Below are 64,975 nucleotides of genomic sequence, written 5' to 3'. Positions count from 1 at the left end.
AGGTGTAAGGAAGGGATCCAGTTTCAGCTTTCTACATATGGCTAGCCAGTTTTCCCAGCACCATTTATTAAATAGGGAATCCTTTCCCCATTGCTTGTTTTTCTCAGGTTTGTCAAAGATCAGATAGTTGTAGATATGCGGCGTTATTTCTGAGGGCTCTGTTCTGTTCCATTGATCTATATCTCTGTTTTGGTACCAGTACCATGCTGTTTTGGTTACTGTAGCCTTGTAGTATAGTTTGAAGTCAGGTAGTGTGATGCCTCCAGCTTTGTTCTTTTGGCTTAGGATTGACTTGGCGATGCGGGCTCTTTTTTGGTTCCATATGAACTTTAAAGTAGTTTTTTCCAATTCTGTGAAGAAAGGCATTGGTAGCTTGATGGGGATGGCATTGAATCTGTAAATTACCTTGGGTAGTATGGCCATTTTCACAATATTGATTCTTCCTACCCATGAGCATGGAATGTTCTTCCATTTGTTTGTATCCTCTTTTATTTCCTTGAGCAGTTGTTTGTAGTTCTCCTTGAAGAGGTCCTTCACATCCCTTGTAAGTTGGATTCCTAGGTATTTTATTCTCTTTGAAGCAATTGTGAATGGGAGTTCACTCATGATTTGGCTCTCTGTTTGTCTGTTGCTGGTGTATAAGAATGCTTGTGATTTTTGTACATTGATTTTGTATCCTGAGCCTTTGCTGAAGTTGCTCATCAGCTTAAGGAGATTTTGGGCTGAGACAATGGGGTTTTCTAGATATACAATCATGTCATCTGCAAACAGGGACAATTTGACTTCCTCTTTTCCTAATTGAATACCCTTTATTTCCTTCTCCTGCCTAATTGCCCTGCCCAGAACTTCCAACACTATGTTGAATAGGAGTGGTGAGAGAGGGCATCCCTGTCTTGTGCCCATTTTCAAAGGGAATGCTTCCAGTTTTTGCCCATTCAGTATGATATTGGCTGTGGGTTTGTCACAGATAGCTCTTATTATTTTGAGATACATTCCATCAATACCTAATTTATTGAGAGTTTTTAGCATGAAGGGTTGTTGAATTTTGTCAAAGGCTTTTTCTGCATCTATTGAGATAATCATGTGGTTTTTGTCTTTGGTTCTGTTTATATGCTGGATTACATTTATTGATTTGCGTATATTGAACCAGCCTTGCATCCCAGGGATGAAGCCCACTTGATCATGGTGGATAAGCTTTCTGATGTGCTGCTGGATTCGTTTTGCCAGTATTTTATTGAGGATTTTTGCATCAGTGTTCATCAAGGATATTGGTCTAAAATTCTCTTTTTTTGTTGTGTCTCTGCCTGGCTTTGGTCTCAGAATGATGCTGGCCTCATAAAATGAGTTAGGGAGGATTCCCTCTTTTTCTATTGATTGGAATAGTTTCAGAAGGAATGGTACCAGTTCCTCCTTGTACCTCTGGTAGATTTCGGCTGTGAATCCATCTGGTCCTGGACTCTTTTTGGTTGGTAAGCTATTGATTATTGCCACAATTTCAGATCCTGTTATTGGTCTATTCAGAGATTCAACTTATTCCTGGTTTAGTCTTGGGAGAGTGTATGTGTCGAGGAATTTATCCATTTCTTCTAGATTTTCTAGTTTATTTGCATAGTGGTGTTTGTAGTATTCTCTGATGGTAGTTTGTATTTCTGTGGGATCGGTGGTGATATCCCCTTTATCATTTTTTATTGCGTCTATTAGATTCTTCTCTCTTTTTTTCTTTATTAGTCTTGCTAGCGGTCTATCAATTTTGTTGATCCTTTCAAAAAACCAGCTCCTGGATTCATTAATTTTTTGAAGGGTTTTTTGTGTCTCTATTTCCTTCAGTTCTGCTCTGATTTTAGTTATTTCTTGCCTTCTGCTAGCTTTTGAATGTGTTTCCTCTTGCTTTTCTAGTTCTTTTAATTGTGATGTTAGGGTGTCAATTTTGGATCTTTCCTGCTTTCTCTTGTGGGCATTTAGTGCTATAAATTTCCCTCTACACACTGCTTTGAATGCATCCCAGAGATTCTGGTATGTTGTGTCTTTGTTCTCATTGGTTTCAAAGAACATCTTTCTTTCTGCCTTCATTTCGTTATGTACCCAGTAGTCATTCAGGAGCAGGTTGTTCAGTTTCCATGTAGTTGAGCGGTTTTGAGTGAGATTCTTAATCCTGAGTTCTAGTTTGATTGCACTGTGGTCTGAGAGATAGTTTGTTATAATTTCTGTTCTTTTACATTTGCTGAGGAGAGCTTTACTTCCAAGTATGTGGTCAATTTTGGAATAGGTGTGGTGTGGTGCTGAAAAAAATGTATACTCTGTTGATTTGGGGTGGAGAGTTCTGTAGATGTCTATTAGGTCCGCTTGGTGCAGAGCTGAGTTCAATTCCTGGGTATCCTTGTTGACTTTCTGTCTCGTTGATCTGTCTAATGTTGACAGTGGGGTGTTAAAGTCTCCCATTATGAATGTGTGGGAGTCTAAGTCTCTTTGTAGGTCACTCAGGACTTGTTTTATGAATCTGGGTGCTCCTGTATTGGGTGCATATATATTTAGGATAGTTAGCTCTTCTTGTTGAATTGAACCCTTTACCACTATGTAATGGCTTTGTCTCTTTTGATCTTTGTTGGTTTAAAGTCTGTTTTATCAGAGACTAGGATTGCAACCCCTGCCTTTTTTTGTTTTCCATTTGCTTGGTAGATCTTCCTCCATCCTTTTATTTTGAGCCTATGTGTGTCTCTGCATGTGAGATGGGTTTCCTGAATACAGCACACTGATGGGTCTTGACTCTTTATCCAATTTGCCAGTCTGTGTCTTTTAATTGGAGCATTTAGTCCATTTACATTTAAAGTTAATATTGTTATATGTGAATTTGATCCTGTCATTATGATGTTAGCTGGTTATTTTGCTCGTTAGTTGATGCAGTTTCTTCCTAGTCTTGATGGTCTTTACATTTTGGCATGATTTTGCAGTGGCTGGTACCGGTTGTTCCTTTCCATGTTTAGCACTTCCTTCAGGAGCTCTTTTAGGGTAGGCCTGGTGGTGACAAAATCTCTCAGCATTTGCTTGTCTGTAAAGTATTTTATTTCTCCTTCACTTATGAAGCTTGTTTTGGCTGGATATGAAATTCTGGGTTGAAAATTCTTGTCTTTAAGAATGTTGAATATTGGCCCCCACTCTCTTCTGGCTTGTAGGGTTTCTGCCGAGAGATCTGCTGTTAGTCTGATGGGCTTTCCTTTGAGGGTAACCCGACCTTTCTCTCTGACTGCCCTTAACATTTTTTCCTTCATTTCAACTTTGGTGAATCTGACAATTATGTGTCTTGGAGTCGCTCTTCTCGAGGAGTATCTTTGTGGCATTCTCTGTATTTCCTGAATCTGAACGTTGGCCTGCCTTGCTAGATTGGGGAAGTTCTCCTGGATAATAGCCTGCAGAGTGTTTTCCAACTTGGTTCCATTCTCCCCATCACTTTCAGGTACACCAATCAGACGTAGATTTGGTCTTTTCACATAGTCCCATATTTCTTGGAGGCTTTGCTCATTTCTTTTTATTCTTTTTTCTCTAAACTTCCCTTGTCGCTTCATTTCATTCATTTCATCTTCCATCGCTGATACCCTTTCTTCCAGTTGATCACATCGGATTCTGAGGCTTCTGCATTCTTCACGTAGTTCTCGAGCCTTGGTTTTCAGCTCCATCAGCTCCTTTAAGCACTTCTCTGTATTGGTTACTCTAATTATACATTCTTCTAAATTTTTTTCAAAGTTTTCAACTTCTTTGCCTTTGGTTTGAATGTCCTCCCGTAGCTCAGAGTAATTTGATCGTCTGAAGCCTTCTTCTCTCAGCTCGTCAAAGTCATTCTCCATCCAGCTTTGTTCCATTGCTGGTGAGGAATTGTGTTCCTTTGGAGGAGGAGAGGCACTCTGCTTTTTAGAGTTTCCAGTTTTTCTGTTCTGTTTTTTCCCCATCTTTGTGGTTTTATCTACTTTTGGTCTTTGATGATGGTGATGTACAGATGGGTTTTTGGTGTGGATGTCCTTTCTGTTTGTTAGTTTTCCTTCTAACAGACAGGACCCTCAGCTGCAGGTCTGTTGGAATACCCTGCCGTGTGAGGTGTCAGTGTGCCCCTGCTGGGGGGGTGCCTCCCAGTTAGGCTGCTCAGGGGTCAGGGGTCAGGGACCCACTTGAGGAGGCAGTCTGCCCGTTCTCAGATCTCCAGCTGCGTGCTGGGAGAACCACTGCTCTCTTCAAAGCTGTCAGACGGGGACATTTAAGTCTGCAGAGGTTACTGCTGTCTTTTTGTTTGTCTGTGCCCTGCCCCCAGAGGTGGAGCCTACAGAGGCAGGCAGGCCTCTTGAGCTTCCCGGCTGCTTTGTTTACCTAATCAAGCCTGGGCAATGGCGGGCGCCCCTCCCCCAGCCTCGCTGCCGCCCTGCAGTTTGATCTCAGACTGCTGTGCTAGCAATCAGCGAGACTCCGTGGGCGTAGGACCCTCCGAGCCAGGTGCAGGATAAAATCTCGTGGTGCGCCGTTTTTTAAGACCGTCGGAAAAGCGCAGTATTCGGGTGGGAGTGACCCGATTTTCCAGGTGCGTCCGTCACCCCTTTCTTTGACTCAGAAAGGGAACTCCCTGACCCCTTGCGCTTCCCAGGTGAGGCAGTGCCTCGCCCTGCTTCGGCTCGCGCAAGGTGCGCGCACCCACTGGCCTGCGCCCACTGTCTGGCACTCCCTAGTGAGATGAACCCGGTACCTCAGATGGAAATGCAGAAATCACCCGTCTTCTGCGTCACTCACGCTGGGAGCTGTAGACCGGAGCTGTTCCTATTCGGCCATCTTGGCTCCTCCCCCCTTAAATTTTTATTTATGTATTTATTTACTTTTTCATAGAACCACCAAGTCCAATACAATACACTTTGGCAGGAGTTTTCATTGAGATTACATTGAATTTATAGATTAAGGTAAAATCAATATTTTTCTGGTTAAAAAAAACTCCTATCCCGAAATACCCTGTTTTTCTCTTTAGGTTTTTAGCTTTTGGTTAGGCGTTACAGAAGATTTCTTTATATATGCATAGTGCATTACTTGGTAGATATACTTTAATGTGTTTTATAATTCTTGTTATTGTGAATGGGATAGTTTTTTGAAAATAAAACTTCTTATAGTGGAAAGTTTCAAAAGCAAAGGCAACTTGTGGGAGGGGAATGAGGAATCCTTGTGTTCCCCAAACCAAGCTGAGTCATGCCCACTCTTCCTTTCTCCCTACGCCACATACTCCTTTCTACCTCCCCAGTTATTTTGAAGCAAATCCTGGATTTAACATTATTTCCACCATTGGCTCTTTCATGTTAATTTTGGGCCTGACAAGTTACTTAGCTTTCTTATTCGTTTTAATAACATATTGTTAATTTACTTTGCTTTTTCAGGTAGAGACACTTTTGACTTGATCTCTGCAGTCCTCAACATGGTATGTAACACAAGATAGGTCCTTAATACTTGCATTTGCTTGATTTGAAACTAAATGGGTGACCGTCACGATGACATCTCTCAGCTTGCTCTCATGTGGCACCACTGGGTCATCCTTCCCATCCCATGACAGTTCTTAGACTCAAGTTCAGGTTTAGTTAGTCTATCCTAGCCCTCTGTGTTGTTTACCATTCCACAGACAATGCATTTCTTGGCTACTGGGAAAAAACATCCTGCAGTGTGAACCAATCTCCCCCCTCTCCCTGCCTAGCCCTGGGTCTCAGTTTGCAGAGGCTCTGCCTTGGGCTCATTCTCACAGAGCAGCAGCAGCCGCAGATAAAAGTGGGGCAAGGTTCACCTGAGCACAAAGCAGAGCCCGGACTGGCTAATAAATTATGTAGAGATTCTATTGCTCAGAAACTGAATCCATTATTCAGCTTTAAAACAGGAATAAAATATGCAAATGCAGCAGGCAGAAGTGCACACACAGCACACACCATGCTTCAGCCTTGGCAATGGCTGGGCCCACTGGAGTTTCAGAGACAGACACTTTATTTCCTCTGCCTACGAGTGTGTAGAAAGAGACAGAAATCTCAGCCATGGCAAAAAAGCACTGGGCCACTGTTTATCTTCAGATCTGGCCTTGGGAGACATCTTTAGTGGCCCCCAGCAGCAGAGAAGTCAAGACCAGCCTCTGGGGAGAGGCTTGGGTCAACCTGTCCTTGTCTTTCCCCTGAAAGAGGGAAACTCTTTGATGGCAGTTTCAATGCAAAGTTGTGCCCTTCCCGATCCCATTCTCCTATAAAATAACCTATTATTGGTGGCATCCATATATGAACATAAATCCCCTTTGACAATTTTTGTTTGATATTTTGGGTTAGCACATTCTGCTACTTATTGGGTAAGGTAGTCATGTTTTCTTTACTCTGATGTTGACCTCTTTCTATCAAGTAAGTTGCTGAGACGAGGCTGGGCGCGGTGGGTCACACCTGTAATCCCAGCACTTTTGGAGGCCAAAGTGGGCCGATCACTTGAGGTCAGGAGTTCGAGACCAGCCTGGCCAACATGGTGAAACTCCGTCTCTACTAAAAATACAAAAATTTTTATTGTGTGTGTGGCGGGTGCCTATACTTCCAACTACTCGGGAGGCTGAGGCAGGAGAATCGCTTGAATCTGGTAGGCAGAGGTTGCAATGAGCCAAGATCTCACCACTGCACTCCAGCCTGGGCAAACGAGTGAGACACCATCTAAAAAAAAAAAAAAAAGAGGTCTACATTCAGCTTGTCTACTCCTCAGTCACGATTTTAAGGTTCTCATCCATAAGAGAGGCTTGAGGCTTCTCAGTTTTAAAAACGTGTCCTCATGGCAACTCCCACACCATCCTTGACTCTGATCCCCCCTGCTTCTTCTCTGGCTTTGGTATGGCTTTCTTTGGTTCTGCCACCCAAAGTGAAACTGGCTTGGCTGTGTGCCTAGGCTGGGAAGATTTAATCTCATTTAAAAAGTAGCTGCTATTTAATGAAAAGAGGGCTGGATTTGAAATCTGAAAATATGGGCTCAAGGCCTGCAAGTACAACTTACTGCTGGGGCCACCCTGGTGGAGTCGTTTCGCATCCTGGAGCCGTCAGTGTCATGGATAACACTGAACTCAGTGAACTCAGACCTTTGGTACAAGAGTCAGACAGGATGATGGGTGTAAAAGTATTGGGTAGGATGTGTTGTTTATCCTCATATCACTAGGACTGTATCCGGCTGACATGCACCAGAACACATTACTGGTTGTTAAAATGCTGAAGTATTTCTGTGCCAGGTCAGAAATAGCTGTCTTTCCAAGAAGCCCCACACCCCCAATGTCCCAGGGTTCCTCAGTGCTCTTACCACCTCGACCTCTCGTTTACTGCCCCTGCATTCCCACTGTCCTGCAACGAAAGAGTTAATGGCTGGTACTATTCCCGAGACTCACAATTTTCTGCCTTTGGCTCCAGGCAACACACGTTTATTTTCAGCATTAACTGGAGCTTAACCCCAATGTTAAAAATTAGAATCTGCAGAAGTTAAAATTGGCCACTTAAGGCAAATGCTCTCTCCCTCTCTCTGAAAGTATGAATTACTGCTTCTACTGTCTGGGTAAGATGAACTTGATATAATAGCCCCAATCTTGTTTGTTCCAATAGAATATTTCATACGGTCGAAGAAGGCTAAATTATGTGTTTTGAAATTCCCTGAAGCTGCAATTCAAGAAGTGTATAATTAAGCCCTGGCATTATTAAGGAGTAGAAAATATTTTTCTTCCAGCTTTCCTATGGTTTAAAAACTATTCAGGCTTTGGATTTTTGTGATAGCAGACTAGGTGACACATTCTAAGAACTACCGTTAAATGGTGAACGAAAGTCAATGAATGTGGCCCTCCTGCTGAGAGTAAAAAGACTTTCTCACAGCTTTGCATTGGCAGCAGGCGTAGGTATTCCCTTCTTGGAGGCAGCCCTGAGAATCTGTGACAGGTGCGACACTTTTCAGCTACGGTGTCTGGAAAAGATATGGTTCAGCCTTCAGATCCCTTCCTGGCAGGGGTGACGAGAGTGGGCCGTGGCAGTCATTAAGTTCATTGTTTCAGTGAGATCCATACCTCCTTGAGAACTGCTTATGTTTCTCTAAAGAGATAACTTCACTAAAAGGTGAAGGCTTTTAAGGATAAAATCACACAAAAAAGAATATATTCTTGCATTGCTTAGATGTTGTTTTCCGTCCCTGGGGCTGTTGTAACAAATTGCCAAAAACACGATGGCTTAAAGACAACAGAGTTTTATTCTTTCACAATTCTGTAGGTCGAAGTCTGAAATCAAGTGTGAGCAGGGCCAATGGGCCCATTCTGAAGACCCAAAGGAGAGTCCCCCTTTCCCTCTTCCAGCGTCTGGCAGTCCTAGGCCTTCTTTGGTTGACGGCAGCCTCACTTCCATCTGTGCCTGTGACTCACATAGCCCTCTTCTCTGTGTCTCTGACTTTCTCTTCTCTTAAAAGAACACCTCGGCTGGGTGTGGTGGCACACGCCTGTAATCCCAGCACTTTGGGAGCCCCAGGCAGGTGGATCACCTGAGGTCAGGAGTTCGAGACCAGCCTGACTAACATGGTGAAACCTCGTTTCTACTAAATACAAAAAAATTAGCTGGGCATGGTGGCACATGCCTGTAATCCAAGCTACCTGGGAGGCTAAGACAGGAGAATTGCTTGTGCCTGGGAAGGCAGAGGTTGCAGTGAGCCGAGACTGTGCCATTACACTCCAGCCTGGGCAACAAGAGTGAAACTCCATCTCGAAAAAAAAAAAAAAAAAAAGAAGAATCCCCAGAAAACCCCCACACCTGCTGTTGAGTTTAGGGCCTCTCCTCAATGCAGAGTTCTCTCATCTTGAGATAACTTAATGATATCTGCTGATAAAGATCCTTTTTCCCATAAGGTCACATTCACCAATACTGAAGATTAGGACATGAATGTATATTTTGGAGTCACAATTTAACAGACTTTAGATGTATATTTAAAAAATTCGGAAGATAACTAAGGGATTGATTACAATAGTTATCTATCTGGGGAGAGGGCGGAAAGAGGATAAGGCAGCAGAGGAGGAAGGGAGAATTTTGCTTCTATTTCATTCTTAAACAATTTAAAGTTTTGAGTCTGGTAAATCTGTCACTTAGTAAATAATTAAACAAGTAAATCTAATTTAAAATGATACATTTTTGTTTTTGTTTTTTTGTTTTTGGGACAGAGTCTTGCTCTGTTGCCCAGGCTGGGGTGCAGTGGCGCAATCTCGGTTCACTGCAAACTCAGCCTTCCCAGTTCAAGCGATTCTCCTGCCTCAGCCTCCCAAGTAGCTGGGATTACAGGTGTGCACCACCACACCCGGCTAATTTCTGTATTTTTAGTAGAGATGGTGTTTCACTATGTTAGCCAGGCTGGTCTCAAACTCCTGACCTCAGGTGATCTGCCCGCCTTGGTCTCCCAAAGTGCTGGGATTACAGGGGTGAGCCACCATGCCTGGCAGTCAGTTTCAATCTTTTTCAATCTTTTTTTTTTTTTTTTGAGATGAAATTTTGCTCTCATTGTCCAGGCTGGAATGCAATGGTGTGATCTCGGCTCACTGCAACCTCTGCCTCCTGGGTTCAAGCAATTCTTCTGCCTCAGCCTCCTGAGTAGCTGGGATTACAGGTGCCCACCACCAGGCCCGGCTAATATTTTTGTATTTTTAGTAGAGACGGGGTTTCACCATGTTGGCCAGGCTGGTCTTGAACTCCTGACCTCAGGTGATCTGCCTGCCTCGGCCTCCCAAAGTGCTAGGATTATAGGCATGAGCCACAGCATAGGGCCCAGTTTCAATCTTTAACCAATGAAAACCTGAACACAAAACAATAATTCTTAACCAATCATGATGAAACGCAGTAACTTTTTTTTTTAATAAAAGGAAGGAGAAAGTGTTGAAAATTGACATCTATGTTTACATATCACAGCAACACAAAGTGCCAGCAAAAAAAAAAAAAAGTGGAAAAATGAAAGTATCTTGGCCCCATGAGTTTTGCTCTGCTTCCCACTGTCATTTATTCAGTACATGTGTCACTAGAGCCAGGACTTGCTCTAGAAGTTGGAGGAAGTCAATGGCACTGTGAGAAACGTGAATTACCAAGGGACTCTGTCATGTCCTTCGTTACTCATGTGACTTCCTTACATGAAAGGAAAATAAATCCTGGGGCCTCCAAATCACTCAGCTAAAGGGAAAAGTCAAGCTGGATCTGCTTAGGGCAAACCTGCCTCCCATTGTATTCAAAGTCATCCCACTCTTCACTGAGATAAATGCATATCTGACGGCCTCCTTTGGAAAGGCTCATCAGAAACTCAGAAGAATGCAACCATTTGTCTCTTATCTACCTATGACCTGGAATTTCAGTATTAAACCAATGTTTATCTTGCATATATTGATTGATGTCTCATGTCTCTGTAGAGACTACATGAAAATTTTGTTGTTGAAATAATTCGTTGTACTGAGCTTCACTTGAAATGCTTAAATACCTTGAAAACATTTCCATTTTTGCCTTTACTCAAATCAGGTGGTGGCTACTTTCTAATGAATGCAAATCCCAGTATGTGAAAAGTGTGGGTTAGGACAATAAAAGGGGAGGTGACACCATTTTAATGGTTTCTCAGAAGCTGTGCTCCGATGACCTTGGGCACATGTCATCAGTACCTCCTGAGGTTATGTCACAGGTGCATGTCCTTAACTTTGGCAAAATAAACTTCCTAAATTAACTGAGATCTGTCTCAGATATTCAGGCTTCACAGCTATGCCAGCTAACCCCTTATGCTGAAAACGAGGACTTAAAAGGAAAGGGCAAGAGAGCCAGACTTGCTTTTTCCTTTTTTTTTTTTTTTTTAAAGTCTTTCCTTATTCATCAGTAAGCCAAAAGTAGAGGTTGTTAGTAGAAAATGTGTGCACCAAGAAGTGAAATAAAGACAGTTGAGTTCATGTGTTGTAGTGTTTCCAATGTTCTGCTAAGAATGAAATATATATGCATGTACAAGCCACAAAATACAAATTGTGTAATTTTGGTGATGCTGCATATGAGTTAAATGTACCTATGTTTGTATTTAAACGTGAAATTGCACAATATGAAGAGTAATGGTAAAATTCATGCTAATGATTTAAAATTGTATTCTTTCTTTACTCAAAACGACCTCAAGTAGCAAAGTAAAAACACCATAACAAATTGAGAGACTGTAGAAAAAGGGAAAAGCCTTATCTTTTACTACATTCCATGGCACGTTTCTCCTGCTTTTTGAATGAGAGCACTTACAGTTTCATTTTGCATTTGGCTGCAAAAACAGCGCAGCGCCCCCTGCAGGGAGCTGTATCACGGTGTTCTGATCAGCCTCTGGGGAAGTGGCCTCCTCTGGTCCAATCAGCTTGTGGGCTGAGGATCACGTGATACAAAATATGGCCACCCCTGCATGAACCTGGGGCAACTGCCCTGGGTAGGTACCCGTACAAGGAAAGGCAATCCTTCAAGCAATAATCTTTTGGCAGTCTCCCTCACCTCTGTTCACCCCTGGGTATTTTTGGCATTGCTGAGTTTTTAATGATGGGGTGTGATGTTTCCTCAGCCTATTAAACTTCATTGTGTCATTTTTTAACTGCTTCTGAGAAACTACTAAAATGCTGTTACCTCCCTTTTTATTGGCCTAAGCCACACTTTTCACATACTGGTCTTTTCATTCATTAGAAATTAACCACTTATTTTGAGTAAAGGCAAAAATGGAAATGGTTTCAAGGTATTTAAGCATTTCAAGTGAAGCTCAGCACAGTGAATTATTTCAACAACAAAATTTCCATGCAGTCTCTTAGAAGAAAAATGTATCTTAACTAAATTTTAGGACTTCACATTTTGTTTTGTTTTGTCTTGGCTTATTTGTTATTTAAATGTGCGGATCTGTGAAATAACATCATTTCTTTTTAAAAGACAGCAGGTTCTAACTTTAGTACTTCCTGAGCAAAAAGAACTAAGGTTGCAGAAAGCTTCTCTTTCTGGCTGTCTTTCTGGCATTGCTGCAGGCAGTGCTGCCCTTGCTGGGAGGTCTCCACCATCCACATTAGCCTGCATGTCTCTGTCCCTTTGCTTCGTTTCCCACCTCTACCCACCTGCCCACCACACTCTCACACTTCCCCTGCCCAACCAGAATTGCCATCAGGGGCTATTGGTCCAATCCCAAATGCTAGTAACAGAACTGAAAAGCCCAAGTTTGAAGGGAATTTCTCCTTCCGTGAAGTCCCCTGGGAGAAAATTTTCTGGAAGACTCACCATCCCAGAGGCTACACAGCTCAGGACAACCCCTGTTCTTTTAAGGGAAAAGTGAAAGCCTGGACTTGTAGGTTTTCCCCACCAGTTTTCACATGGAGCTGATATCGGCATCTCTGCAAGGCCAGGAGGAGAGTGAGTGACCTCTCTGGAACTCCGAAGTTTACTTTCCCTGCGTTTTCGTAACTTGTTCTCAGCTCTTTGAACTGCATCCAAGTGCCTAGTTCATGATGCCATAATTGCTCACCGGGGTCAAGGGCAGAGCTCTGGTTTCATATTGTAAAATTCAGTGCACCTGGGTACCACATAATAGCTGTACTAAGACATGTGTGCATTACATCAGCTATGATTCATTCCTGTGATCTAGTTTAGACCACAATCTGATAACACAAACCAATTACTTAAACTGTTAGAAGATGCTTAACTGGAAAAAACATATCTTTAGTTTTCCTTCCAACTTTAGTCTAAACCATATATATATATGTTCATATTCCATATATATGTATTCCAAATACTCTACATGACTTTTAAACAACAACAAAACTCGGGGGAATGGGATCTAAAATGTATTTCCCAGGTCTAGCTTGGATGGACTTCAGGGTCATTAACAAGCTGTGCCAAGCAGCATATGAAATCGGTGAGATAAGCTTTGATGCATATTAGCTGTGGGACCTTAAGCAAATGACTCATACTCTCTGAGCTAAAGTTTTCTTATCTGTGAAATAAGCATAGCAAGCCCTCCCCCTAAGGACTGTTGGGGTTAAATTAAATGGTAAAAGCTCCTTAGTCAGTACTCAATATAGGTTCAGTACATATTGGTCTTTTTTCCTTTCCAATCATGGATACGTACCTGTTGGGCAAAGTAGGTTTCTCCTGGCCATGCCAGGGGACTTCTCACTGTGCTGCAGCCAAGGCTTGATTGAGATTGGCTCCTCTGGGTCTTTAGGGACATATCTTGATTGATATCAACCAATCACAGTTATCCTGTGTTAGGGCAACAAACTGCTACCCAAATCTGCAGCCTGGTGGCAGGGATTGAGTTAGGGGTGACCCAGGCAGTGCAAAGCTCAGCCATTTTTTTTTCTCCATTTGGATGTGAGCAAAGAAGCTGTGGCTCTGGTTACTGCGGAGGCCTGCTGGAGGACAGAGCCAGGGACAGAAAAGGGTGAAACAAAGCATCTCCAACGGACAGGCGGGGGCTCTGTTTAAGCAAAGTCTCAACGGGACTCTTCTTTTATAGCACTATCTGCCATCCTCAAATACACCAGCTACCACTCTGGGCACCCATAAGAACAGAATGTCACTCATCTCTGGGTTTTCGATCCAGAGCTGCAAGCGGACAAGAATGGAGCTGAATCACATAGGACCCATTCGAGCACTTCCACCAGTTGAGCCTCTTCGAATGGATTTTAAGATCACCTCCGTCACACTAGCTGCATGAGTGGAGCTTCCACTGTTAGACACAACACAATGGAATATGGCTGATATGGTTTAGCTCTGTGTCCCCACTGAAATCTCACCTCGAATTGTAACCCTTGAGTATTGAGGGAGGGACCTGTAATCCCCAGGAGTGGAGAGAGGGAAGTGATTGGATTATAGGGGTGGTTCCCCCATGCTGTTCTCCTGATAGTGAGTGAATTCTCATGAGATCTGATGTTTTTATAAATGACAGTTTTTCCTGCTCTCTTTCCCTGTCTCTCTCTCCACCCTTCTCCTGTCTCATCTCTCCTCTGCCCTCCTCTCGCTCTCTCTCTCACCTCCTGCCATGTAAGATGTGCCTGCTTCCCCTTCTGCCACGATTGTAAGTTTCCTGAGGCCTCTTCAGTGGAACTGGCTGAAGAGGCTGAGGCAATTAAACCTCTTTTCTTTATAAGTTACCCAGTCTTGGCAGTTTTTTTTGTTTTGTTTTGTTTTGTTTTGTTTTTTGAGACAGAGTCTCGCCTTGTCGCCCAGGCTGGAGTGCAATGCCGCAATCTCGGCTCACCGCAAACTCCGCCTCCTGGGTTCAAACGATTCTCCTGCTTCAGCTTCCTGAGTAGCTGAGATTACAGGTGCCTGCCACCATGGCCAGCTAATTTTTGTATTTTTAGTAAAGGCGGGGTTTCACCGTGTTGGCCAGGCTGGTCTCTAACTCCTGATCTCATGATCTGCCCTGGCAGTTCTTTATAGCAGTGTGATAACAGACTAATGCAATGGCTATCTCTATTTTTACCTGCTGGTAGGAACCACAGGCGGAATGTTAAACCTCTGAGATCTCTCCAGACCATAAGAGTGGGTATAACACTTTCAGAATTGTGCCGTTTAACCCAGTAATCTAACTTTTATACACATCTCCTGAGATACAGGCCTGAGAAAGAAAAAGGCTGTCTTTGTGAAAATGTTATTATAGCATTACCTATGTATATATTTTGATTAAAATTAGAAAAGCATTACACTTAGTTGTAAAAACTGACAGTAGCAAAGGATTGAAAGTGAAATATATTAGCTCATTCCTTCCATGTGACCCCTCCATGGCCTCACATCACAGAGGTAATATTATTCTAAAAAAATTTATTTACATAAATGAATATATTGGAGACATTTGTGTAAAAGCCTTAATTTGTGTTTAAAAATATTTAAGGGAGGCCGGGTACAATGGCTCATGCCTGTAATCACAGCACTTTGGGAGGCCAAGGTGGGCAAATTGTTTGAGGTCAGGAGTTTGAGACAGCCTTGCCAACATGGTGAAATCCCGTCTCTACTAAAAATATGAAAATTAGTTGGGCGTGGTGGCAAGTGCCTGTAATCTCAGCTACTTGGGAGGCTGAGGCACGAGAATCACTTGAACGCAAGAGACGGAGGTTGCAGTGAGCCGAGATCGCGTCACTGCACTCAAACCTGGGCGGCAGAGTGAGGCTCCACCTCAGAAAAAAAAAAAAATTATAAGGGAATATCGAAATAATGAGGGATCCACTAAATTATACTGCAAGCAAAACAAAATAAAACCAACAAACCAACTAGCCCTAAAGCAACCTAAGTGCCATCAGTCTGAAACAGGTTGATGAATTTGGTATCATCTAATGGAATGCTATATATCCATGACAAGGAATGAAGAAGACCTACATGTATTTTAACAGAAATGTGTCTAAGATACACCCTATATGCCAGTAAGTGAAAAAAACAAGTTACAAAATAATATGTACAGTACCATTCCTTTGCAGTATAATGATATGGTTTGTACTATTCTATAGTTATCATAAATCAAGACATTTTTTGATAAATGGAGATATTTTGGATATTATATACTAGTATTAATTGCTGATGTCAGAAGAAGCATGGAAAAAGGTTCTCTGGACTAAGCAATGTTCTGTGTTGCCACAGCTGCTGGCTCAGTGATATGGCTGGGCTCTGTGTCCCCACCCAAATCTCATCTTGAATTGTAATCCCCACGTGTTGGAGGAGGGGCTTGGTGGGAGGTAACTGGATTATGGAAGTGGATTTCCCCCTTGCTGTTCTTGTGATAGTGAGTGAGTTCTCATGAGATCTGATGGTTTAAAACTGTTCGGCACTTCCCCCTGCATGTTGTCTCTCTCCTGCCACCATGTAAGTCAGGGCTTGCTTTGTCTTTGCCTTCTGCCATGATCGTAAGTTTCCTCCCTCACAGCCATATGGAACTGTGAGTCAACTAATCCTCTTTTCTTTATAAATTATCCAGTCTCAGGTAGTTCTTTATAGCAGTGTGAGAATGAACTCATACAATCAGTTTCCCTCCTTAGTCTCAGCAGCATGCTGCATACCTGATCTGGCTATCGAAATCTCTATAAATGTCTTTAAATTTTATTGAGTCTAAAAGATGCTGGAAGGGATCCAGATAATATGTGTCAGAATCCATCTTGATTCCTGATAATAAACAATCAGTGACTACTGTTTACAAGAAGTAATAAAGAGAGAGCTAATTAATAGCTTGGCAAAGCAATATTATAGAGAAAATCACTAGTCAATTTTATTAGTCCGTTTTCATGCTGCTGATAAAGACATACCTGAGACTGGGTAATTTATAAAGAAAAAGAAGTTTAATGGACTCGCTGTTCCACATGGCTGGGAGGCCTCACAATCATGGCGGAAGGTGAAGGAGGAGCAAAGGCATGTCTTACGTGGCAGCAGGCAAGAGAGAGAATGAGAACCAAGTGAAAGGGGAAACCCTTTAAAAAACCATCACATCTTTTGGAACTTATTCACTAACATGAGAACAGTATGGGGGAAACCGCCCCCGTGATTCAAGTATCTCCCACCAGGTCCCTTCCACAACATGTGGGAATTATGAGAGCTACAATTCAAGATGAGATTTGGGTGGGGACACAGACAAACCATGTCATTAATGAAATAAGGGACTTCAAAAGAAACCAGAGCAAATGTCTTCCGATGTAGTACAGTTATGTAAGAAAAAGGAGATGTTACAAATTTTCTATCATGCGTTCCTTAAAACATGCAGAAAGATATTGCACCTGTGAAAGGCAAACGGGCAGAGAAAGAACAGCGAGATCAGGCAATAATGTGAGAAGATGAAAAAAACACAATAGTGGAATTTAAAATCCCAGATGGAAGCAGCGACAACAGATTCGAGGCTGCAGAAAACCTGATCAGTGAAGTAGATGACACATGTGACAAACTCTTGTGCCTAAAAATAAAAGTCAAGGGTATGAAAAAGATGAGGAAGTGAAAATGATGGGAGGAAAAAAGACCCATAGTTTAAGGATGTGGCATGTACATGTAAGAAAGTACAGAACACATGGAAAAGAAACACTGAACAAATAGAAACGCTCTTGAGCTAAAGAAAGAGTTGGCCTTCAGGTTAAAAAGGTTCATTAAAACAAAGTCCAATTATTTAGAGGAGTGGGACACCGAGACTTAGCTTTGTGACACTTGGATGTTTCAGGCACAATGAAGGGACCCAGAGTAAATAGGAGCAGTAAGTAAATAAGAGCAACAACCGCAATAAAAACAAAAAGTCAGGTAACCCCAAACAACCAGTCAGGCCTGGCTTCAGACTTCCACTGAATAAAAATCCAGCAGGCAGTAGAGTTGTGTCCTCAGAATTCTGAGAGGAGAGATTTTTTGAAAATGCTGAACAGAACTGACTACATAATTCGCAGAGCCTAGGCAGGCAGAGGCTTGGTGGACAAATCACCTGAGGTCAGGAGTTAAAGACCAGCCTGGCCAACATGGTGAAACCCCGTCTCTACTAAAAATACAAAAATTAGGCAAGGCGCATGGCTCACGCCTGTAATCCCAGCACTTTGGGAGGCCTAGGCAGGTGGATCACGAGGTCAGGAGATCGAGACCATCCTGGCTAACGTGGTGAAACCCTGTTTCAACTAAAAATACAAAAAAATTAGCCGGGCGCGGTGGCAGGCACCTGTAGTCCCAGCTACTCGGGAGGCTGAGGCAGGAGAATGGGCGTGAACCCAGGAGGCAGAGCTTGCAGTGAGCCGAGATTGTACCACTGCACTCCAGCCTGGGCGACAGAGCGAGACTCCATCTCAAAAAAAAAAAAAAAAACAAAAAAAAACAAAAATTAGCCAGGTGGTGTGGTGGCACACTCCTGTAGTCCCAGCTACTCGAGAGGCTGAGGCAGGAGAATCGCTTGAACCCAGGAGATGGAGGTTGCAGTGAGCTGAGATCACACTACTGCACTTCAGCCTGGGCAAAAGAGTGAGACTGGGTCAAGAAAGAAAGAAAGAGAGAAGGAAGGAAGGAAGGAAAGAAAGAGAGAGAGAGGGAAATAAAGGAAAGAAAGAAAAGAAAGAAGAAAGAGAAAGAAAGAAAGAAAAGAAAGAAAGGAAGAAAGAAAGAGAAAGAGAAAGAGAAACCATCTAGAGAATTTAAAAGTCAGAATACCTGGACAAGAAAGGTAAGAGAGCAGCTGAATATTAGAAATGTAGAGGAAAAAAGCTCTTTATTTCTTCATGTGTGCAAATTCCAAAGCACCTCTTACCAATACAAATATTAGTCAAAAAAAAAAAGATAAACATCAGAAGAGAGGACTATGTAGCAAAATGGAGAAAACAGTGTTTCAGTGCCAGACAGCAGAGAAAGGGAGGGCAATAATTTTCCTTTAAAGCAATTCAGAGAAGTTCTCTTATTTTCTCAACATCCCGGAAGCATGCTTGCCTGTATGTTGTAAGCAGTGACAGATATTGACGAGCCGAATTTTCTCATCCTGTCCAGAAATTGTCTGAGGAAGCGCTCCAAGGCATCTCCCCCTGTCAAACGTTCTGGGACACACAGGTATTGCAGGGGCAGCATCTGCACTTTTGCTTGGAGGGACGCTCAGACCTCATGATTCAGCAGATGCAGTGCTTAATTGGGAAGCCACCGTCTTCTTGTCGGAGAGCAGTGAAAGAAGCCCATTTGCCCCACCTAGCTAGCAACTGTGTTCCATCATGGGGCAAGCTCAACAGTCATGCCCAGCCTGCAGCGAGTATGTGATGGCTGAGAAGGGTGTTTTCAGAACCCACCCCGGCACTGCTCACAAGCCCTCTTTGTGCATCTCCTTCCCCAATTCCAGAGGTGCAGCCTGCACCCGAAAAGCTGTTTTGCTCAATGTTATCTGTACATTCATTGTGTTTTCCAACCTCTCACCTCCGTACTTTTATTTCCACATCTGTAATCCACTTCATCCTCTCAATTTAATGCACCGATTATTTTTCACTTTTTTTGTTAATTTTTAGGGATGGGGTCTCACTCTGTCACCCAGGCTGTAGTGCAGTGGTGTGATCATAGCTTGCTGCAGCCTCAAACTCTTGGGCTCAAGTGATCTTTCTACCTTGTAGCTGGAACAAGAGGTGCACATCAACACATCCAGCTGATTTTTAAATTTTATGTAGAGACGAGATCTGGCTATGTTGCTCCGGCTGGTCTTGAATTCCTGACTTGAAGCAGTCCTCCCACTATGGCCTCCCAAAGTGCTGGGATTACAGGCATGAGTCACTGCATTAGGCCGGATGCACCAAAATTCTCCCCAAGCTTGAAACAGCGGCTGTGCTTTGTCACTACGCTGGGTGGGGCCAGCCCTGGAAACATCCCCTTCCCCGCCAGCCTGCCTCTTTAATGGCCAGTCATGGAAAAAAGTCAGTGCTGGGACATCTTTTCCAAAGGAAAAAGCCTCAACTTTCAGTTTCAGGCTCTTATTTGTTTTTGGTTACAGGAAATTTCTACTTCTTTTCTAATTTCCCATCTGTTCGTCAACTGGTGTATTTTTTTCTAGCTCAGTGCCTTCCCACACGGGTCCTGAGGACTCTGGTCAGGCCCTACCTTCTTAGAGCCACACAGCGCAGCAGGCCAGGCACAGCACTGGAGGGCTTGGTCCTGCTCAGGTTCCGAGATAATACTGACCATGCTGGGGGACAGGGCTGGGAAAAGAAAATCCCAGCCCTGACCCCTTGCCCACCCTTCCTTCTTAGCCCAGCAGCTGGGTACCTGCTTGATATGGTTTAGCTGTGTCCCCACCCAAACGTCATCTTGAATTCCTACATGTTATGGGAGGGACCCAGTGGGAGGTAATTGAATCATGGGGGCGGGTCTTTCCCATGCTGTTCTTGTGATAGTGAATAAGTCTCATGAGATCTCACAGTTTTAAAAATGGGAGTTTCCCTGCACGAGTTCTGTCGTCACCTGCTGCCATCCATGTAAGATGTGACCGACTCCTCCTTGCCTTCCAACATGATTGTGAGGCCTCCTCAGCAATGTGGAACTGTAAGTCCATTAAACATCATTGTTTTGTAAACTGCCCGGTCTCAGGTATGTCTTTATCAGCAGCCTGAAAACAGACGAATACACTGCCATTACCACAGGGCTCGTCCAGGCCACCTCTCCCCTGAGCTTGTACTCTGACTTTCTGAACACCATTGTTTTGCCCCTGAATCTTGACCTCTGCTCTGACCCCAAACCCTCTTCTTTGGACTCCCCCAGAAAGACCTTCCACTATCTTCTGTCCTTGGATCCACTGTGACCTTAACACACCCTAGGACACCGCTGAAGCCAGCTTCTGAGGGTTCAAGTCCCTTACTCCAGTTTGGACTGGACATGGCTCTGTTTATTTTCCTGCCTTGCTGTATTCTGAAGTCCCAGTGCCTTCTGGCCACACCTCCTCAGGTGTTTGCTGTGTCCTACCAGTGACACTGAGGCACAACCAGATGCCCTTTGAGAACCAAGGTTGGGTCATTCTGAAGACAGTCCATTGCCACTTCTTTCATGGATGTTTCTCTTTCTCTCTGACTTGCTTCATTCTCCAATTTCTAGGCCACCTGCTAGAATTTTCAGCAGGAAGTTAGGCTGCTGCTCAAGGTGACAGGTCCTGAGGGACTTTTCTTTATCTCTCACATGGGACACCCCTTGCAGGGAGCCAAAAGTGGGTTCAAACCTTGCCTCTGCTAGCAGGAATGACCTTGGGCAAGGTACAGAACCTCTTTGAGCCTCAGTTACCTCCTCTGTAATAGGAAAATTGTAACTTCCGGGTTATTGTGAGAATTAAATGGGGTTAAACATGTAAGAACACACGAGAGACTCAGTAAATGTTGCTTCTCTTTCCTTCCCTGCCGTGCCCCAGGAGACTGCATCTGGCTATTCAGATAGGGACCCAGAGATATCAGCCTCAATTTTTTAAACACAGTGTGAGTGACTTTGATGTGAAGGTGTTTTCTATTTGTCAAGTATTGTTATTTATAAGGCAGGAATAATTACCTTAGTGAGTTTGGGAAATATTACTATTTTTGCCTTTTCTGAGACATACCATTCATGCTGCTCTGGGTAGTTTAAAGTAAAAAGTTACATTGTTGATAATTTTTTGTAATCAGATTCAAGAAGCAAGCAAGCTTCTCTCTCGCCTTTTATGCCATTTTAAATGAGATGTAAGTTTATCTAGACAATTGATTGTGAAATATTTTGAAGTTCAAAAAGATACAGAAATTGGTTACATTTAATGGAGGACACATGGATGGTCATGACGGGGTAGGGACCACAGGGAAAAGAGTGTTTTTAAAATATCTTGGAGATGAAATCTGTGGCCATCTAAACGTGAAACAAGGAGGGCAAGTGAAGATGAATTTGTGTCTCTGGGCTCTCATCAGAATCAATCTAGACTCTAGCCGACAGTTCTTCACATCCTACAATTAGCAAACAACTTGCAAACTGCACAAATCATATTCTTGGAGTGAAATCAGGCCCTTGGATACTCACAACATTTATGGAGATGCTACTGCCCTTGGACTAAAAGCTTCAAAGTGGTTTAAACACCAATTAGTCTTCCCTGCCCCACAGCTCTGAAGCTTTGCTCTGATTATATTCTATAAGTTAAAAAAATAATTTTTTTAAAGAAGCCTAGGTAAAGCTTGCAAAGGCAAAGTTACTGACATAAAATGGGGCAAATAAATCCCTGCAGAGTTGAAACAGCCTGAAAAGGGCAGCAGCGTTCACTGAGGCTCTAATCCCTAATTCATGCAATTCAAAGATAGAGGTGAATGTCACAGGGCATTATGCACAGACACATTTTGGGATAGAGAAAACAGAGTGTTGTCTGCATGGTCAAAGGTCAGCAAGAAAATCATTAGAACTGCAAACAGTCTTTTGTTGTTCTGGGCGCATTCTCTAAAAGGTGATGAAATGTAGAGCGGGAGTCAATATGAAAGGACTGTGCCTGGGTCTGCTCTTGAGATGATAGTCCTGAGAAGGTGGAAACGCCATCTTTGTACATGAAAACTGGAGGATACTGAGACCTTCAGGCGAATGATTTAGCCTAAGCTTTTTGTTGTTGTTGTTGTTGTTGTTGTTGTTTTTTCTTTTTGAGACAGAGTCTCGCTCTGTCACCCAGTCTGGACAGCTCGCTGCAACCTCCATCTCCCGGGTTCAAGTGATTCTCCTGCCTCAGCCTCCCAAATAGCTGGGATTACGGGTGCATGCCAACACGCCTGGCTAATTTTTGTATTTTTAGTAGAGATGGGGTTTCACCATGTTGGTCAGGCTGGTCTTGAACTCCTGACCTCAGGTGATCCACCTGCCTCAGCCTCCCAAAGTGCTGGGATTATAGACATGAGCCACCGTGCCCGGCCCTAGCCTAAGCTTTTTAGTGAACCATAAGAGGAATTGCACGAAGGCTTGATATTGTTAAGGTTTAGAATCTCTGAATGGGGTTCATTAAGCTGTGGGAAGTGCTGGTCAGGATCTGTGGGGTATTCAAACCCAGAGCAGCAAAGTCCCTAAACCAGCCTCCTTGCATAAAGATTTATTCATCAGAGATCATGAAAAGTGTAAAGTGAGATCAGAATTTCATAGAATCCTGAATGATTTCTTGAAATTGTTGTTTTGACTTCACTTCTGTAAAATGTCCAGTTTTTCTCCTCTCTACCAAATCTTCTCCACCCAAGTGGATGTTAGAAGGACAAGTCGTATGTCTACTAGGATACAGAATAGATAAAGTTGGTTTGAACTGATCAGCAATACATCAGTAGGATGTGGACAGGGAGACCTTTCTTTTCTGGTACCTGAGAAATAGTAAAATAGTAAGAGGTCACCAAAAAGAAGTTTCAACGCTTCTAATTTCACCAGTTAGGCCAGGAGCGCAGGCAGATATTGAGCAGCTATGCAAAGGCTTAAATTAAGAGAACATGAGTGCTGTATATCTGGCATATCTAAATAGCCCAAGGATGGAGGCAAGCCACAGGGACCAACTGCAATGTGATCTGGGGTCTGGGCTACATGGAAGGTGTATGACCACAGGCTTCTGTTTACAGAGTGTGCTGAGAAAGTTTCCATTAGGTGGACGTGTCTCTCCGTGGAATAAAGCCCAAGGCGCAGCTGGCCTCTCAACTCAGGTGAGTGTTTTAACCTTTCCCAATAGCTTAGGTGATCCCCTGAGACACACAAACACACAATGTGCTGCAGGTGATTTTAAGGGACTAATAATAGTAGTGGTAGTATCATTTCCACTTTACAAATGGTACAAAAGGATTTTGGCTATGTCTGCATGCAAAGAATGAACGACAAAACCTGTGAAATAAGTGAAGACCATTACTCTAGTATATATAATGCAAGATGGACTGACTTTTTCTTGGCATTTGATTGACTTGGCTTTGGAGGTGAAAGTCTAAGGATGAAGGGAGGAGTAACTGCTGCTACTGCTTTAATACCTTTGAGAAGAGCTGTTATGTCTTGAATGGGGAGATAGTAAAACTTAGTCCATTCTCCTAAAAATCTTCTAACACAAAAACATTTTAAAAATTTTTTTAAAAGAGAGAAAGTGAATTCCAGATTAAGAAAAGAATCAAGTGCAATACACTTAAAGAAACTACAGTGAGAGTGACTTTTGAAATCCTTCATCACATTTCTCAAGGCAATTGTTAATCATTAGTTTTTACAAAAGGGAGGTGTTTTGGTGGATAGATGGCTTAAATAGTTTGCAGGGCTTGTGGACCAATTAAGGTCTGTTGAATATGGCTTTAGAAAAGAGAGCTCAACCTGTGTCCCCTGAAAGTAATTTGTATCATAGTTGGAAAGATACAATGCATTACAACCAAGCAAGTCTTATAAACGTCCTGAGGTTTATATTGATTATGAATATTGCCACAGGTGGGACAGGTGCAATGCCCAGTTTGTCTTGGCAGACTTGGCTTATGCCTGTTATCCTAGCATGATTAAGAGTGTCCCGTTTCACTCTAAAAGGTGTCCTAAGTGGATGATGAATGATTTGGTCTTTTTATTAATGAAGTAAGAGGGAAGGATTATTCCTAACTGGGTAGACTGTAGATTTGTGTAACTAAAAGGGAATGAGTTGGTGATGGACTTATTTTCTAAATATATTCTTGCTGATAATTTCTTAAGGGACCAATACACAATAGTAAATTTCAAGGACTGTCACTTTTACTGAATTTTTGACCCAATTATGATGCAATTATATTTTTTGTGTCATGTTCTTCATGCTCTAAACATAGCACAATTAGAAAGGATTTGAGAAAAGGCATATTTTAGATGGCATCAAGGTCTTTTTTTGGCAACCTTTTTCTTTTCTTTCTTTCTTTTTTCTTTTTTTTCTTTTTTTTTTTTTTATGGAGTCTCGCTCTATCACCAGGCTGGAGTGCAGTGGCATGATCTTGGCTCACTGCAACCTCAGCCTCCCAGGTTCAAGCAATTCTCCTGCCTCAGCCTCCTGAGTAGCTGGAACTACAGGCACACACCACCACGCCCAGCTAATTTTTGTATTTTTAATAGAGACGAGGTTTCACCATGTTGGCCAGGATGGTCTCGATCTCTCGACCTTGTGATCTGCCCGCCTCGGCCTCCCAAAGTGCTGGGATTACAGGGGTGAGCCACTGCGCCCAGCCTGGTAAGCTTTTTCTACTAAACAAACCATAGAATTCTCCTGGTCCCTAAAATGTTTGAATAATGAACACAAAGTAACATAGTTTATTTAGTTACAGACTTTGCTTCAAGACAGACAGACAGACACACACACACACACACACACACACACACACACACACACACACACAGAGTTTTGTATGAGGAAAATCAAGAAAAACAATAAGAAGTCCAAGTGCCCTGTGACATGTTGGAGGGCCACACATGGACCTCTCCCCGTTGGACAGTCCCAGCTGAGTGCCGTCTTCCACCCATTCTCGAAAAAGCACCAAATACCAGTGACCCTCATTATTTGCAGATTCTGTATTTGCAAATTTATCTGCTCATTAAAATTTATTCAAAACCCCCAAATCAATACTTGCAGCACCGTTGTAGTTATTCATGGATGTGTGTGGGGCAGCAAAAGGTTTGAGTCTCTCAATGTGCATGTTCCCAGCTGAGGTCACACAAGAAGATGCTTTGCCTTCTTGTTATAGCTCTCAATACTGCAATCAACGGTCCTTTTCACCGTCTACCTAGCGCCATGTGTTTTGTGCTTTTTGCTGTTGATTTCACTGTTTAAAGTGACCCCCAAACATAGGGCTTAAGTGCAGACCAGTGTTCCTAAGTGCAAAAAGGCTTTGATGTGCCTTGCAGAGGAAATATGTGTGTTCAGTATGCTTTGTTCAGGCAGGAGTTTTAATGCTGTTGGCTCTGAGTTCAAGGTTATGAATCAACAACATGGTACATTGGGAAAAGAGAAGAGGAAATTTGCCAATCTGTAAGCGAGGCCATCCTGGAAAGTGCTTAAACTAAATCTTTGGTGTGTGATGGAGCTACGAGAAAGATGGGGAAATGGCTAAATCTGTAGATTTTTGAGATTATGACATATAGAAAAAAGAGTAGTGACAGCATTTTTTTGTGAGACTGAGAGCCAAAGAAATTCATGGACACATTACCCAGGTTCAGGAAAATGATAAACTCTTCCATGCTAGTGTTTTCTTATAAAGAAAATACTTCATATAACTAATTATTTTTTAAGAAATAGATATTCAATAAGGTATCTTTAAACAAAAACACATAAAAACCAAAGTTGCATATTGATTAGTTAACAGAAATGTCGTGAGCTGAAGCTCACGGGAATCAAATCTTGAATTTCCTTAGAAGCAGTGGCTCCATTTGAGTTAATTCAGTGCTTGTGGCAGCCACTGCAAACAAGAACTGCCTGGACAACACATGAGTGATGCCGCCTCGCACCCTCCAGGCCAGTCCACCTCCAGCTGAGTTCCACTGAGCAATATCCATGGGCACATGAGGCACAGAGGAGTCCCCTGACCGAGCCCTGCCTAAATTCCTGACTTGCAGAATCTGTGAGATATGATAAAATGGTTGCTGTTGAATCTATTAAGCTTTGGATCACCTGAGATGCAGCCATAGGTAATCAGAATGTGGTACCAGAAGTGGTAGCTTTGAACAGATATTCTCTCTTTTGTTTTGAGGCATAATACTGCAAAGTATTGAACTGCAAAGCCATAGATATTCTCTTTTGTTTTGAGCCATAATACTGCAAAGTTACTTTGAACACTTTAAGAAGGAGGAAACAGATTCAGAGAGTTCAGAAGTGGTGGGGTATCAATTCAAACGCCAGCACTGAGGAATTGACGAACTCAGCTAGGCTTCAATCTTCCTCACTGTACCACAGTTCCCACTGGCGTCATTAAAGACAGCTGTTTCATGGGATAATGAATAGGCCTCTTTTGACCTTCAGTGTCAGTCAAGCTGTGTGGCTGTGATTGTGAAGAATACAACAGAGTTTATCCATTTCCAGAGATCCTTTAATGGAGATTTCCAGCAGCACCTGTAGTCACATGGTGATATGGGATGGTTGTGTCCTCACCCAAATCTCATCTTGAATTCTAGTTCCCGTAATCCCCAAATGTTGTGGGAGGGATCTGGTGCAAGGTAATTGAATCATGGGGGCAGTTACCCCCATGCTGCTGTTCTCATGACAGTGAGTGGGTTGTCACAAGATCTGATGGCCCTTTTCCCCCTTTTGCTTGGCACTTCTCCTTGCTGTCGCCATGCGAAGAAGGACATGTTTGCTTCCTCTTCTGTCATGATTGTAAATTTCCTGCGGCCTCTCCAGCCATGCTGAACTGTGAGTCAGTTAAACCTCTTTCCTTTATAAAGTACCCAGTCTTGGGTATGTCTTTATTAGCAGCTTGAGAATAGACGAATACACATGGGGACTACACAGATGGCCGAGCATGGTATTTGGTGCATAGATTAAGCAGAAAAGATTTGGAAATTAGGGTCAGGAATTGTTTAAGCTTTGAAGGGCAAAGAGGGCTTGAGGAATAGCTCCTGAGGCCTGTGGGAACAACTATCATGAGGAAAGACTCAGAAAATGAGAACTGGGCATTGTCATACAACCTGGCCAGCTCTTGTCCACGGAGGGGATTCCTGTGTAACCTCTGTGTCAGGGAAGAGACTGGCCACTCAGTTGTCTCCTGAGAGCAAGGCTGAGTTGCCCCAAGTTGCATAGAAGGGTGTCTGCTCCTGGAGGGGCCTTGGGACTGGGCTCCCAGATGTCCGTAGGGGACATTCCTGGATGTGTGGTCCAGTGCATCCTGGAGTTGCAGTGGAGATGCTGCCGAGTGCCTGTGGTTCAAGAGGAAAGTGGCAGGGTGGGTTTGGGCATATAGTCTGTTATTTAGATTCTATGCTAACAAAGGCAAAAGGAATGTTGGCCTAAGATGACAGATGATTGCTTTCTCCCAAGGTTAGCAGGCTAGGTGGGCAAAGTTGGATAGTAGTCTTTACTGGCACTTGCAGGTCCTATGGGACAATGCAAGACAGGACATGTCTTCCAACTTCCTGGTGTCAGCGTGGCTCAGTGTGTCCGGCTTCTGAAGACAGCCACTCAGTTACATGCAGGCCATGGGCCTGCTTGCTCTCACATTACCCCTTCCCCCTCACACTAGGAGAAGAGTAATGTGGTTGGCAGAATAATAACCCACCAAAGATGTCTGTGTCCTAATTCCTGGAAATTGTGAATATGTTACCATACATGGCAAAGGGGAATTAAGGTTGCAGATTGAATTAAGGTTGCTAATCAATGAGCTTAAAATAGCAAGATCATCCTAGATTCCCTGCATGGGCCCAATATGATCACAAGATTCCTTATAAATAGAAGCAGCAGGAAGAAGTCAGAGGGATGCAGCATGGGAGGACACAGCTGGCCAGTGCTGGCTCTGACAATGGAGGAAGGGGCCATGAGCCAAGGAAAGTGGTGGCCTTTGGAGGGAACGCAGCCCTCCTGAAACCTTGATCGAGCCTAGTAAGATCCATATCAGATCTCTGACCTCCAGAACAATGAGATAATGAGTTTGGGTTGTTTTAAGTTCCTATGTTTGTGGTCTTTTATTACAGCAGCAATAGGAAACTGATACAGGCATGATTACCCACACTGTAGAGATGCTCAACAAAGACTTACAGAAACCACATAAGTTGCCCAAATCAGCAACATTCACAAGCAAAAATGACAGAGCTGCCATTTGGTCCCAGGCCCTGCAACTCTAGAATCTATGCAGTTCGACCCCCTGGTGCTGGCTGTTTGTCAGGCACTAGTGTTATTTTCTTACTCTGGAATTAGATTCGGCAAAAGTTAGAAACACCCGTATGAATGGGAGCTAGAGAATGACCCCAGCGGCTTGGGATGTGTCCTGACAGGGACATTGTGTCATTGTCGCTAGACATAGCCAGGAGTAACTCAATATAAATGCAAAACTGGAGTTTTCTGGGGAAGGATAAAATAATAATAGAATTAAACTCACCATTTGATAAAACTGCAAGGGCTGTGTCTCAATTCCATCTGGCTTCCTGTCCCGGGCAGTGTGGAGGCAGAGTTCAAACTTAGGAATATTCAGAAACTGCTGAGCCAACGGCCATGAATATTTATGAGGTGTCAGGGCTCGCCAGGTGCTGTCATGTTGGCTGGAGGAGCATGATGTGCCAGTTTTGGGTTGCTCTGCCCTCTGTCCCTGCATAATGAACTGAAGGGTGCCCTGACTTTAGCTTCTCCATCCGTCCATATGCTAAGCTAGCATTAATCCTTTCCCTGGGGCTTCATCTCATATCACTGAGTTTTTTTCCAAATGCCACCAGGGGGGAAGGTTGCATGGGCATCTCTGTCAGCTTCCTTTTTAACAAAATGACCATATTTGTGTTTTTAGCTGTCTTCTTTGTGGCCTAAGGAATTGCCTGAAGCATTCTCAGGGCCAGCCATAAGGCATGGGGCTGGGCTGGGTTGCGTTGGACAGAGATCCCTCATTCCATCTCCTCTTCTATCAGAGGAACTCCACATTTATCTGTTTTGCTTTTTGAGCTTCCCCACAAGGTTTTATTTCAAGAAGACCATCTGCTGCTACAAAAAGCTTGAGAACAATTGATTAAAAAAAAAAAAACCCTATGATGGTGAAACTCTATGGGAAATTTATCAGACAATAAGTATTGACTTTACTATACACCAGGCACTTTTCTGTCACCGGAGTGGAGCATCGAATAAAAGAGACAAAGATTTCTGCTTTCAAGGAGCTTACAATTTTAGTAAAGTAAAACATGATACCCTAAAAAGTAATCATGGGGGGACATGTGGATGCGCCTGTCTTCTGGGCTTTCTTGGGCCTCCTAGATTCGATGTTAGCTTGGGGTCACTTTCACTCTTGGAGCATGTGTTTTCTTGCCCCTTCCTGTTATTTGATGACCTTAGGCTGCCCCACCCCCAGAAGTCCTGGAAGTCCTGGGAGCTGTCCCTTGTGGACTCTGGCCCTCCTTCCCCAGGCACCCAGCTGCTTCTCTGACCCCTGTGGGCCCTTCCTGGGGTGAGGTGGTGGGGGCGGGTCACATATGGGAGCACAGCTGAGGGCTGCTTTGGGAAGAAGCAGGGATGAAGCCCCTCTCCCCGTCTGGCACCCCCAGGGTCTGACTGACTTGTGATGAGCACACCTCTTTTCATCTTGGCTCCAAGTCATTTCTCCCAGGATTTCAGCCAGATTCCATGGGCTGGATCAGGGTCACGTGGGCTGGACTCGGAGTGTGTCGTCCTCGGATGACTAAGGCTTTGTTCCGGCCTGACCTTGCCTGCCTGGCTCTCTTCCCTTGGGAAAATTCTCTTCCAAGAGGCTCGTCTGTCAATCCCCCCTCAGAATGGGCTTCAGCCGGGCAGTCTCACCAGTTTATCAGACAAGCCCTGTCTTGCCCCCATGTCACGGGTGCAGCTTTTCCTCATGATATGACCCCTCCCTACACAAGTCTTCTGCCCTTAACCTGAGGGGGAGTTTCTCTCCTCCCCACGTAGGCCACGAAGTGGAGCAGCTGCCCTCTCTTCACTTCACCTCCATGCTCCCAAACAACATTGTCGCTTTTAAGACGGTCACCACTGAGAACGCTGGGCAAGTCCCAGAGGCTTACGAAATTTTACAGAGCGCATCCTTAGACCCGCAGACTATGGGGGGAATAAAGCCTCTCCTTCAGTTTGCAGATGGAACTGAAAGAATTTCTACACAGTAAACAGATTCACCTGAACTGGCCGAGTCTCAGCAAGGTCTTATTGAATTCTAACACACAGTATAACAGTCAAAAGTAATTCCACTTTTACCTGGGCCTCTTGAAGGACAGTAAAGATGATCTAATCTTAGTCCCTGGCAGCTTTCCTTAAACCCACTGCACTCACCCTCCAGTGTTCTCAGACCGCACCCTCCCCTTCCCTGGTCCCCCAGCCTCAGCCCCGGTCTGCACGTCGTGTTCCTCAAGCTTTCCTCCCCTCTTGGATTGGAGGATGGAAGGTTGGAAAAGCTCACGTTAATACATTATGTTCCGGCTCATCCCTTTTTTAGTTTTATTTATTTATTTTTTGAGAGTCTGGCTCTGTTGCCCAGGCTGGAGTGCAGTGGCATGATCTGGGCTCATTGCAACTCTGGCTCGAGTGATCCTCCCACCTCAGCCTCCTAAGTAGCTGGGACCACAGACATGTGCTAGCATGCTCAGCTAATTTTTGTATTTTTTTAGAGATGGGGTTTCCCCATGTTGCCCAGGCTGGTCTCAAACTCCTGGACTCAAGTGACCCACCTGCCTCGGCCTCCCAAAGCGCTGGGATTATAGGTGTGAGCCACTGTGCCCTGGTCCCTTTTAAAAATTCTTGGTGGAGTCAATTCAAACTCCCAATGTCGCTCAATCTGGTTTCTCTCTCCTGTGAAGTCGCTTTCCTCTGCCACTGCAGCTCCAGAGGCCTGAGGACAAATGTCAAGGTCGAGGGTAGCAGAGCTGCTGTCTCGTGGCCCAGACTGACCTGCTGGCTTTCCCGTGGTCCTTGCCTTTCTTTCTTAAGGACAGTGGCTTGCGGGGGAGGTGGACTGGTAGGAACAAGTCAGATGTTGTTGGCACTTGTGTCTTGTTTCGTGCATGTGATGTCTTAAACAATTTTATTACATTCAAAGCGGTACATTTTACATGAAAACCCTGGTTTCTGGCATGTCTTGAGAAGCTGGGACATTTGGTGACTCCATGTCCCCAGGGAGCAGTCAGCTGAGAAGGTTCCCTTAGACCCAGTTTGTTTCTTCAGTTCACACAGTCCTGCTTGGCCCACGCGCTCCTTTTCCTGTCCAGCTCCTGCAGGCATTTGAGTTTTCAAGCTTGCCTTTGTTGTAATGGCTTTGGAATAGCTTGCATTATTTATAGCGCTCCCATTTAGTTTCTGTAGGCCACACACATTTTGACCCAAGTAAGAACTGTATACCCAGATATTAAGAGGGGCAGGGAGGGGATGAAGGTCTCCAATTGCCTACCCTCACCTTGTAATTCCTTACTGCTGGTTCAAGTCAGGGAGATTCTTCCAACAGTGCCCCTTCCTCAAAATGCAGGTGGCTGGGGAAGATGATGGCATGGCTTCTCTTGGACCAGGTCCTGGCTGCCCTGGACATCATTTCTGTTGCTTAGGTTGAGTCGTGGGTTCATGTGGGATCTCGAACACCATCAGGCAATGGTGGTGAACCCCACCGCCCCCAAACGCGATGCAGCCTTCTTGGGGTGCTTTGCTCAGTCTCCTTCCACCTGAGCAAGGCAGCTCTCCACAGGCCCCTGCCCCGGCACTGGCATGCAAGAAGCAAAAAGAAAGCCTTCACAGCATTATTTCTTTCTAAGATTCAAGTGAAAGTAGGCACCTAATGGCTTTTGGCACAGTTGTTTCTTCTTTAGGGACACACATATTGTACAGTGGAATTCAAAACATTTCTATGGTTAGGTTGTGCTAAACAGTATAAAATTCTTCCACATTTTAAAAGAAGGCATAGTCCTTAGCTAAACCATGGATACTTCAATAGAATGTTTTAAAACTTTTTGTTTTTAAAAAAACTATAGATTCATAGGAATTGCAAGAACAGCGTAGAGCAGATTTGTGTGTGCTTTACCCAGTCTCCCCCAATACTAATATCTTACAGATTTGTAATATGCGATGGGAACTCATGTTAAAACCTAATCCCCCCTGTGAAAGTATTAAGGGGTGGGAAATCTGACTATGGTATTTGAGAGGTGGGACCTTTGGGAAGTGAGGATGGAGCATTAGTGGCTCTTTTATAAGAGGAGAAAGAGATACTTAAGCCAGCATGCTCAGTCCCCTCACCGTGTGATGCCCTGCACCACCTCGGGACTCTGCAGAGAGTCCCCACCAGCAAGAAGGCCCTCACCAGATGCAGCCCCTAGACTTTGGAATTCGCAGCCTCTAGAACTCTAAGGAATAAATTTCTTTTCTTTATTAATTACTCAGTCTTAGGTATTCCAGTTATAGCAACAGAAAATGCACTAAGACCGTACAATATCAAAACCAGGAAATTGACCTAGGTATAATCCACAGATCTTATTCAGATTTCATGCACTCGTGTGTGTGTTGTTTCTAAGCAATTTTGTCACATGTGTAGATTTCTATAACCACCACCTCAATCAAAATACAGAACTGCTCCATCCCTCCCAATATCTCTCATGCTGCCCTCTTATTGTCACATTCGTTCTCCTCTACCAACCCTATGCAACCACTAGTCTGTAAATAAAATTATATCATATTCACCCTTTTAGAGATTGGCTCTTTTAGGCTGGGCGTGGTGGCTCATGCCTATAATCCCAGCACTTTGGGAGGCCGAGGCGGGTGGATAACCTGAGGTCAGGAGTTCGAGACCAGCCTGGCCAACATGGTAAAACCCCCATCTCTAGTAAAAATACAAAAATTAGCAGAGCAATTTTTTTTAACTGCTGATTAGTATTCCTTCGTGTGGACATACCACTGTGTGTTTAACTCTTCTTCCATTGATGGACATCTGGGCTGTTTCTGTTTTTGGCCATTATGGATAAATCTGATATGAACATTTAAGTACAGATTATGGTGTGGACACTCCAATATGACATTTTGTTTATCATTTTCAAGAGAAAAAATACATTGTTCTTTGTAGAGAAATTCTCATAAAAAGACTGACCCCCTGACTTACCTTTTACAACCCACCCCACATCTCCTCCTTCTCCCCTCCCTGTTAGAGTCATTCACTTAAAACACTTTTATTGAGCATCTGTTGTAAGTGAGGTTGTTTCACAAGCTGTAACAAATCCTGCTTCCTGAAGCTGTATTCCAAACACAAACAAGATCATATCAGGTAAGTGCTCTGGAGAAGATAAAACCAAGCAACGAAGTGGAGAGCAGGGTTAACGAGCGGTAGGATGGAGAAGAATCACTGGCAGAACTTCCAGAAAAGTCTGTGCAGCTATGTTTCCTAGGCAGGGATGTTCACACCCTTCACAACACATGGCAGAGCAACACCTCTCAGATTTTGATGTACAAATGAGTCACACCAGGATCTGGTTAAAATATAGATTCTGGCCAGGCGCGGTGGCTCACGCCTGTAATCCCAACAATTTGGGAAGCTGAGGTGGGCGGATCACAAGGTCAGGAGTTCGAGACCAGCCTGGCCAATATGGTGAAACCCTGTCTCTACTAAAAATACAAAAATAACCCAGGCGTGGTGGCGGGTGCCTGTAGTCCCAGCTACTCGGAAGGCTGAGACAGGAGAACTGCTTGAACCTGGGAGGCGGAAGTTGCAGTGAGCCAAGATCACACCACTACATTCCAGCCTGGGTGACAGAGCGAGAGTTTACCTAAAAAAAAAAAAAAAAAAAAGTGCAGATTCTGGTTCTCTGGGTTGGGATGGGGCCCAGATCCTGCATTTCTTTGAGCTCCCAGGGCATGCTGAGGCTGCAGGTCAGGGATCAACACCTGAGAGTAGCAGGTGCTAAATTAAGTTATGAGATGAAGCCCCAAGGAGCACACAGCACCTTAATGGTACTTGATGGTAATTTCTTGGACGTTGTTAAACAAGCATCTGTGTGTGTGTGTGTTTATGGAATTGGATTCAGGGTTCCTGTGAATTTTAAATATAAATAAAGAGACCTACTTCGTGCCAACTCTTTAGGACTATGACTCCACCCCTGAAATATGTGTTCACCTTTCTGTCTGGAATGCTTTGGTGGAAGTTTTTGAGAGACATTGCCTGTGGGCCTTTGCTAGCACACTTACTTGGGAAGAAAGCCCAGCCCTGGTTGCTGGACCCATGGCTTCTCAGGACCCCATCTCCTCCTCTGAGCCTGGCCCCTTCAGAAAAGCCCTCTGCCATTCCAATGGGCATGGAGCTCAGCGCACCTCTGGAGGCCACTTGCTTTGGGATTTGCCTTTGGAGCCTGAGGCACGTTTACTGAATCTCCTCTGTAGGGCAAACTCATGTCCTCTGAGGACCCAATTAAACTTTAAAGAGAGACTCGACTTCAAAATCCTTTCTTTTCAGTAGCAAACTCCCCAACCTCCCCTGAGTCAGATTTAAACAATGCCTGCATTTTAGTTTGATATGCAGTTCTTGCCTAGGAGCTCATCATAGGCTCAGAATTAATTTGCCTCATTAATTTACCCCAGAATTAATTCTTGCACCTTCTCTTCCAACTTTTTCCTCCGGGATCTTGCTTGGGTGAGGCCGTGTTTGGGAAGGCTCTGTACATTTCATTCTATAACCAGACGACATGGCCTGAAATGGTTGAGCTTAACAGGGGTGGAGGTGGGGTGGGGTGGGGTGGGAGTGGTGGCGGGGAGGGCAGGACAAGGGCTTCAGGAGTGGGAGAGGCTTATCACTTCCCCAAAGGCCTGCAGCTCCGGCAATGATAAAAGCTAACTCTCAGTCATCAGCTTCCTTGCTATTCATAGGCGGGTCCAAATCCTCCTTTGCCTTCCAGCAAAGAGAAGCTTGGAAATTCCTTCAGAGGAGAGACCCTGTTTGCCGCAGAAGAGCCCTGGCAGCCGGAAGCCTGATGAGGATTTGGGTCCACACTGCTGGGGCTCACAGACCTGAAGTAGACAAGGCCTGGCCTGTGGATGGCGGATTCTGTGCAGCCTCCGGCAGGGAGGGGGTGGGAGGTGTTGGTGGCCCCCTTGTTCCCTTTCCCAACCATAGGACTCCGCAGGCCCCACATAAGCTTGGAGGAGGTGCCTTTTTTTTTTTTTTTTTTTTTTTGAGATGGAGTCTCACTCTGTCACCCAGGCTGGAGTGCAATGGTGCGATCTCGGCTCACTGCAACCTCCGTCTCCCTGGTTCAAGCGATTCTCCTGCCTCAGCCTCCTGAGTAGCTGAGATTACAGACGTGCACCACCACACCCAGCTAATTTTTGTATTTTTAGTAGAGACGGGGGTTTCATGATGTTGGTCAGGCTGGTCTCGAACTCCTGACCTCGTGATCTGCCCGCCTCGTGCAGCTGTGTTTCTTAGGCAGCTGGGATTACAGCCATGAGCCACGGCACCCGGCCTTGAGGAGGTGCCATTTTTGAGGGTTGTTAGGCCCCGCATGCTGGCACTCAGGAAAAGCCGTGCCTCTCTTCTTCTGGGCATCTGGCTGGACTACACTTCCCAGGCCCTCGCAGGCAGTGGGAACCGAGTAACTGAGATGGGCGGAGGAATGAAGGCAGAAGCGTGGAACCCCACGGCCAGGCAGGATTCATCCTCTTTCTCTCTGTCTCTCTGTCTCTCTCTCGGTCTCTTTCTCCCTGTCTCTCAGTTTCTTTCTCCCTCCCCTTGCTCCCTGAGAACCCTGTAAGCCACGTGTTGAGGATGGCAGCACCCGCAAAGAGCAGCAAGCTGGGTCCCTGAAGGAAGGCGTGGAGTAGAGTCCCCCCAACCTCTCCTCCCCTCTCCCCTACAGATTGAGCTGGAAACAGAAACTTCTGCAGTGTTAGACCAGCGAGGTTCCAGTGCTGCTCCTCCCACCAGCCAGCCTTCCCTGACAGGTACAGCCGCTGAAGTCACAGGACAGGAAAGGCAGACAGACCCTTTGTGGGGAGTCCGTCGACACCTGGGGTTCATGCTCCCCTGGGTCCTGACTGCCTGTCGTGGCGGCATAACTGGGCGCAGGGCGGGGAGAGTCTAAGGTCTAATAAGGGTCTTAGCTGCTATTTTCAGATTATTTCCTGCATAGGCCTTCCTGTTCTTCATTTACGAACATGATAATTCTTAGCTGGATATAAAAGTCTCCATATTCAGTGTAGAAAATGAGGGCCATATGTAAAATTAGAAAGAAAAAATAAAAAATCATCCATTATTTCCTTATTCAGAGATCATTGCTGGCAACTTTTTGCTGTTCCTTTTCCAGTCTTTGCAGGCATGTACATGCAGGTATATTTGTGCACATATGTGTGTGTGTTAGAGAACAAATACATTTATATATAGTATCTCGCTCTCGCTATATTATATTGTATTTTCTTTCTTTTTTCTTTTTTTTTTTTTTTTGAAACAGACTCTCACTCTGTTGCCCAGGCCGGAGTGCAGTGGCGCAATCTCGGCTTGCTGCAACCTCTGCCCCACTCCCGGTTCAAGCCATTCTCCTGCCTCAGCCTCCTGAGTAGCTGGGAGTATAGGTGCATGCCACCATGCCCAGCTAATTTTTGTATTTTTAGTAGAGACAGGGTTTTGCCATGTTGGCCAGACTGTTCTCATACTCCTGACCTCAGGCCATCCGCCAGCCCTGGCCTTTCAAAGTGCTGGGATTACAGGTGTGAGCCAGTGTGCCAGGCTGAGCATTTTCTTATGTCATTAAAATCTTGAAAGATAGTTTTACTGGATGAATAACATTCACTTAATGGCTATATTCTGATTTGTTTAAACCTTTTTGCATTGTGGGCCTCTAGAGTTGCTTATAATCCACTATATGCAAACTGCTGAGCATCTTTGTACGTGGATCTTTATTCAAATCTTTGCTGGAGCCCCAAGATACACCTTCAGGCTAGGTTCTTAGGAGTGAAATTAGTAGATAACAGACTATGATAGTTCTTTTTGAACCTCAGGCTAAACTACTTTCTGGAAAGAATATATGATTTATACTCTCACCACCTGGGCATGAGGGGAAAGATCTTCACTCTCTTTAGAACTCAGAATACTTTTGCATAATTTTTTTGTATATTACCGTATTGAAAGAGTCAATAGAAGTAGAAATCTTATTCAAACCACTGGTTCTTAATTTATTTGAGGGAAGGGGGTTTAGATTCATTTAAAGTCCTGGAAAAATAAATGGATCCTCAGTTTTCCTTTATTCCCCCCGACCCCATGCACACATTCAGCGTCTAGAATGGATTAATGGGGGAAGAGGAGAAAACAGTGAGACCAATGAGGACACTGGTGAGGGAGAATGGAGGCTGGGAGGGAGTGGGGGCAGTGAGGATGGAGGGGAGAAGACGTGTCTGTGTGAGAGCAAGGGGTCCTGCTGACCACTTGGACCAAATGATGGGAGAAGGGGAGAGAGGAGCTGACATTTGGGCTTTGGACTTTTCAAATTATTATGTTATTTGTTAACACTACACCAAAACGCTCACTGCCTCAGAATAATTTTCCGTCCTCCCACCCCCTCTGTTCATTGTCCTTGAGCCAGGCCTTGTGTTAAGTGGTGTGAATACAACACTGAGTTCACCAACTCCCCCTTCCCCCATAGGAGGAGGAGAAGATCAACAACAAATAAAAAATGAAAAACTCAATAAAGTGTTCAGCTTGTGATAAAGTGGAATAAGAACAGAGAATGGGCACTATGCTAGAGAATGCTGAGGGGCGTGTCAGTTATCTATTGCAGTGTAACAAATAATCCCAAACTTAGTAACTTTAAACAACAAACATCTATTATCTCAGTTTCTGTGACCCAGAATCCGGGACAGACTTAACTGGGTGGTTCTGACTCAAGGGCTTTTATGAAGCTTCAGTCCAGCTGTTGCCCCTGGCTGAGATCTCATCTAAGGCTCAACTGGGGCTGAAGGATCTGCTTGTAAACTCACCCATGTGGTTGTTGACAAGCCTGAGATTCTCATGGGTTGTTGGATTAAGGGGCTCAGCTCTTTGCTAGGTGTTGGGGAAGGTCTCCTTCAGTTCCTCAACATTGGAGCCTCTTCACTGATTAGCTCATAACATAGCAGCTGCCTTATCCTAGAGCAGGTGATCCAAGGGAAAGAGCAAGAGGGCAAGAGAGAGTGTGCATCCAAGAAGGAAGCTGCAGTCTTTTTATAACCTAATCTTGAAAATGGCATACTATCACTTTTGCTGTCTTCTGTTCATTAGAAGTGAGTCTCCAAGTTCAGTTCATATACAAAGGAAAGGGAACTAATCTCCACCTTTTGCAGGAAGAAATAGCAAAGAACTTGTGGACATATTTTTTAAACCAATATAAGGGGAGAGTGGGGATTGGCATTACTTTACATAGGGTGTTCCTATAGATTTTAAAAGATATATTTAAAATACTATTGAAAGTTTATTGCAATAAACTTGTACCAGTCCATTAGCCCTTAGTTAAAAATCTTAAGGCAGATATTTCAGATTTCAGAATTTTTGAGATTTTAAAAAAGCAATACACTGCACACAACATATGTTATGTAAAACTCCCTAGTGAGGTCTGAGGCCACAGCCTGTAATTAAATACATTAATATCTCTACAGTGAAACGTATGAATATTCACACCATGCAGGATAAATATAGACTTTGAATAACCTCATGTCAGTTAAGGTCAGATTTGCATACAAACAAATTTACGTCAAATGTAGAAAAGAACACTTTTTGTTTTCCAGAGCATTTGGATTTTGCCATTGCAGATAAGGAGCTGTGGACCCATAATAAATCTTTAATAATATACTCATCTAAAGTAAGGAATACTTTTTTGTAAAGTAAGGAATATTACTTGTTATGGTCTGAATATTTGTGTTCCTCGAGAATTCATATGTTGGAACCTAATCCCCAATATGATGATATTAGGAAGTGAGGCCTTTGGGAGGTGATTAGGTCATGAGAAAGAAGCCCTCATGAATGTCATTCCTACTCTTATTAAAGAGGCCCCAGAGAGCTGCTGTGCTCCCTCTACCACGTGAGCACACAGTATGAAGTCACCATCTATTAACCCAGGAGTGCATTCTCATCAGACACTGAATCTGCTAGGAACTTAATCTTGGACTTCCCACCCTCCAGAACTGTGATAAATAAACTGTTATGGATAAGCCACTCAGTCTATGGCATTTACTATGGCATACAACAAGATATTGCCTAAATTATTTCTTTATCAAATATCATAAAAAATTAATAAAAATCATTTAAAAAAATCCTAAAACCCCTCAGGGGATTGTGAAAGGAGTTTTTAATTACAAAGATTGGAATCTCCAGAGGCAGGAATAGAGAGCGATAACCTAAGAGAGGGAGATTGCAGCCATACCTTGAAGGTCTTTGAATGGGGGCCTGAGATCTCTAGCCTTGATCTTGGAAGTTATGGGGAGCCCCTGAAGTATATCAACCAGAGTGCAGAATTGTGCCTTCTGAGCCAGCCTGGGATGTGCAGGGGAATGGGAGTCAATAAGTCATCTTACATCTGGATTCAGCAAATGCTCTTTCCACGTGTTCCTTGCACTCTGTGGGACCAGCACTGCAGACCTGCAGCAGGGCGACCTGGTACTCCTCCTCTCCCGGCTCTCTCCGTAGTGAACGAATTGTTGAAATGGAGGCTTCCTCACACAAGTTCCTCATCTTAGATCCTTTAAATCTCAAAAGTCTCCCCAGAGCAGACACTTCCCCATAGGCACTGGAGCAGAGAGGGATGGAAGCTGAGACCAGGCAGACCCGTGAGGAATCAGGGTGTGAGGAGAGGCATGTGGTTGTGGTGGTGGGCATGGGAAAGAAGGGTGAGCCAAGGTAGTGAGGCATCACAGGGACTCTGGGCTTGGTGAGAGAGGGAGGAAGGGCAGATGGGCCCTGAGGTCTCATGCCAGTGAGAAGGAAGGTCCTGTTGTCAGACCCCTAAGGGGAGCTGGTTTCAGGGTAAAAGACTCTTGGATTAGATGCATTGAGTTTGAGGAGCTGAAGGGGCCTTCAGGGTAGAGAAATGGTCCCAGTCACTCAGAAGTTATCATGAAGACAGCCCTGATCGGGGTGATGGTGGCTTCACCATGGGATATCACTTAAAAGGCTCACCCACAGGACTTCGGTGAGGCTCAAGAAAGAACCTGCTTTATAAAAGGAAGCACAAGCTAAATAAAAGCTAGTTTTGCTGTGAGCTAAGCTGATTTTAATTCTTTCTTTATATTGGAAAAGAAAGAAAGAAAGTGTGTGCTGGGTTGTGCCTTGGTGAAGCTGGGAAGGGGACACCAGTGTTCCCATTAGAGACTCTTCCAAAGTCTTTCAATGAGGAAAGGGCAGGGCAGATGGTGAGGAAACAGACCAGCTTGCCTCTTGCTAGCTACCCTGATGACAGGTTTAGAGAGAAGCTGAAAAAGGATAGAATCATATATTGAAATATTAATTTATGTTTTATTTTGCCTCTGTGAAAGGGTCAGGAAAAAAGAGAAACATTTTTCTTCTCCCTCTTTAACTCCATCACCATTTTCTTCTTTAAGTTCCAGAAAATCTGGACTCCATTGACACCCAGGTTGGAGTTTAGAAGTTTTAGAAAAGAGCTGAGCTGCGTGGCCCAAAGGTCATGTGGGGCTTTGGGAGCCATGGGACATGGGTGGAATGTGGCCAAGAGCTTTGCCCAAGTTGGGAAAGGGGGCAGAGGCTTTTGTGTCTCAGGACTTGTGGGCACCTTGCCTTGCTCTTCCCAGCATGACGGAGCTGGCAGGTGCAGGGTGGGGTGATGCTTCCAGGGATGGCTGGACCCTAAGCTCAGAATACTCCAGCCTGCATGGATATCCCCATGTCCGTGCTTGCACATGGAGCCTGTCAGAGGTGACTGGTGGTCATGGACACGAGAAGAAACAGATATCAGCTTCCGGACAATGGCAGCTCCATGGGTAGAGGAAGGAGACTCAGAAAAGGCTGCCACTGGATTTACCATCAGTTCAGTGCTGGTGGCATACAGAGAGCATGTGACACTTGTTTTATTGAAATACCAAAAAAAAGGCATTTCTCACATCTTGTGTGTTGGAAAAAGCCACGCTGTGTACCAAACCCTACTATAGTACTCTGTCTTAGTCCATTTGTGTTGCTATAAAGAAATACCTGAGGCTGGGTGATTTATAAAGAAAAGAGGTTTCATTGGCTCGTGGGTTCTGCAGGCTGTACACAAAGCATGCTGCCAGAATCTGCTTCTGCATGAGGGCTTCAGGAAGCTTCCAATTACGGCAGAAGGCAAAGGGGGCGTCGGTGTCACATGATGAGAGAAGAAGGAAGTGAGAGAGAGGGGAGGAGGTGCCAGGCTCTTTTTAAAAACCAGCTCTTGGGAACTCATAGAGCAAGAACTCATGACAGCAAGGATGGCACTAAGCCGTTCCTGAGGGATCTGTCCCTGTGACCCAAACACACCTCCTATTAAGCCCCACCTTCAACATTGGGGATCACATTTCAACGTGAGATTTGAAAGGGACAAATATCCAAACCATATTACACTCCTTTCAAGTTACCTTTTCTATCCCAGTGCTCTGAGAGTGGTCGAACTGTGGTTGCCTTTGTCCCTTATTCTGTTTGCGTTCTCCTTATCAACCTTGAAGGATATGATTGCTCTTCTCCAGGTAGCTGAGCCCTGTAAGTAGTTTGCACAGTGTCTATATGCTTCCTTCTCCTTCTTCAAGCTCTCAGGTGTCGCATTTGCCTCCTAGTTACCATGTTTCAGCAGAAAGTTTAGTAGTTGTTGAAGTGACAATATTCAGACACCAGATGTGGAAGTCCTGTGACATTGGTTGCAAAAATGACTGCAGCTCTCCGCTGCTTCCTGTATGCACGCCCTTTCCAATGTGACCTTGGAGACTGTCCTGTCAGGGGGTGTGTAGGGGGATGGAGTCTGTTTCTCATTCCTGGCACCTGGACTATCTTTGTCCCTTGCTCTAGGCAGTAGAGTGTGGCAGAAATGAAGGCAAGCTAGCTCTGAGTTAGGCCTTAGGAGGCAGTGGGCACTTCTAATTATCTTTGAAATCTCGCACTGCCACAAGCTCAAGAATAATTCATTCTAGCTTGCTGGAGGTCGAGATACCACATGGAGGAGAGCTGTGGGGTTCCAGCCACAGCCGTCAGAGACCAGTCAGCCTGTAGCTGACCCATCAGTGGAGCAAGCCTAGCTGAGATCAGCCTGGCTGGGCCCAAGCACCTTATAGACCCATGAAAAACAATAAACAGTTGTTGCTGAACGTCAATAAATCTTGGGGTGGCTTGCTGTGTAGCAACAGTTGGCTGCTAAAGCTTGCATACCTGGTGGCAGAGTTTGGATGTTTGTCCCTCTAAATCTCATGTTGAAATGTAATCCTGAGTGTTGGAGATGGGGCCTGGTGGAAGGTGTCGAGGTCATGGGGGTGGGTCCTTCTTGAATGTCTGGGTTCTGTCCTTGCAATAGTGAGTTCCCTTGAGATCTGGCTGTTTAAAGGTGTATGGCACCTTCCTCTTCTGTCTTGCTCCTGCTCTCACCGTGTGACATGCCTGCTTCTGCTTCGCCTCCTGTCATGAGTAAAAGCTCCCTGAGGCCTCACCAGAAGCCGAGCAGATGCAGGTACCATGCTTGTTCAGCCTGCAGAACTGTAAGCCAATTAAATCTCTTTTCTTTATAAATTGCCTGGCCTCAGATATTTCTTTATGGCAGCACGAGAACAGACCAACACACCTGGGCAGTCCTGGATTCTCCAGGCGCATCACAAACAAAACCAGTTAGACATTCATTCAATCCCAAAGCGACTTCCTTTCTCATTACTTTTTTAAAAAATAAATTTTTAATAATCTCAAGCCTTCCTGGCTCTCCATAGAATTCTTCCTAGCACAACATTTCTATTTTAATCATATAACCTCCAGGATTCAGATGCACCAAATGCAACAATTGATGAACGTTTGAATCTCCACTGGTTTCACTTTCCAGATCCAGGTTGATCTATGATTCTTCTACAGAATTATAATCTCCATATATTTATCCCCAAGAGAGCTTAAATCAGGTGCTTCATTATCTGGAGTTCTCAGGGAAGTAAACCGTCAGCCAGATGCTGCTTAGATTTATGCTTCTCTGGCATCTGGTGCAACCGGCAGAATTTCTAAATTAACATCTAAGATGTGCTCCAAGTAGTCTTAATTTGCTTTCTTTTCTTCTTCTATTTTTTTTTTTTTTTTCACAAAAATAGTGCTGAGATGCAGGCATCCGTGCCTGGTTCCTGCCTCTGTGATGCTCAGGACCAGGCTGTCTTGCTGGCGTTTGATTTCTCACACATTGGAAGTTCTTCAGTTATCAGCAGAGGCAAGAGGCATATTTTTATGCTGGGGTCTTTGAGTGTCACAGCAAATTAAATGGTGGTCCTTCTGGTAAAGGAAGAGGCTAAGTGGGAAAATATATGAAAATTAAAGCAATCCACTAGATGTTTTTTTCTTTTTTTTTTGCAGTAGGAACAGCATGCCGAAGTGAACACTACTGACTTCCTTTAAAATTTTTCACAATGCCTTCTGTTTTATCTAGAAATTGAGCTTTAAGGGAAAATAGAGTGACAGAGACAAAAGGAAAAGTGTAATCCCTTTGGCTTCTTCCAGTAAGCTTTAGAACTCAGCACCCAACCCTTCTGTAAGACAGCAGATAGGAAAAGATGCCATGGTCTGAAAGGAGAAGAGAGGAAGCAAGAAACTAATATTCATTGAATATCACTATGCAGTGATATTCAATGATCAGATGCTGGGTTACAGATATTCTTCCATCAGGGCGTCACTGAGTCCAAACCTGATGACTCTATGGATTTTAAAATGAGGGCACAGTTGAGACGCCAGCAGTTATGGTTTTGATATCTGGGTCTCCATGGAAAAGGGAAGCACTGGGTCATGTTTAAAAGCCAGAGGCCTCCCACTAGGATGAAGAGCAATATTTGATTAAAAAAGTAAAGTGAAATTGAGAAATTTAGATAGTGAGTAGTATTTCTGAGGTCTCCAAAGAATGCAAATTAAAATATCTGATGCTTGTGAAAATATCTGCCCTTGAGATTTGTTCTATATTTATACCCCCAAGCCTGACCTGGGAGAGTGGGTCAGATTGTATTTCAAAGTACTTCCTTTCCAAAACATTCCTAGCAAAGGATGAAAGAAACGGGACAGCCCATTGTGTAGAAGTTGAGTGCGGCAAGGAGAATGAATTAGGACTCCAAGATTTTGGGTGCACTGAGAGAGGCCACCATGATCTGAGAGGGCAGAAGGAATCTTTCAGGGCTACAACAGAGTTCATTTTCAACTGCTGTCTGGAACTGGGGCCTCCTGGGGTGACAACGGCAGGCAGCCCTCCCCTGCTGCAGCTGCTGAGAAGGGAAGAGAAATGACCGATTGAATACGGGCTTCGGGCTAGAAACTCTGCTAAGCACCTTCATATTTACAATCCTGTTTAACCCTAAAAAGAAACCCTATCACACAAGACTAGTTACTCCAAATTTGCAGATGAGATGAAGTAACTGAGCATCAAAAACATTTGGTAATATGCCTACCTGAGTGAAGAAGCAGCATTAGGATTTGAACTCGGATTTCTGTTGCTACAAAGCCTGTGGCCGTATCATAAGACAGGGACAAGAGGTATTAGAAAACCCAGAGTCCACAGGCCCAGGAGGAATAAAGCCCCTCCTCCTTTTCCCCAACCTGAGAACCTGTGTGTGTCTGTTTGTCTGTGCGTGTGTGTGTGTGTGTGTGTATTTTGAGAGGGGAAGGAAGAGCTCCCAGGCATGAGAAATGTGAGCGTCTCTGGAGGCTGGTTGATGTTTGGCATCATCAGCTTTGGAAGGTGTAGATAAGGCCAGCTGGGGGTGAGGACCTGGGGAGAAGTCTGTGGACAGAGCCTGGGGCACACCCACACCTACGGCTGGAGAGGGCTGACACTGGACTGCACATCAGGGGCCCCAGAGTAAGTCAGCTTGACAGTCCTTGGGTGAGTTTTGCCTCAGTTTTCCCAGCTGTACAATGGGAAGGTGGCCGAGGAGGTGAACGCAAGTAGGGCTTATGGGATGGGACTGAGAGCATGTGGGGGAGATATGGATGCTGTGAGGTTAGTGGGGGCTGAGAAGCAGAAAAGCGAGAGGGGGAGTCGGGGTCCTGTAGCGGATGCTGGTGGTGGCAGGGGCCACACATGCATCCTCACCACAGCCAGCGGCAGGGTCATGCTTAGAGTTCAGTCAGTGAGCATTTCTTCAGACTCAGTAATTATCTGGTTTTCGTCGGCTGGCAAATGCCTATTGGGCATCTGCTCTGGCCCCGGCATTCCACGAGCAGTTGGGCTGCACAATGACAAGATTGGGCCCTGTCAAAAAGGACAGGCATTTCAGTGGGGCGACAGGAACGCAGACCAGTCCTGCAAGAGGAGGCCCTCTCCTCATTGCCTGATGTCCTTTGCTTTCTTTTCTCTTGTCTGAGCAGGAAGTTGCTTAATTGCTTGGCCACCTGTCCCCCACCCCCTGCCCCAAGGTGGTCATGAGACGAAGCACAGGGCTGCGTTTTGGGTGCCTCTCTCTTCACTCTTCTGCCAAACAGGCCTGAACTCATGATGCGATCCGCCGCCCGGGGCAGGACTAGTCAGGTGTCTCTTTTTCCACATCTTCTGGAACACACCTAGGAGGAGTTTCAGAAGGACCCAGCCCTTCTGTGCTGACCCAGGGCCCGCCCTTCTCCTCTCTCCATCCCCTGTGGGATTTGGCTATGCTGGTCCAAGGATTTTGTTTTAAGCCTAACCCAGGGGTTTTATTTCAACTCTTACCTGAGAGCCCTGCAGTAGGGGTGTCTGGTGCTTCCTCATGAATACGATGGGGTCATATCTGTGCCCATCTCACAGGACAGCTACAAGGGCCCCAGGAGAAGGTCGCATAAAGCCCTTAGAAGAGGCTCTGCACAGAGGAAGTGCTGGTGACTGTAATCAGGCCGTAATTACGCAGACTGGCTGTGAGTAAAGAGACTCTGTTGCCTCTTTGGCCATTGCTTGCGAGTTTAGCCTTATTAGGAGGGAATCCCATGGTGAGGAGATGAATAGCAGCCCAGATGCTGGCTTTCCTCTGGGCCCCTGACCACAGCAACAGACCCAAGAAACCTCCTGAGCAAGGAAAAACCAGTGCCGAAAACAGAGATTATGTGCGGGGAGGGAGGAATGGAGTCTACATTGAGAGCACCCTGGCCTTGGGACTCCCATCAACAAAAGGAGGTTTAATTTCAGAAGGAAGGTGATCCTGGGGGCCTGCATTTATAGCGCTCCCAACTCATGTAATTATCAAAGTAAGCTCAGGAGGTTCACAGTTACGAATGCAGGGGCTCAGACAGTTCCCTCCACCTCATTCATTGTCACCCGCCATTGTCTCTCCTCTACCCCAGGCTCCTGCCCAGGGTGTGGGGGCGACCAACTCTTCTGTCTCCAAAATGCTATTCTATTCTCTTTCTGCCTCAACAGATAATACATTTTTCTTTGGGGATGGAATGAAATGAAAACTTTCTGAATTTTGGCACTGTGTCTCTTTATCCTTTTGAAATGCCAGGCTCTTTGCTATTTTTGCTTTTAGCTGAGATATTGTATAAAGGTCCCCAAATGTGACAGGGCTCTGGTTGTCCGAGAAGGTTTGTGGGTTGATAATATAAATAGAAGCTGGTCCTTTCATCCAGCCCAATCTTTAGAGCTTTTTGCCAGGGCTCCTGTTTGGCTCATGTTCATGTTTGCTGAACTCCCCATTTATTTTGGACTTTGGTTTTTAGACCTGGTGACTCTGAATATCAATGGCTTAGCAACGTGTTATTTTTCATGAACACACCCCCAAAGTTTACTCTTTTGACTGATATTTGTGTTCTTAAAACAAAGACATTTTAAAAAAACACTATGTGCAAAAAGATGCTTATCTGTATTTATGTACAGATGGTTCTCAACTATCTTGGTTCAACTGAACAATTTTTTGACTTTACCATGGTGTGAAAGCAATACAGTGGAAACTGTACTTTGGGTACCTGTACAACTACTCTGTTTTTCACTTCCGGTACAATATTTGATAAATTACATGAGCAATTCAGCACTTTATTATAAAATGGCTTTGCATTAGAGGATTTTGCCCAATTGTAGGCTAATGTAAGTGTTCTGTGCACATTTAAGGTAGGCTGTGCTAAGCTATGATGTTTGCTAGATGAGATATAAAATGCATTTTTGACTTACGATATTGTCAACTTACGACGGGTTTATTAGGATGGAATCCCATTGTGAGTTGAGCAACTGTATATATCTCTCTCTGAAAATTTCAAAGCAGACTAAATGTGCAGATAAGTCAATGACAGTTCCCCATGAGTGGAATATTATAAAGCCACTGCAAAACAACAAAGCACTACAGGGAATGCTTGTGACAGGCGAAATGGGCAGAATACCAAAAGAGTGTGAAGGCTTTACCTCCAAGTAGCTAATGTTTTGCATTGTTCACATTCAACAGAGCCACCATTTATTGAACATCTATTGTGTGCCAGGCACAGAGCAAGGTGTTTTCATGTGCCTTTCTCATGAATGCTCGTGGAAAACATGAAACGGGCATCATGACTTCTGTAGACGGAAGTGTTCAGGCCAATGGTCAGGGTCAGGGTATACGGAAGGAATTAATGTGTCTGGCAGGGATTGGTTAACAGGACATGAGGGTCTGTTCCAAGCTGAGATTCCATGATCTAGCCATAACTCATACATAAATTCCACTCATCCCTCTCTGGAAGTAGGATTCCAGTCACGTCTCTCTGGACCCCTCTTTGCTTTCATCATAGTCCTGGTAGCAAAGCAACTCCAAGTATACTGAAACTAAAGGTGTGTCTGGGAAAGTTGGCCAAAGTGGACTGGCCAAAACTTTATTTATTTATTTATTTATTTAGAGACAGAGTCTCACTCTGTCACCAGGCTGAAGTGTACTAGCGTGATCCTGGCTCACTGCAACCTCCACCGCCTGGTACAAGCAATTCTCCTGTCTCAGCCTCCCAAGTAGCTGGGATTACAGGCATATGCCACCACGCCTGGCTAGTTTTTGTGTTTCAGTACAGATGGGGTTTCACCATGTTGGTCAAGCTGGTCCTGAACTCCTGACCTCAGATGATTCACCCGCCTTGGCCTCCCAAAATGCTGGGATTACAGGCATGAGCCACCATGCTCCACGTATTTTTAAAATGTAAACAGACCATAAACGATGTACAAATCTCAGAAGAGATGAAGGGGTAGAAAGTAAATGCTTGTTCCTTTTCTGTTGGCCCCAGACCCCCATGTCCCTGGCTCCCTTTTTTAGTAGCAGTCACTGCTGCCACTTCTTGCCTCACCTTCTAGAGGGTCCAAGCATATAAAATATTCTAAATATGACTGTCTTTATCCCTTGCTTTTTACACCCAAAAGCAACACGTTTCTTTTTCAAACGGTTTTCTCCCTTCTCCAATGTGACATCTAGGAGCTCATTCCACATGGGGGCATATCAATCTGCTTCGTTCTTTTTAAAAGGCTGCATAGATTCAATTTATTAATTTACTTAAATATTCCTTAGCAAAGGATCTTTAGATTGTTTCCAATTTTTCCTAATGCAAACAATAGTAGAATGAATAGCACAGACACGTATCATTTCGATACATGGGGACGTTTGTACGATAAATTCCTGGAAGAGACATGCTTTGTCAAAGGACATGAGAATTTTTAATTTTCCAAATTACTTCCATAAACGTTGGGATAGTTTAATCCCCCTCAGTGGTATTTGAATTAGCCTCCAGACTGTTCACTTTCTGGTTCAATATATGCTAGTGGGCTGGGAAGAACACAGGTTGGTGCCAGTGGAATGGACCTGGCCAATTCACTTCTCCTCTGTGAATCTCAACTTCCATCGCCGCAAAAATGAAATGCCACCTGTCCAAGCAACATCACAACTTCTATAAAGACTAAGTCAGAAAGCGTTCAGTGCCATAACTTGTCAACCCCGGGAGTGTTTGGGAGTGCCTTTTGTCAACTGCAAAGCTTAATGTGTGTGCTTCTCCGGGCCAGCGTGGAGGCTTTGTGCTCTCCTCTCATGCTAGGTTCTGTTCAGTGGGAGCCACAACACCCTTGAGCATCCTCAGAACCAGATAAGGAGGCCAAGTGAGTGCGCGGTGCCACCGTGGAAGGGGTTTGTAGAAGTCATAGGTTGGTCTGATTTTCCTCTGAAGGCTGCAGGCTGGGAGAAGGTCAAACAAAGCTCAGAGCGGCTGGATGTGTCATCCCAGCAACCTGGCCATGCCTGGTGAAATATAACAATGCCACCCTCACTAAGTAAAGAGTACAGTGACCATTGAACCCTACCCATGGCATCTGTGAAAAACTGCTTGGCTGCCGAACACCACTGTAGGAGCTGGGAAGCATAAATTTCAAATGTTCATGTCCTTTTGGGGAGAAAATGTGAGTTGAATTCTAACTTGAACATTACATTCAGAATAAAGTTATTAGCTGAGTGTTTGTTTTCTTGCAGATTCTACTGTAATGTTACAAAATAGAGCAGCTAAATAGCTATTTTTTTGGAAAAAAATCATTATTTTTTCTGGGGGGAGGGGGTGGGGGCGGGAATGGAGTTTCACTCTGTTGCCAAGGCTGGAGTGCAATGGTGCCATCTCGGCTCATTGCAACCTCTGCCTCCCAGGTTCAAGCGATTCTCCCACCTCGGCATCCTGAGTAGCTGGGATTACAGGCTTTCACCACCACTAATTTTTGCATTTTTAGTAGAGAAGGGGTTTCGCCATGTTGGCCAGGCTGGTCTTGAACTCCTGACCTCAAGTGATCTGCCCGCTTGGCCTGCTAAAGTGCTGGGGTTACAAGCATGAGCCACTACGCCTGGCCCATTGCATGCCTTTTAAAAGTTAATATTTCATATCTTAATCTTAAAATAGTAAAGTAACTATATATTATACAAACTTCAGTCAATATAGAAGTGTGTGAAGTGTGAGACTCCTCAATTCCTTGTCCCCACCCGCAGCCTCAACACCTACATGCACTAGCAGGGGAAAGTTAGATCTTTACCTTTTTGAAAGGTTTTTTGGGGTGCATATTAAAAACTATGAATATGCACATGTGTAAGACTATATAACCCTTTTACAAAAATGGAACCCTAGCAACACAGCGATGTGTAGATCAGTTTTTTATCTAGATGATATTTTGATAGAGGGTGGCGATCTTTAGCTCCTAGAACCAAGGATGCATCATTTGCATTTTCCTTTGTGTTAATCCTGCACATACAGAGTGTGATGTTGAATTTTTCAGGCACACTCACCATGGTGGGGGGAGGGGTCAGAGAGTCCAGGCAATACCCTAAGAGAAGCGAGTGACCAATGCTGTGTATCCTAGAGAACATAACAGAATTCAAGAGGCATAATAGGCATCTTCAAATACCTGAGAGATTGTTAGAGGGAAGAACCGTTGCTCCATTCTGGTGGCTCCTGGAGGGGTGTCTGTGACCAGCTGATGGAAGCTTCAGGGTAGCAGAGATCAGTAGACCCGAAGTGACATCCTAAGAATGTTGGTTTTGAGTCCTACTGGCTGGGTTCCAATCTTAGCTCTTCTACCTAGTAGCTGAATAAAGTCCCTGTGCCTCAGTTTCCTCATCTATAAAATGGGGTAAGCAAATACTTCTTCTGTGCTGTTTCTATGAAAAATAAAAGATATTCCATGTAAATCTCTCAGACTAGTACCTGGTGCAGAGTGAGCTCCCCCCATAACCATAATGGTCCTCCCAATGCTTTTGGTTGGTCAGCGGGCTATCTATGAGCTCTCTGGTCATTGATGGCCATATTACCTTTCAGTGCTCAAAAGACTGACAGTCTATATCCCTGTGCAGCATGACTTCAGAAAATCCCATCTTTTACCAGGTTTCTGTCATTGTGAAACTCCCCAATTCCTCCCCATTTCTGAGAATACCCTGACTCCAGATGTGCCTGATCCTCAAATCTGTCCTTGTTCTTTCCCTGTTGCTCAGCTGGCGGCTGACTCCTCCCCTGCTCTCTCAGATGAATGCCATTTACTGAACCAAAGTTGGCTTCCTCCAGGCTGGGTGGATCTTCCCTGCCCTGCTTTACCCAAGCATGATCCCAGGCTTCTCTTAATTCCCCACAGCACAGCAAAAAACATACTGGATTGTTTAACAAAGCTTACTCCATGTAGGGAATGCCTTGGTTCCTGTACCCAGCCCTGACGTTACCTGTACTATGGTCATAGTTGCTGTCTACCCAAGGGGACACATCTACAGGTGTGGCGACGCCATGGAATCAAGGCTGGGTTGCTTATGTCCTTTAAACTGTCGTCACTTGGCTCAAAGTCCAGCCCCTTGGGGCCCTTGGCCAGATCCATTTCCTTATTCTTCATTCTACTCCAGCCTGGACAACGGTAGGCTGGTCAATTCTGTCTCAATAAACAAAACAAAAAGTCAGAAAGCCATGACTGTAGCGTTTGCCATTTTTTTTTTTTTTGGCATGTAAATACTCTCACCATGGTCTATTTCAAGCTACCAACAGCTTAACATCTTGTTTGGAAAATTTCTGCCTGTTTGGTTATTGGCCTTCCAGGATGCATTGCTAGGCAGAGGCATGTGTGGTGTTCCTCGTGGCTACGTTGGTTCTGGGTATGATATGGGTACTGACAAGCAAGAAAATTGGAAGCAAGGAGCTCATTTCACCCTGCACGGAGTTTCTGTGGCAATTTCTCTTGTCTTGAGTTTCCAAACTAGAGGTCTGGGATTGAATGAAGTGAATGGGCTAAACTATCTTTTTTTTTTTTTTAACTTTAATATCCTGTATCATTGTCACAATGTAGCCTTCTTTTCGTGTATCTGTGAGACTCCTCTCTTGAATGAACCACAAAGCTCTAGTTTGGGGATGGCAGATAGGGCACCAGGGCCAGTTTTCTGGAACCATCTATGCTATTTTTATGTGCTGGATATAAAAGAGAGACTCATGCTTTTTGACTTTTGCAGGTACTTGTGACCATCACAAATGCTTCTTCCATAAAGTCTTGTCCATAAACTATTATCCACCAATTGAAATTTTGTTTAAGAAATAAAAAAGGAGTAAAAGTCCTTGGGACTCAATACTGAGGACTATTTTCGGTTCGCATGCCTTTCCCTCCAAGAATCCTATCAGCCAGATTCCTGGGTTAAACTTTATTTTCACCCAGTATTTTCAATCTCTAACAGAATAAACAGCAACCCCAGGAAATAGATACATCTGCAGCTCTGCAAAGAATAACATTCCCTCCCCTCCCAGGCGGGGAGAGAGCACCGCAGTCCCCACTCCCCCAAGAAGGAGGCCAGATGCAAGGGAGTTTCCTTTCTTTGGCTGGTTTTCTAAGCAAAGTGAAGAATTCTTGGAGCATGAGTCATCTGTCCTGATTCCACGCAGCACTGCATGGCCAGGACCTCCTGGGGAAGAGGAAAAGTGAGAAAGAGGCTGTATTAGTCAGGGTTCTCTAGAGGGATGGAACTGATGGGATAGATGTATATATGAAGGGGAGTTTATTAAGGAGTATTGACTTACACGATCACAAGGTGAGGCCCCACAATAGGCCGTCTGCAAGCTGAGGAGCAAGGAAGCCAGTCTGAATCCCAAAGCTGAAGAACCTGGAGTCCGACATCCTTCAATCCAATCAAGTTGACAATATTAACCTACAGAGGTGACCCACCACTCATGGTTCTGTGTCCCTGAGTAGGGCTCCCAGTCACTGCCCATCTTCTCCAGAGCTCTGCCCAGTTGTCACTTGGGGGTTGTAGTTTTCAAAGTGAGACTTAAGAACATGGGACTATGTATATATCCAGCAGTGTAGAGCTCAGGGTTGTCAAGAGGCCCAGAGAAGAGGGGAGCAATCTGTGCCTCTTTCTGCCTTGGTCCTGGGCCAAGGGCCATGTGCGATAATGAACGGGTCATGGCCCTGATGGGTGCATCTTAAACTGCAGTGAAGAACTCACCCTCCTTTTCTGCACAGAGTCACCAGGGCCAACCCAGAGGCTCCAGGAAGCATACCTTTCAAAAGAGATGAGGAAGTTCTGGCCCAGATTCTCTGAATGCAAATATTCTCTACTGGTAAAAAGAACTCATTCTGGGACAAATCTTCATCCTGAGTTGTAGGCAAATTACCTTTTGTGGTCACCAGACAGTAGCTCTGCCAGTTTGTTTTACAGCAAGTATGTAATTTAAGAGGTGGACATGCCCGTTCCCAAAGGATTCTTTACTTTGTCATGAGATTCTTGACACAGGATTGCATAAGGTTTTCCAAGGTTTGCTGCAAGTTCATTCACTACTTGGATGGCCAGAAAAGCCTGCGATGTCAACGTCACTGTCAATTAAGGTCAGTCAGGAATGCAGGAAAAGGCCCTTTGGAATTGCCACCCAAGTCTTCCATCTGGGGTGGTTTTGCTAACAAACAAGTTCTGCAGGACGCGATGCCTTAGGACATTAGTGCAGTCTTCCTTGTCATTTAACTTTGGAATTGCTTAAGTGGGTTTCTTCACCATGACTCTTCTCAGGACTCTGCATATGAAAATCTGTGCGTGTCCTAGAGCCAGTCATGTTACAATTTCCACAGTCTTATGTGACTATGTCACCCTATGGATTTGCATCTATTTTTACTGACCCTGTTCTGAGGAATCCAATTAAGTAGCTCAACTACCAATCATGCTCCACAAATCAGCTGGTGTTTAGTGCAGGAAAAGCTCTTCTGAAAAGTGTGCTTGTTTGCTTTTATGCAGATTGTTGATAGGGTAAATAACTCTTACATATATGCTAGAGACTTCCTGAGACCCCACCTGGCGGAGCCCGATAACCCCAGAGAAGGATTTGCTTACCCTGCTGGTCTCATTTCTCCCTTGGAATCCCGCCCCATCTGAGGAGCTGGTCAGGATGCAGCGGGGACCTGGCATCTGTGCAAATGTCACACTCACCATCATGTCATCCACCCCACGACCCCTTCCTGAAGAAGACACAACCTCAGTTTCTTCAAATGCCTGATGTGTTAGCTTGGATTCTATCAAACAAGGACAGTGGCAGAGTTTTGGTTTTGTTATAAGAAGAAACGCTGCATTGCGCGAGTGGTCCCAGTGTGCACGTCTGGGGTGTGCTTCAGGAAAACGTTAGGCCAATGATCGATTCCCAGGTGTCTTGACCCAATCAGTTTATTAGAAACAAGCTTTGCTGCCCTTTCTTACAAATATCTTCTCCACCACTCGAAGTCCTGGACCTGCCTGGTTTCAGTATTGTAGTGGGGTTCTCTTCCTGTAGGTGCTAAGTGGGAAAGGGAATTTGACAGCCAACCAGGCTGTTTGTTTTAAAACAGTCATCCAGGTTAGGGGTGGTGAACATAAAATATGTTCCAGAAAGGTTGTAAAATGATCCTTCCCTTGGTCATCTCCGGGAAACCGTCTTCTGAAGGTCATTTTTAGAAACAGGATTCTAAAATGAATTAAAGCAGCTCACCAAATGGCCCCTAGAGTCAGAATCCACTTGCACTTGTAATCGTAATGAATTCTCAGACACAAGAGTAAAGTCAAATACTAGAAAACGGTTTTAAGGTGCTTTATTTAGCTCTTTCTGTGTGTGCATTGTTTATTGGCAGAATTCTCAATTCTTCTTTTCTGCCATTAATATTCAGTGAGCATGTGTGTGTTAATCAAAGAATAGCACTTTTGGGGGATACATTTTAAGGGTTTAAGTGTAATTATTTAGTTTAGAATTGGCTGGAATATAAGCTCCTCGGTGGAATATGTGGGAAATTATACAACGTGTATTATTGATTCACCATTGCAATACAAAGATAAACCCCTTTTCTGTGTAAAAATCAGTATAACTGCTACAACATGAGATATGCGGTAGTCCCTCTGCCGATGCTGGGGAGACAGTCAGCTCTGTGTATCCGAGGAGGCATTGGTTCCAGAATCCCTATGGATACCAACATTCATCGATGCTCAAGTCCCTTCTATAAAATGGCACAGTGTTTGCATATAATCTATCCTCATCCTGCCATAAACCTTCAATCATCTCTAGATTACTTATTATACCTAATACCTGTAAATGGTTGTTGTATTGTTTTTAAAATTCATATTATTATTATGATTATTTTTCCCCTGACTATTTTTGGACCACAGTGGGTTGAATCCTTGGATTCGCGTCCTGTGTTTACTGTACTGAAAATGTCAATAGCAAGGATCATGGTAGGATGGAGGGGTGTCAGGGGTTGGGCCCTGGAGTCATAAAAATTGCACTGTGCCCTGGCCTCTCTGTTTACCAGCTGTTGGATCTTGTGCCTGTTACTTAATTTCTGTGAGTCCCACTTCCCTCATCTGTAAAATGCAGAGGGCACTAGTAACTTACCTCATGGTCTGAGAATTCTTTCACTCGCTCATTCAATAATTGATTATGCACCAACCAGGCACTGTCACCAGCTCGGGGAAATAGGACAGAGGCAGCATCTTGTGAATATTCAATACATATTGACTCTTTTTTTTTTTTTTTTGAGACGGAGTCCTGCTCTGTCGCCCAGGCTGGAGTGCAGTGACGCGATCTTGGCTCACTGCAAGCTCCGCCTCCCGGGTTCACGCCATTCTCCTGCCTCAGCGGCCCGCAGCGGCCCGCGTAGCTACGACTACAGGCGCCTGCCACCATGCCTGGCTAAATTTTGTATTTTTAGTAGAGATGGGGTTTCACCTGCATATTGACTCTTACTTCTCAAATTAGTAGGAAGAAGAGGAGAGGTGCTCTTGCCTTATAAATATCCCTTCCCAGGTGGGCGTGGTGGCTCACACCTGTAATCCCAGCACTTTGGGAAGCCGAGGTGGGCGGATCACCTGAGGTCGGAAGTTTGAGACCAGCCTGGCCAACATGGAGAAACCCCGTCTCTACTAAAAATACAAGATTAGCTGGGTGTGGTGGCACATGCCTGTAATCCCAGCTATTTGGAAGGCTGAGGCAGGAGAATCACTTGAACGCAGGCGGCAGAGGTTGCCGTGAGCCGAGATTGCACCATTGCACTCCAGCCTGGGCAACAACAGTGAAACTCCATTTCAAAAATAAATAAATAAATACCCCTTCCCTCTCCCTCTGGGGTTTTCTTGTGTATATATTCACTATAACTTCTGTAATAAAAAATTTCCATTGTGAGGAGGAGAAAGGTTGCAAGATGCTCTCCAGTGAGTTATAGCCTGATGAAGTGCTTGCAAATGACATCCTGTAAAAGCAGTGTGCGAGGAGCAGTCACGGAGATGTTTCTCTGAGGATTTATGTGTCTCATGGCCCTCTGAGCACACACTTGCTGGTGCCCCTCTCCAAGGTCCCTCTCTGAGGCCACACCAGTTTGTAGCACTTACTGCCAGTCCTGTGGCTCCAGGGCTCACTACATACACTGCAACTGCCCTTCCTTCCCAGGACTCACTCTGTGGCTCGTGACCTCAGATAACCTTGAACGCCAAATAGATAGGGAAGCCCTGGGATTTGTGCCTGTCAGGGAAAGAGAGAACATACCCTCTACTTTGCTCATAATCAAGAAATCTGATTTCACAATTGGCTACAGCTAAAGCCCTTTGATGAAATGTTTCCAAAACACTCATTAAGCTGTTTTGGAAAATGCAGAGATGGGCCTGTAGCGCAGATTGAGGTATGTGCATATGTGTGTGGAGTTGAGACTCAACTGTGCTACTGGGAATTTAAGATGTTAGAGGCTGGCTGGGGGTGGAAGCAAAGGGAGAACAAGAGGAAAGAGGGTGGTGTATGGAGGTACCTGGCAGAGGCCAGGATCTAACAGGAAACAGTAGCCATAAACAACGCCCTGTGTAAAACCAGGCACCACATGTTTGGGTCGAGGAGGCCTGGCATTGAGTATGAAGTTGGCTGCCTCATGATGGGCCACTAATAGCCTTGCATCTGGGAAATCTGAGGGACAACCGGGGAGGAGTGTGTACAGCAGGGCAAGCTGACTGCAGAGGGAGGCTGACAGGGGCTGCAGCTGAGCGCCACGCTGGGCTGCTATCTTTATCTTTATGCTCACAGGTAATTTTAAATTTGATTGTCAGGGGAAAAGCTATATACATGGAAATGCTCATGTCACTTACAATGACAAAAAATTAGAAGCTCTGGATTTCTATCCATATTGGAATGGTTAATTAAATGTCAGTATTTAATAGTCATGGACTGTTGTGCGGTCATTAAAGCAGATCATTATGAAGACTGGGGAGCAACATGGGAGACAATTATGGTACATGAATGAAAGGAGGATATAGCATCTTACACCCAGTACGATGGCAACTAATAACACTCAGAACCATGTCATCGAGCACCTACCTACCATGTGCCAGGGAGGAATGGACTCTGGACCATCAGAGAAGGTCTTTGAGAATGGGGCATGCTAGGGAGTAACAGAGCAAATGAATATGCAATGAGAAATCATGAAAAATTCTAAATAAATGGCCAAAAAGGTAATATGTAACTAAAACATATGAAAGTTCTATGGATATAAATAGGGCACAGTGGATTCAGAATAAGAGAGAATAGCCTACTTGAGAATAGCTGGCTGGGAACCAACCCTGCAAATCAACAAAAGGCTGGAAGGAACACACGCAAGTCAGAGCAAGGAAACAGAGGTTCTGTATGGAGGTCATGTGGATGCCTCCTTCGGTTCAAGTCCTGGCTTCTCTACTTACCTGTGTGGGACCCTGGGCACATTCCTTAACTTCTCTCTCAGTTTTCTCATTTGTAAAGTGGGATTAACAGTATCATCTACCCCTTAGGGAGGAAGGGATTAATGCAGGAAATCACCAACAGCTAGTATATAGGATACATGTTCAATAATTGTTAGCTATTATCATTGTTGTATTATTTTTTTCAGTCTTGACTTTCAAAAACAATGTATTAATATTGCACAGATAATTATAATGTCTAAATATAAAGAAAATAAATTTTAATATGTTAGTCTGGATCTTCCAATTCCTGGACAGTTGTGAGTGTGTGTGTTTGTGTTGGGGGAGCATATCCTTTGGATATGAACGGAGAAGTTGGGGCCTTGGTTGTCGCTGGCAGCTGATTCATGAGGGTAACCATTTTATCTTGTGAGGGCAGCCATCTTCTATCCCGAGGGCAGCCATCTTCTATCCCAAGGGCAGCCATCTTCTATCCTGAGGGAAGCTGGCCTGAGGATGAAGCCAGAATATGGAGAAGAGGAGAAGGAGATGGCTGAGAAGCAGAACGGAAACCTGAACTGCATTTTTCTTAGAGCAAGAATTACATCAATTCTTCAAGCCAAGTTGAGCACTGTTGGTTTCTGTTACTTGGAACTTAATAAAATCTGACAGATACTGTACAGGGAACAGTACTTGGGGAGCTCCACTTTATCTGAGGCCTTCGTGAGTGGCTTGTGTCACATTCCTGGCTGTTCAGGCATCAGTCCTGGTTTCCTGGTGAGCTCTCTGCTGACTCCACCCAGAGCTCTCTTGCTTCCGTCTCTGCAGCAGCTACCTCCGTTCTCACACATGGCTTCTTCTGAGTTTTCTTATTTCAGCCAGTACCATGGAACTCTCCTGACCTTGTGGGCTTTGGGCAGAAATAACTCCACTCCCCACTTCTCTCCTAAATTACTGGCAATGGTGATACTGAGCATGCAGGGAGAAACCTGAGCTGTTAATGCTAGGAGCGTCAAGCTGTTGGTAGTGAAGCCATCATCCTCTCCAAGTTCCCAGGTAGGAAACACTCCTCTCTTCTTGCTCTCCACCCAGTCGTAAGGTCTTGTCAATATTTTTCTTTGCACTGTGTTTTTGCACTATGTCTTTCAGATACTTCTTTGTGAAAATGATGCACCAGACTGGGATTACTGTGATCTTGTCTTGAATTTCTACGAGTTTCACATCCACGGTTGTAACTTAACCTGTCACTGTCTTGTTGCCTACACCTGCATTACCCAGAACTACAGCCCAGGCACAGGCCCCTTCCAGAATTCGGGTGGTTTCCAGTGAGTGAATCAAATATTTTTTGTGTGAATCTGTTCCCCCTACCTCATGGCTCTCAGCTGTAGACCTTCTTTCATGTTTGGCAGGTAAAGCTGTGGGACCAGAGGTGGCTTCATAGTGATGCTATTGAAACTGAGCTTTGCTTGCCTGGATCCCCTCCTAAGATCCCAGAGGGGCCCTAGCTTTGCGTTCACATGGTCATACAAATTTGAAAATTTGCTAAACTAGACCAGGTGTGGTGGCTTGTGCTTGTAATCCTAGTGCTTTGGGAGGCTGAGATGGGAGAATCATTTGAGGCCAGGAATTCAAGGCCAGCCTGAGAAACATATTGAAACCTTGGCTCTACAAAATATTAAACAAACAAACAAAAAAATTAGCTAGACACGGTGGCACATACCTGTAGTCCCAGCTACTTGGGAGTATAAGGTGGGAAGGTGGCTTGAGGCCAGGATTTCGTGGCTGCAGGGAGCCAGGATCATGCCACTGCACTCCAGCCTGGGTGACAGAGTGAGACTCTATCTCTAAAAAATAAAATAAAACGAATTTTTTTTTTTTTTTTTAAAAAGAGTCTCACTCTGTCACCCAGGCTGGAGTGCAGTTGCATGATCTTGGCTCACTGCAACCTCTGCCGTGCCGGTTCAAGCAATTCTCTTTCCTCAGACTCCCTAATAACTGGGATTACAGGCACCTGCCACCGTGCCCGGCTAATTTTTGTATTTTTAGTGGAGACAGGGTTTCACCATAATGGTCAGGCTGGTCTTGAACTCCTGAACTCGTGATCCACCCACCTCGGCCTTCCAAAGTGCTGAGATTACAGGCGTGAGCCACCACGCCCGGCAATAAAGGGAAAATTTTTTAAAAAAGAAAATTTGCTAAACTAAGATGTAGCAATGGGAACAGTTAATACCATTGACTCTTTCCATGTAGATGCCTCCTATGTCCACACTCACCTCACATCAGGCGGGTGTTGGAGAGTGTGGGAATGTTAGGGATCCTCTAAAGAGAAAAAAAGAGAAGTTGGGTTGTGGATTCGTTTCGTTTGTGTTTAGTGATATGTATATATATGCAGTGTGCAGTCACTTTCATGTAGAGCCAAATCATTCTTAGCAAGGTTCACAAGCTCATTAGTGGCAGTTAGGGCTGGAAATCTGGTCAGTCTGATTTCAGCGATAATGACCTTAGCAGTGGCTTTCATGTGTTTAGGTCTAGAAATAGGCCTTTGATTTCTTAACTAAAAGGATAATGGTCTTTGTTAGCCACGTGCCAGTATTTAGCACAGCTTCCTACCTCCTTACTTGATCCCAGCAGTTTCTTGTTTGCTCATCCACTGTTACTTTACTTAAACTGTATTCTGTCAAACTGAATGCCTTGCTTTTGCCAAACTCTGTCTCAGCAAAGAGCATGTTCCTTATGCTCTTCCCTTGGCTTGAAATGGCCTTGCCCAGACATATCTGTATGGGAACTTATTTCTTTCGGATTTGATACAAAATACCAACACCGATGAAGATAACGTGAACTCACAGTGTATTATTATAATGAAGACATTGGTGATAAGCTGGTTAACAAGTGTCATCAATTCAAAAGGTATTTAGCATAATAGACTAGAAACCCTGAAATGCCCCCAATTCTTTCTTACAACTCATGTATGAAATACATCTTATAGAGATTCCCCCAAACCTAATAACACTTAAAAAATTTACATGATATTACCAATAAAGTTTTGTGAAGTAGAAAGAAACTTTCTTAAACGATCAATATTAAAAAACTAATTTCCTTCAACCATGCTAGAACTAAGGCTAAAAATATCTTTCTTGCTTTTTATAGAAAATAATATTATAAAGTTGTTGACATTAAAAGGCAGTGAGAGTATACAGCTAAAAATATGTGGAAAAAAGAAGATCATTATACAAGTGTGTCAGCTGGTTAATTAAAATATTGTTATTCTCGGTTATGTGATGTTTGTGTTATTTCTTGGTTATTTATTTAACAATTATAATTTATTGTAATTTCTCCTCTTATTCAAAACAAGAATTTATTTTTATATCTAAAATATTAAATTTTGTGTTCTTTTTCTGAAAGCCTATCCCCATTGTACAAATGTCAGCCTGCATGTGACCTAGTATTCCTTCTGGTGCGGTGCAGCGGGAGGAGGACACTCTTCCCTAAGCATGTTTCGCTGCTTTTCCGGCAATGTAGCTGACAGCTGGAGCCAGCCCGGATCCTCACAAAGGCCCCCACAGCCCTTCTGGGTTCTGTCTGCGGCTCCAGATCCTTGGTTCTTGGGGTTGGCCTGGGGAAGTCAGACCTTGTCCCCTCTTGGGTTCCCTTTTCCATCTCCAGGGGCATGAACACAAAGTCTTCCCCGGAAGGATTCCTGTCTCTTTCACAAACCAAGTCATGTCCACAGAGCCCGAGGGTCCCTGCCTCAGAGGCCTTGCCACAGCTGCTCCTGGTGACTCCGTTGTGCCATTCTGATGAGTTCTGATGAGTCCCCCGTGATTTCTTGTCCACCTGTCATCTAGTGCACACTGCAGCCAGGTTTATCTCCCTGAAACATCGTTTTTCATGCATCAGACCAGGACCCAAAATCTCCAGTGACACCTCCCACCCACTTCTCCAAAAGGAATAAAGTCCATACTTCTTTGCTTGGTGTTCCAGGTCATTCACAAACTTTCCTTGTCCTGACTTTGATGTGGAATCACAAATCCCTCTGCTGGCTCCTCCTCTCACATTTCCTTCAGCTGCACAGTCTTAGTCATTGTCCCCCAACTGGTGACATGAAAAGTTGTTTGTCCAAGTCTTGCCTCCCAGCTGACCTTGTGCTCACTGTCCTCTCCAGAGATCCACCGTGGTGAGTTCCCATGGAATGGTGTGTCCACTCCCTTCTCTCAGATGTTTACCATCTTTCATTATCTCCACGACTACTTTGATGATGAATTTTTATTATTTTTATTTTTGATTAAAAAAATTTTTGGAGGCAGAGTCTCTAGCCCATTGCCCAGGCTGGAGTGTGGTGGCATGATCAGGATTCACTGCAGCCTCTACTTCCCAGGCTCAGGTGATCTCCCACCTCAGCCTCCCGAGTAGCTGGGACTACAGGCATATGCTACCATGCCCAACTAATTTTTGTATTTTTTGTAGAGATGAGATTTCACCATGGTGCCCAGGTGTCTCAATCTCCTGGCCTCAAGCGATCCTCCCACCTTGGCCTCCCAAAGTACTGGGATTACAGGTGTGAACCACTGCACCCAGCCTGATGATGAATATTTAAATTCCAAGACTGTGTGGTCTGAAATGTTGTGCTTAAACAACTTTGCTATTTCTTTAGAAAGTCTATTACATATCTAAAGAGGAAAGAATTTTCACTGATCTCTAAGCATGTCCACTTTTGCTAGATATCATTAAATAAGAAGACTTGCTAATCTGGCTCTTCAAACTTTCATTGTAAGCATTTAGTATTTATTTCTACTTCCCCAATAATCTATGTATCTGTGTATCTTTACACTGCATCTAGTGAAGCAAGCAACTGTATATTTAATCTACTGAAAAATCTTGAAGATACAAAAACTATAAGAGGCCGGCCACAGTGGCTCATGCCTGTAATCCCAGCACCTTGGGAGGCCGAGGAGGGTGGGTCACTTAAGGCCAAGAGTTTGAGACCAGCCTGGCCAACATGGCGAAATCCCGTCTTTACCAAAAACACACAAAAAAATGTTAGCCAGGCGCGGCAGTGCATGCCTGTAGCTCCAGCTACTTAGGAGGCTGAGAATTGCTTGAGCCTGGGAGGCAGAGGTTGCAGTGAGCCTAGATCACTCCACTGCACTCCAGCCTGGGTGGAAGGCACGAGACTCTGTGGAAAGAAAGGAGAGAGAGAGAGAGAGAGAGAGAGACAGAAATGAAGGCAGGAAGGAGGAAAGAGAGGAAAGAAAGAAACAAAATTACAGAAGAAGCTTGGGATATATACATTGTTTCTATTTACACTCATACTGAATCAGATACCTCTGCCCAGCATGTTTTCAGCAAATAAACAAGTCCTTACCATTAGCCTAGGTGTATACTGGTTGAGGAAAACCTACATCCTTACAGTCGTTGTGCCGCTACAACCTTAAGACCCTTGAGCATGTACTGTCAGTGGCTGATGTTGTCTCTGATAAAGTGAGGCAGTAGAGATTTTATTCACCCAGAGGAAATAAACAGGCTAGTTTCCACATTGTAATAAGGTGAATTCAGAATCCCAGGTCTGAAGCCAGATGTTCTAAATGATCCCTTTGGGAAAAAATTAGGTAATCGTAGGCATAGTCTGCAGTGGCAGGCCTGGCCTGGGGACTTTTGGGAAGGAAAGAGAATGTTGATGAAGGTGAGAATGCAGGAGGCAGGAAGAAAAGAAAATGAAGAAGGCAAGAAAGACAAAAGAGAATACTGAATGAATGAGTGGATCTTGGCTTTATTAGTCTAGACTCTCTTAATTACAACTGACCGAAATACATTCAGACTACCTCAAGCAAAACAAAACAAACAAATGTTCCTCCCCTGAAGCATAATTGACTCATTATGGAAAAGTCTAGGTTGCCAGATTTCAGACATAGCCGAATCCAGGCACTGAAGTACCATCCTCAGGGCTCTGTGTCTACCCCTGTCCTTTGGCTCTGTTCTCAGCAGTGATTTGATTCTCCAGCCATGGCAGCAAGAATGGCCATTGGCAGCTGCCGGTTTATGAGGTCTTTCTAGCTTGAGAACCCTGCAGGGTGGGAGGCTACCCGCTCCCCGTCGTGTGCATATGTCAGTTTTCATGCCCGATACTTGTTGGTTCTGCTGACGCCTGTGCCTACTCACTGGAGAGGGTTTAAGGAGTCACGACCGGCCAGACCTGGCCACATGACATCCTGGAAGCCAGGGGTGGATGAGACTGAAGCTGCCTTTGCAAAAATTATGACTGAGAGAAATCTGACCTAACCGACTCCATCTTGCTTCTAACCTCCAAGCTGCCCTTGTTCATTCCTGGGCGTAGGCCAAAGTAACTTTGGGAGGAATTTAGTTTATAGTTCAACTTTGAAACAAAGATGATAACAGCCCCTCCCCAAAACAAGGTCTGGTGACCAGGCAAGGTCACCAGATTGCCTTTGTAAAACTAACAAATTAGCCACAAGATTAGAAATTATGGCTCAGGAGTTACACAGCCACAACCCACAAGATTCCTAACCTCCCTAGTTGCTCCCATAGATAACGTTACTGTTGTGAAAGCTGAGATTGGTGTTTAAGGTATTTTTCAGATCCTGCATTCCAGTGGACCAGCTGGCAGCACCCAGACCAGTAAACTCACCTGGCCTTGTGGACCCCACCCAGGAATGAACTCAGTGCAAGAGGACAGCTTTAACCCCTGTGATTCCATCTCTGACCCAACAATCAATCTTCCTCTTTCCCTAGGCCTTGCCTGCCAAATGATCTTTAAAAAATTCAGCCTCCAGATTTTTGGGGAGGCTGATTTGGGTAATAATACAACTCTGGTCTCCCATTTAGCTGGCTCTGTGTGTATTAAACTCTGTCTCTATTGCAATTCCCCTGTCTTGATAAATCAGCTCTATCTGTGCAGTGGGCAAGAAGAACTTGTGGGGTGGTTACCACATAGCAAATGACACCAGAACCATGCAGAATGGAAGAGAGACTGTTCCCCCAAAGGAAGTGAGTTCATTTCCTGGTATAAAGTATAGGTGAATTCAGTTTTTGTGATTATGGCGGGGGTGCAGGAAGGCATTTCAATATTTCTCCAACGGCCCCAGCAGGAGAGGCACACTCTTAAGGAATGGCCTGAGGATCCTACCTGCTTCTTGAATGTTTATTACAGGGAAAACGG

At 44.4% G+C, this 64,975-nt stretch overlaps 1 long non-coding RNA gene across 1 annotated transcript; it reads left to right on the top strand.

Annotated features, from left to right (window-relative positions):
* The first annotated feature begins 4,369 nt into the window (after positions 1-4,369).
* LOC134808021 (uncharacterized) lies at positions 4,370-23,261 on the top strand. The gene is made up of 3 exons (XR_010149941.1): positions 4,370-4,561; positions 5,397-5,437; positions 23,039-23,261. It is a non-coding gene; the product is annotated as an uncharacterized LOC134808021 (long non-coding RNA).
* Positions 23,262-64,975: the final 41,714 nt, after the last annotated feature.

Source organism: Pan troglodytes, chromosome 13, assembly GCF_028858775.2.
Source record: "Pan troglodytes isolate AG18354 chromosome 13, NHGRI_mPanTro3-v2.0_pri, whole genome shotgun sequence".
NCBI lineage: Eukaryota > Metazoa > Chordata > Mammalia > Primates > Hominidae > Pan > Pan troglodytes.
Note: the sequence above shows the minus strand (reverse complement) of the source record. Positions and strands in the feature narration are given on the sequence as shown.